This window comes from Leptonychotes weddellii, chromosome 5 (assembly GCF_054177405.1).
Source record: "Leptonychotes weddellii isolate Sample4059 chromosome 5, ASM5417740v2, whole genome shotgun sequence".
NCBI lineage: Eukaryota > Metazoa > Chordata > Mammalia > Carnivora > Phocidae > Leptonychotes > Leptonychotes weddellii.
Window position 1 is genome coordinate 93795721 of NC_138373.1, and position 64355 is coordinate 93860075.

The 64355-nt window shown below is 36.8% G+C and overlaps 1 long non-coding RNA gene across 2 annotated transcripts; it reads left to right on the forward strand.

The window, feature by feature from the left end:
* The first annotated feature begins 14556 nt into the window (after window positions 1–14556).
* Window positions 14557–44945, forward strand: LOC145721428 (uncharacterized). 2 transcript variants are annotated; one of them, XR_014145102.1, is made up of 4 exons: window positions 14557–14724; window positions 14979–15023; window positions 15299–15411; window positions 44346–44945. It is a non-coding gene; the product is annotated as an uncharacterized LOC145721428 (long non-coding RNA). The 2 variants fall into 2 exon arrangements; XR_014145103.1 differs by lacking the exon at window positions 14979–15023.
* Window positions 44946–64355: the final 19410 nt, after the last annotated feature.

The following is a 64355-nucleotide window of genomic DNA, read 5'->3' on the forward strand; positions in this document are numbered from 1 at the left end:
TTTTGAGCCAAGTTTGTTAAGAGGAGTGTTTTTTTTCCTAACTGTGCAGGACTGAACTTGATAAGCCTTTTGGGATAGTCATTCATTCTTTGTGTTTTTTTATTTTGGAGTATTATAGAACTGAATCACTGAAAGATAATTTTATTAGTTATTTTTAATTGAGAATATTTCACCATTTACTGCCCCTCCTCTTTTATTTATTCATCAATAACACCACTCTTTTTTTCATATCTCTTAACTGAATTTCATTTTTATTTTATTTTATTTTATTTATTTATTTGAGAGAGAGAACATGAGCAGGGGTTTGGGGGAGGTGGCAGAGGGAGAGGGAGAAGCAGACTCCCCATGGAGCAGAGAGCCCGACTCAGGCCTCGATCCCAGCACCCTGGGATCATGACCTGAGCTGAAGGCAGATGCTTAACCAACTGAGCCACCCAAGGGCCCTGTTAACTGAATTTCCTGCCTTCATATTCTCTCTTCTCACCATTTTCTTTTCTTCTTACTTCCACATGGATATTTTTCAAATTCTCATGGCTCTGTATACCCTGAAACCAAAAGATTAATGAAGCTCTAGATTTTTCATTCTTATTCTATTTTAGAAAACCTATAGCAAAATATGAAGTTGAAGTTAATTATAATCTATAACTATATGATAAATATTTCACCAACTTCTGCAATGAGCATGTGCTTAGATTTATCTTCCCTCAAAACAACAGCACAATAACCACATTAAAGAGGAGAATACAAAGCCTTTATATTCTAGATCTCTCGATTTTCCTTATACAGATATCCATTTGGTAGAATCAGTGCTTTTTAATTGAAAACATACAGGTTGTTTTTGTAAGATGCTTTACCTAGATCAGTATATAACTTGGCTCTCATTTCCTTGATCTGATCTAGAACAGTGATTTCACAGTAGACCACCAAGAAAGGCCCCCCAGACAAAAGGAATTGGTTACATTTGTATTTGTTTTATGACCCCAAGCTACTCTTCCAATTTTTGTAGAAGTCCAAAGGGAAATAGTAAAATAGTTATTAGGAACTATTTCTGATAGGAAAATAGTTTTTAAACTCACTTTTTAGAATCTTGAAAGCAGAGGTTTTTAGATTGAAAAAATAAAATATAGGAAACCATTTAAACTTTGTGAGTAAGAGAGTGATAAGACAAAGGCAATATTTAAAAATATGTAAAGTAAAATAACATTTTAAAAAGAATTGAGTCCAGGGTACCTGGGTGGCTCAGTCGTTAAGCGTCTGCCTTTGGCTCAGGTCATGGTCCCAGGGTCCTGGGATCGAGCCCCACATTGGGCTCTCTGCTCCGCGGGAAGCCTGCTTCTTCCTCTCCCACTCCCCCTGCTCCTGTTCCCTCTCTCACTGTCTCTCTCTCTCTGTCAAAATAAATAAATAAAATATATATATAGGGCGCCTGGGTGGCTCAGTTGGTTAAGCGACTGCCTTCGGCTCAGGTCATGATCCTGGAGTCCCGGGATCGAGTCCCGCATCGGGCTCCCTGCTCGGCAGGGAGTCTGCTTCTCCCTCTGACCCTCCTCCCTCTCATGCTCTCTGTCTCTCATTCTCTCTGTCTCAAATAAATAAAAATTAAAAAAATCTTTAAAAAAAAAAAAATATATATATATAAAAAAAAGAACTGAGTCTGGTTCAGATCTCTGAGATGAACTTGAGAGACTCAGTGGGGCACACATGTCATACTAATTTAGTTATAACATGGTAAGGGCCTAAACAACACATCTTGATAGATCATGGTGAAAATGAAGAAGTAGGACTTATAAATGAAAGACATTCTTAAGGAGAATTAACAGGATTTAGCATTATGGGATAAGAATGATAGGGGATTAAGATATTAAACTTCCTGTCATTGAAAACATTCAGGCATAGCTAAAAAACCACTTGATGATACCATCAAAAAGATGCAGGCATCAACTGGAGAGAGCACAGGGAAATATGATCTAAATGGTCTTGGAGGCTCTCTCTCTTTCTCTCTCTCTCTGACAAATAAATAAAACCTTTTTAAAAAAATTTTAAAAAGGGACTCTTGGGTGGCTCAGTCAGTTAAGGTCTGCCTTCAGCTCAGGTCATGATCCCAGGGTCTTGGGGTCAAGTCCTGCATCAGGCTCCTTGATCAGTGGGGAGCCTGCCTCTCCCTCTGCCTGCTGCTCCCCCTGCTTGTGCCCTCTCTCTCTCTCTCTGACAAATAAATGAATAAGGTGTTTAAAAAATAAAAATAAAATAAAAGGTCCTGAAGGGTCCCTCCAATCAGAAATTATGAATTTATAAAGTGGTTTTCAAAAATATCTCTAAATCCAGCAAGTGAAAGATTTTGGGTAGAATTTCTTAAGGTACTTTCATCACCTTATCTCCATTCTACCCCTTGTTTATTTGAAAAAAATTCTACCCAATCTTGAAAGTGTTCTTAGACTTTTTTTTCTTTTTTAAGATTTTATTTCTAAATAATCTCTACACCCAATGTGGGGCTCGAACTCACAATCCCGAGATCAAGAGTCACATGCTCTACCGATTGAGCCAGCCAGGTGCCCCTACACTCTTCTTTATGCCCTCACACTTAGGTTAGACCACGGCCCCTTTGATACACTCGCATTATACATAGACATTATTAAGGTTATTAATTTACTTTGAATTTATGTTTTTAAAGATGTCTTTCCCACTAGATTGTAAGCTTTTATAAAGTAGATACCGGGGCGCCTGGGTTGCTCAGTCACTTAAGCATCTGCCATCGGCTCAGGTCATGATCCCAGGGTCCTGGGATCAAGCCCTATGTCAGGCTCCCTGCTCAGCAGGGAGTCTGCTTCTCCCTCTCCCTCTGCCCCTGCCCCCAGCTCCTGTTCTCTCCCTCTCTCCTCTCTCTCCCCCTCTCTCAAATAAATAAAATCTTTTTTTAAAAAAGTAGTTACCGTATCTTATAATATTTTTGCATCTCCAAACAATGCATATCATTTGATAGTCTGATAACCAAAAATCTCTCTGCTGGCAACATTGGCCTTGAATTCCAAATAGCAATTAAGAGTTAACTGTGCTGTTTTTTTCCTGAGATACTCTATTTCTAGGCCACTAATTCAGATGGCTGTATTTTAGATTTCTTTAGGCCTTCACTTCCTCATCTCTAAATCTTGAAACTCCTAAGTAATGGTGCCAGGTCCCCTTTCCTTGCCTTTTTATACTTTCCCCCTGGCTTAAATTCAATCTAGATGGCACTTACTACTCATTCATGCAACCATTTATTCAACAACTATGTGCAAACACTATTTTAGGCATTGGAATATAGCAGAAAACAAAATAGGCAAAAACTTTTGCCCTCCTAGAGCTTACATTTTTTAGGAGAGAGAAAGATAAACAATATAAGTAAAATGTAATGCATGCTTGATGGTAATTAATGCTATAGAAAAAAAAAGGAGTATACACAATGCTTGGAAGGTAGGAATGTTTCGTATTTTAAAGAAAACAATCAGAAAAAGTCTTAGTGAATAGGCATCCCTGAGAAAGACCTGAAAGAAGTGAAGGAATGAGCCATGGGGAAACTGGAGGAAAAGCATCCCTAGCAGAGGGAAGAGCAAATGCAAAAACCTTCAGATCCAAATATGCTTGACCCTGTTTAAGGAACAACAAAGTGGGTAATATGACTGGAGCAAAATAAACCAGGAAGAAAACAGGAGAGATGATGTTAGAGAGGTCAAAGGGAGGGGTGGGTAGTACAAAGAAAAGGCCAGAAGATTATCAGATTATCATACAGGGTAGACCTTCTAAACCATAAAATTGGGGAGTGGGATATGATGCCATTGGGTCCTATTGAGCTAAGTAGTGACAGCTAACTATGTTTTAATGGGATCACTCTGACCACTGGGTTGGAAATAAACTTAGGGAAGCTAGAGATGGAATGAGAGAGATGGTTAGATGGCTATTGCCATAATCTAGGCAGGAGATGATCTGACTTGGACCAGGCTCAGCAATAAAGGTAGTGAGAAGTGGTCAAGTTATGAAAACGCACACACACACACAATTTATATCTAATTTTTTTTTATTTTGAAATAATTTTAGACTTCCAAAAAGTAGCAAAAATAGAATAAAGAGCTCCCATGTGCTCAACTCTCCTAATATAACAACCTATATAAATATACTAGAATTATCAAACCATAACATTACCATTAGTTCTCATAAAGTCGTTGTTTTGTTTCAGGGGGTCCAATCCAGGATTCACATTGCATTTAGCTGTCATGTCCTCTTAGTCTTCTTCAATCTGTGATTATATCTTTGTCTTTCAAGACCTTGACACCATTGAGGAGTACTGGCCATTTCTTTTGTAGAATGTTCCTCATTTTGGGTATGTGTGATGTTTTCTTAAGATTTGTTGGATTTTATGCATTTTTCTTTAATAATACCAAGAGAAGTAATGTTGTGGCCTTTGCAGTGCATCTTATCAAGAGTCACATGATGCCAATATGTCTTATCACCAGGTTGAATTCATCAGTTGCCCTAACAAAATATCATAGACCTGGTAGCTTAATCAGCAGACTTTATTTATTTATTTATTTATTTATTTATTTTAATGGTTCTGGAGGCTAGAAGACCCAGATCAAGATCTGGCAGGTTCAGTTTCTGGTTAGGACTCTCTGGCTCATAAACAGCTGCCTTTGTGCTGTGTAGAGAGTAAGTTCTCTGGTGTCTCTTCTTATAAGGACACTAATTCTATCAGATCAAGGCCGTATCTTAGAACTTCATTTAATCTTAATTACTTCAGTAAAGATTCTACCTCCAAATATAGTCACACTGTGGTTTAGAGTTCAAGATATGAATTTGTGGAGGACACAATTCAGTCCACAGCACCAGTGGCTGTTAACTTTGATCATGTGGTTGAGGTGGTGTCTGCTGAATTTCTTCACTGTAAAATTATTATTTTGTCTTTGTAATTAATAAACATGGGAAGTTGTGTTGACAACATGATCATCTTTTTTCTTATACTTTCATCCACTAATTTTAGCATCTGTCAATGATTCTTATCCTAGTACTAGGAAATTTGCCTAATAGTGATTTTCTATTTCCATCTTTCCTTCTGTTTTTATTAATTGGAATTCAACTAGAAGGGACAGCTGTCCTCTTTCCCCTATTTATTTATTTCTTCCATTATTTATAATAAATATCCATGGACTCATGGATTCTATGGATTATAAACCATTAGAAGAGAAAAAAGAAAAAGGAGGGAAGAAAGGCAATGCTTCTCTTTCCTCAGTATATTCTTGACAGGGCAAAAATTACTGTGTTACTAATATCTGATGTATTGTAAACCATTGAAAATTACATATTAGGAGTATTCTGTTCAAAATAAGTTGTGGGGCACCGGGGTGACTCACGTGATTAGGCGTCTCACTCTTGATTTAGGCTCAGGTCATGATCTCAGAGTCCTGAGATCCAGCCCCACGTTAGGCTCCATGCTGGGTGTGGAGCCTGCTTAAGAGTCTCTCTTCCCTTCCCTCTGCCCCTCCCCACCCCCTGGTCTCTCTCTCTCTCTAAAAAAATAAAATAAAATAGGAGCACCTGGGTGACTCAGTCATTAAGCGTCTGCCTTCAGCTCAGGTCATAATCCTAGGGTCCTGGGATCGAGTTCCGTGTGGGCCTCCCTGCTCGGTGGGAAGCCTGCTTCTCCCTCTCCTACTCCCCCTGTTTGTCCCTCTCCCACTCCCCCTGCTTGTGTTCCCTCTCTCTCTGTGTCTCTCTCTCTCTCAAATAAATAAATAAAATCTTTAAAAAAATACATAAAATAATAAGTTATGGTTTTATTTATTTTTAAGATTTTATTTATTTATTTGAGAGAGAGAGTGAGAGAGAGAGCACAAGAGGGGGGAGCGGGAGAGGGAGAAGCAGACTCCCTGCTGAGCAGGTAGCCCGATGTGGGACTCGATCCCGGGACTCCAGGATCATGACCTGAGCCGAAGGCAGTCGCTTAACCAACTGAGCCACCCAGGTGCCCATAAGTTATGGTTTTAAAAAGTTTTTAAATAATCTTTATACCCAACCTGGGGCTCAAATTCACAACTCCAAGATCAAGAGTCGTATGCTCTACTGACTCAACCAGCCAGGTGCCCCTAAAAATAAGTTATGATTTTTGAAAGAACAGAAAGCTTCAGTAAAATTTTTGAAGTGCCCACATATTTTATCACTAAATATTAAAATATAATGATATAAACTATATAAGACATACATCAAAGAAAACTATTAACTCAAACATCAAACAATTGTCAAAACAATTGTATTTTCTTCCCAAATGGTATCTCTGACTCCAGTCTGCCTTTCTTAAATTCATCCCAGCATCAGTGTCTAAGCACCAGAACACCTACCAAATTATCTACAAATTCTTTTTATATCATTAAGATTTTGGAAACATTTATCTGAATGTTTGGTTAAAAAAACTATTTAGTGAATGTATAAAATCAAAATATTAATAGTATCATGAGCTCTATACAGATGCATTTTTCTAAAAAAATACTTCCATAACTATCTGTTTTTTATTACTTTATTAACCTGAAAAGAATTCCACAGGATAGTATGGTTTCTGAGTTAAAATCAAAGAATAGTTTGATATCTGTGTTTCTAAGACACCCTATTTGCCATCTCCATACCTGAAAGTTCTGTGTCCTTTTCAGAATTTCTTTACCCTCATAACAGTTTAAACCTTCTGTACAAATTTACTTTCACCTAGATCACATTCATAATCCTAGTTTTTTATCAAATCCATGTCATTTTTTATTAAAACAAAAATTTTTAAATTCCAGCATAATCAATTGAGCATGATATCAGTTTCAGGTGTACAATATAGTGATTCAACAATTGTTTACATTACTCAGTGCTCATCATGATAAGCAAATTCTTAATCCCCATCCCCTATTTCCCTATTTCACCCATCCTCCCACCCACCACCCTTCTGGTAGCCATCAGTTTGTTCTCTATAGTTAGGAGTCTCTTTTTTGGTTTGTCTTCTTTTTTAATTTGTTCATTTGTTTTGTTTCTTAAATTCAACATATGAGTGAAATCATATAGTAAAAATTCATGTCTTCTTAACGTATTCTGTTCTTTCTTTTTTATTTGGCTGAAAATTCCAATATTCGACTGTATCCTCCAGCAAGTCATGGATCATGTATTGTGTACATTACTTTGTGCCCAATGCCTATTATGTGCAATGGCACAAAGTAGATGCTCAGTAAATATTCAATGAGCAAAAGGATCAATGAATGGTACTTTCAAATGTTAACGAACATGAACTTCAGTTAAGGAAACACTAGCTGCTCTTCATGGAACATAGCCTTATCAGTTAAGTTGCACTAGCTTTTACTGCATGTGCAGGATATGTAGATGTGCCCATGGGTTTTATTTTGATCCTGCTATGTTTAAATTTGGGAAACAACTCAGCATAACATACAAAAAAGAGTTGGAAAGTTTCACCACATCAAATACCTATCATATTCTGACCTGAGAGTTTAGATTTAGAGGCAAATGCTAAATATAAATAAAATTTTATGAGTTTATACAAAAAAGAATGCTAACATGTGAACCATATTGTGTTACTATTTTTTGTTGCTCCTTACAGCTCCCTGTACGTCTCATTAATGCATATATGATGCTTTCATTTGGCAACATCATACATCAATAATAGTATTTTCTAATTATTTTAATTTCTTAATGAATCTAAATACCAAATTAGTTTGTTTTGTGTTTACTGGTGGGTGGAATAATTTTAAAATGTAATATCTTTACGGGCTGGGGCCCCTCACCTCCCTGTGGGCCTCCATGCCTGAGGTGGAGGCAAGGCCAGGATGGCAGTACCCAGACCACGTGCATGAGGACCCTACTGTGTCACCAGAGTGCAGTATTCAGCATGAATCAGATGCTAGAGGAGATTGACACAGAGAAGGGAATCCAGTTGGTGACTTGGAATGACATGGCTGTGATGCTCCTTAATGTTCCAGCCATAATGGGCACTATGCTCTATGCCATTGCTGCTGGAAAGTGGAGCCAAGTGGCAGTTCCAAATCACTAAGGCAATCACTATGGTGATGCTGTCTACACTGGGCCAACTACTGTAGACACACTGAAATAGCACAGCTTCTACTTTCTTTTTTTTTTTTTTAAAGATTTTATTTATTTATTTGAGAGAGAGAGAATGAGAGACAGAGAGCATGAGAGGGAGGAGGGTCAGAGGGAGAAGCAGACTCCCTGCTGAGCAGGGAGCCCGATGCGGGACTCGATCCCGGGACGCCAGGATCATGACCTGAGACGAAGGCAGTCGCTTAACCAACTGAGCCACCCAGGCGCCCCAGCTTCTACTTTCTTATGGGCTAACCTCAGGGTGCTGATGATAGCAGCATCTCCAGCCTGCATGAAGTTGCTCTGAAGTGTCAAGAGGCCATTCATTCCCCCCCTTTGAAATCAACCCAGCCCTGAAGGCTGGCTGAGATAGAAAGCCATGACCAACAGGTGACCTACTGCCCTGTAAGAATGACTGTTATGGGCTGAAAGTTTATAACCTCCACCCTCCCCACCAAATTCATATGTTGAAGTCCTAGCCCCCCAGTGTGATAGCATTTAGAGATGGGGACTTTGGAAGATAATTAGGTTTAGATGATGTCATGAGGGTGGGCCCCTCATGATGGTATTAGTGTCCTTATAAGAAAAGACACCAGGGGCGCCTGGATGGCTCAGTCAGTTAAGCGTCTGACTCTTGATCTCAACTCAGGTCTTGATCTCAGGGTCATGAGTTCAAGCCCCACTCTAAGTTCCACACATGGAGCCTACTTAAAAAAAGAAAAGAAGAGAAAAGAAAGAAAAAAAAAAAAGAAAAGGACACCAGCAAGCTTGCTGTCTGTGCACAAAGAAGTCATATGAGCATACAGCAAGAAGGTAGCCAACTACAAGCCAGAAAGAGTTCTCATCAGGCACTCACTCAAATTGGCCAGCACCTTGATCTTGGACTTTGTAGCCTCTAGAACTGTGAGAAATAAACTTCTGTTGTTTAAACCTCCTAGTCCATGGTATTTTGTTATGGCAACAAAGCCAAGACAATGACTTTTAAGACCTGCTTGCCTACTTAATCACCAAATTCTCATCTCCAACTGCCTTTCAGTGGTACTGAGCTGGATGTCTACAACCCTCTTCAAGATCAGCTTCCATATATATGGTGGAAAACTAAAGCCAAGAAAGAGTTGATCAGATTATCTACCCTAATTTTTTAAAGAAGTCACTATAGAAGCAAGAGCTTAGATTTGGAGGGATGGGGAGTGAAAGGGCTCAAGCCTAGATAAATGATCAAATTCCAGCTCATTCATGTGGAGATGCCTGCCCATTTGGAGGGATGGGACGGGAACACTCCCTCTCCCCAATCACAAAAATTAATTCCTAGGGCATTAAATACCCACATATAAAAACCAAAACTGTATAAATATTGAAGAAAATGTAAAATGTATGATATGAATCGAAAACCATGAAGGAAAAGCTTAATAAACTTAAGTACATAAAATTTTAAAACTGCAACCAAAAAGACACCATGAACAAAGTTAAAAGATAAGTAACAACTAAAGAAAAATACTGCTATATGTATTACAAAGGATTAATATACAGGATGTATTATAAAACACAAATCAATATGAAAATATAAAACAGATTTTTAAAAATGAGCAAAGGGTATGAACTGATCATTCACTGAACAGATAATACAAAGAAACAAAAACAAAAAAACACAAAAAGATGCTCAACCTTACTGGTAATTAGGAAAATGCAAAATAAACAATACTAGATTTTTTGTTGAAATAAATTGAATAATAATTTCAAAAACAGTAAATCAACAGCATTTTATACCCATCAGGTTGTTAATAATAATAATGACATTCTGATAGAATCTCAAGCGCCAACAACAGTTTGGTGTTCTTATATAGGTCTTGCAATGTGCCAGGTACTCTTTTCAGTCCTTTATGTGTATTAACTCACTTAATCCTCACAATAACTGTGTGGGCAGCTGCTATATTGTCATTCACATTTTACAGTTGAACTGAGGGATAGTCTAGTGATTTATACCAAGGTCCCACAGTTAGTAACTCTCAAGTTAACACTTTTTTTAAAGGTTTTATTTATTTATTTATTTGACAGAGAGAGAGAGCACAAGCAGGGGGAGAGGGAGAAGCAGGCTCCCCCTCTGAGCAGGGAGCCCAATGTGGAGCTTGATCCCAGGACCCTGGGATCATGACCTGAGCTGAAGGCAGATACTCAACCACCTAAGCCACCCAGGCGCCCCAGCCAAGTTAACACTTTTAACAATTACATTAGACTAGCTAAAAATTGGTAGCAACCTTTCTGGATGGCAGTTTGGCTGTAATGAAAATTTTTAAATGAACACACAGACAAACAAAACTGTCGAGTCTTGGGTAATCTGGGATCTGGAATGTAAGAACACTTAGGTTGGAGTCTGAATCCACTAATTACTACTATCTAAGTATAAACAAGTCTCTTCATTTTTCTGAGTCCCAGAATTTTCATCTTTAAAATGTCTGTATAACTTTTCCTATGTAGGCGTGTTGTGCAAATTAAAAGAGATAATATATATTAAAAACACTTTGCCAACAGAAAACACTTAATATATTCTCATCATTTTACTGAATTTTTGTATTTTAAGGCAGCACTTCTTCCTGGTGCTTGAGTTTTTGCATTTACTGAATAAAAATGTTTCAGTGGAAAATTAGTATTCTTTCTGAATTTGGTGAGCCCTGCAGTTTAAAAAAAAACTGGTTTTAGAGCTAGTCATCAATATTTGTTGAGGACTAAATACAAGACTAAGGACTCACTGGAGAAAGGAACCTTAAGCTAAGAGAGAAAAAGGATTCACAGTGCTTTCCCTTCAGAGTTTACCATTTCCTTGGACTTCACAACATGCATGTAGGCAAGAATTTAAATTTATTAAGTAGTGCAGCAACATATAAAAGGGTTTACATTGAAACAGTACAAACCAAACAAAAAATTATGGTAAAGTCCTTAAAAGCATAAAGCTGATGGTGTTAGACAACACCTAATTCATAATCCCGGCTTCCTTCAGTTTTAGTAAAATAGAAATCATTCTATCTACCAGGAAGGGTTATCTTAAAGATTAATATAAGTAAAATGCTTTACACAGAGAGTGTCTGGCACAAAGTACAGAGGCATACCTTGGAGTTATTACACATTCCAGACCACTGCAATAAAGCAAATATTGCAATAGAGCAAGTGAAATGAATTTTTTTGTTTCCCGGTACTTATAAAAGTTGTGTTTACTCTATGCCGTACTTTGTTAACCGTGCAATAGCAGTATGCCTAAAAAAAATGTACATACCTTAATTTTAAAATACTTTATTGCTAAAAAATGCCAACGACCATCTCAGCTTTCATTGAGTCACACATAATCCTTTTGCTGGTGGAGTCTTGTCTCAATGTTGCTGCCACATCTGCATCAGCATTTGCTGCTTTACCTTGCATTTTTATGTTAGACATGGCTTCTTTCCTTAAGCTTCACGAATCAACCTCTGCTAGCTTCCAACTTTTCTTCTGCAGCTTTTTTTTAAGATTTTATTTCTTTATTCATTTTAGAGAGAACGAGAGACAGCAGGCGGAGGAGCAAAGGGAGAAGCAGACTATGTACTGAGCGTGGAGCCCAACATGGGGCTCAATCCCATGACCCTGAGATCATTACCTGAGCCGAAATCAAGAGTAGGTCACTTAAGCAACTGAGCCACCCAGGCACCCCTCTTCTGCAGCTTCTTAACTCTCTCAGCCTTCATAGAATTGAACAGTCAGGGTCTTGCTGTGGATTAGGCTTTGGCTGAAGGAAATGTTGTGGCTGGCTTGATCTTTTGTCCAGACCACTCAGACTTTCTCCATATCAGCAATAAGGCTGTTTCACTTCTTATCATTCTCATGTTCACTGGAGTAGCACTTTTAATTTTCTTCAAGAACTTTTCCGTTGCGTTCACAACTTGGATAACTCTTCAGCACAAGAGGCCTGGCTTTCAGCCTGTCTTGGTTTTCAACATGCCTTCTTCACTGAGCTTAATCATTTCTAGCTGTTGATTTAAAGTGAGAAATGTGGGACTCTTTCTTTCACTTGAACATGGAAAGGCCATTGTAGGATTATTAATTGTCCTAATTTCAATTGTTGTGTCTCAGGCAATATGGAACAGTCAGAACACACACATTTATTAAGTTTGCTGTCTTATATGGGTGCAGTTTTTTGGCATCCAAAAACAATTACAATCGTAACATCAGAGATCACTAAACATAGATCACCATAACAAGTGTAATAATATAAAACTTTAAAATATGGTTAGAATTACCAAAATGTGACACAGAGATATGAAGTGAGCAAATGCTGTTGGGAAAATGGCACTATTAGTCTTGGTTGATGCAGGATTGCCACAAAGCTTCAATTTGTAAAAAATCTGTGAAGCACAATAGAGCAAGTATTCCTATAAGTGATTTGAGCTATTATTTCTGGCTGCAAAGGGAAGTCAGAAATAAGAGAAGAGTGAGCACTATTCAGAAAGTCAGGTAGTGATTCAGTAAAGTGTAGTGTCAGAAAAGATTTTTTAGAAGAAATGTGTTTTAAACAGGCTTTATGAGAGAAAAAGTAGAAATGACATCTTCCAAAATACTCTCTTTTAGAATGGGAATTTCTACATACTGGAACAAATGAATCTGAGTGTGGTGATTGCACTAGCAGTCAAAATTTAAATGTGAGAATAGGACTTTTGAGGCTGAATGTATGAAAACTAAATTGTACTGCTCTAGTTTTTCATTTACATCTAAATACCAATGCAAAAGTTGTTATAAACGTTGTCACACTTTCAAAAGAGATTGGCAGGCTTTCTCTTTAAAAAAAAATCAGGTTTTGCACAGAAAAAGGCAACATTGATGCTTTCTATTATTAAATTGAAGCATTTGTATCTAAAGGTGAAGCAGTAAGCAACACCTCAAGGGCAACTTAAATTCAAAGTTGCCTTTTACTTTTTTTAATTAATTGATTTTATTTTTTGAACAGTTTTATGTTACAGAAAAATTGAGTGGAAAGTATAGAGTTCCCATATACCTCCTCCACCCTCCTCAGTTTCCCTTATTGTTAATATCTTGCATTAGTGTGGTACATTTGTTACAATCAATGAGCCAATATTGATACATTATTACTAACTAAAGTCCAGAGTTAGGGCTTACTCTTTGTATTGTACATTCTTGGTTCTGATAAATGTATAATGACATGTATCCACATGACAGTATCATTCAGAATAGTTTAACTGGCTTAAAAATCCCCCTCTTTACTTATTTATCCCTCTTTTCTTCCCCCTGACCCCTGGCAACTACTGATCTTTTAAAACTGTCTCCATAGTTTTGCCTTTTCCATAAAGTTGCTTTTATTTTTAAGATTTACTTATTTATTTGAGAAAGAGAGAGAGCATGAGCAGGAGGGGCAGAGGGAGAAGAAGAGAGAATCTCAAGCAGACTGTGTGCACTGAGTGTGGAACCTGGCACAGGGCTTAATCTCATGACTCTGAGAACACAACCTGAGCCGAAACCAAGAGTCAGAAGCTTAACCAACTGTGCCACCCAGGCACGCCCCAAAAAGTTGCCTTTTTTAAAGCAAATATTTATAAGTCACATCTTGGCTAAGAAACCTATAAAATCAGCTACAAGAAGCACTGAACTCTTGGGAAATCATTTTATAAAGAACAAAGATAGGGGCACCTGGGTGGCTCAGTTGGTTAAGCGACTGCCTTCGGCTCAGGTCATGATCCTAGAGTTCCAGAATCGAGTCCCGCATCAGTCTCCCTGCTCAGTGGAGAGTCTGGTCTCCCTCTGACCCTCCCCACCTCATGCTCTCTCTCTCAAATAAATAAATTAAATCTTAAAAAAAAAAGAACAAAGGTAGAGGTCACTTAGTATCACAAGGAGAAATAATACATGGCTGAATGAAATCATTGATGTGGAGATCATTGAATGAAATTATGTGCAGAATACAAACCAAATATTGACATCTGTGTGGCACATGTGTGAGGGAGAAGGGCTTGACAATTTTATTTTGTTACAGAAAATCTATGCCATTAATGGAGATTTTCCTTTTGTTGTAGAAAAGGACCTTCAACATCTTTATGATACAGGAGGTTTACCAGTGGAATAGAATTTTCAGTGCAGAATAGACATATTTTCTAATTTGAAATCTCAGACACACACAAGTTTTCCCATTTTCAATGCATTGGTTGACACCCTTAAATTATTTATGTAGAGTCTATTTCCCCCACTAGATTATTGCTTGTCTTTGTGGGATTTATTTATCTTTACATCTCCCAGTGTTTAACATGTAAGTAAATGGACAATCGCTATCTAGCAAATGAACTTTATAAACAAAACATATGTAAAAAAGTCTCCTTTCACTTCTCACAGTTCTCAATAAAACTGACTCATTTCTTTATAAATATTATTTTTTAATAAATGAAGTATTTTTCTTTTTCTTTTTTTTTAGATTTTTATTTATTCGTTTGAGAAAGAGAGAGAGAGAGCTGGAGGGAAAGGGAGAGAGAATCTGAAGCAGACTGTGTGCTGAGTGCAGAGCCCAACACGGGGCTCAATCTCATGACCGTAAGATCATGACCTGAGCCGAAACAAGAATCGGACACAACCGACTGAGCCACCCAGGTGCCTCCCAAAAAATCAAGTATTTTTCTAGACATTTTAAATAATAAACTTAAAAGATGCTTATGGTAAAAAAGAAAAAAATTAAACATTGTAAAATGATATAATGGAAAACAATAGCCCTTCTTTACGAACTCATTATTCCCATTTCCCAGAGATAGCCACAATTATTGTTTTGTGTTTAGCCTTTCAGAAATGTGCTATGCATATATACTCATACTACTATGTAATTTCATATATATTTTACCTTTAAAAAGGTCTTTTCCTGGTTCCTACTAAGGCCTGAAAGCTGAATATCACAGGTGAGAAATATGTGTTCAAAAGAGATGTGCTATGTAGATAATGCTTAGGTCGTTCCATAGGCATCTCCTATCTCCAGCCTATATATGAGAAGTCTAGAGAAATTGGAAAGTGAGGATTTCTTTTAAGAGCATTATTACTGTGTATACTTCTCTCTTGTAGCAAGCCAAATAAGAAATGCATCAAGAAATGTATTTATTGAGAATAGGGGTGTCTGCCAGGAGAAGGACCCACATGCAATAGTCTTTTTCCCTTTCCTCCCCACCTCCCTACCTAGATACTTACTGAGCTGCAGAAACCTGCTGAATGAGTGTTACAGGACAGGAGTAGAGCTTGGTGACAGAAATGGGAGAAGTTGACTGTTGCCCACTGAGATTGATGTATACAGAGGTAAGCATTTGATTCTTTCCTAGAAAAATCCAGTGAAGAGGATTTCTGCTTCTGGCTGTATGGTATACTAGAGGTTCATTGAACCCCCTTCTGATAAATCAAACATTCTAGATAAAAACTTACATAAAGGTAAACACCAAAGGCATGGTCCATGAAATAAATTATTGATAAGCTAGGTTGAATTAAAAATTAAAAACCTCTGCTCTGTGAAGATAATGTAAAGAAAATGAGAAAACAAGCCATAGATCAGGTGCAAACATTTGCAGAAGACACATCTGATAAAGGACTGTTATCCAAAATACACAAAGAACTCTTAAAACTCAACAATAAGAAAACAAATAACCCAATTAAAAAAATAGTCAAAGACCTTAACAGACACCTCAACAAAGAAGGTACAGTATACAGATGGCAAATAAGCATAATGAAAAGATGATCTTATGTCATATGTCATTAGGAAAACGCAAATGAAAAGAATAAGATACCACTACCCACCTATCCAAAATCCCGAACACTGACAATGCCAAATGCTGGCAAGGATGTGGAGCAACAGGAACTCTCATTCATTGCTGGTGGAAGTGCAAAATGGTACAGACACTTAGGAAGACAGTGTGGTGGTTTCTTAAATCTAAACATACTCTTACCCGTCAAGCAACTGTGCTCCTTGGTATTTACCTAAAGGAGTTGAAAACTTATGTGCACATAAAAATCTGTATACAGATGTTTATAGCAGCATTATTCATAATTGCCAAAACTTGGAAGCAACCAAGATGTCTTTAAGTGGGTGAATGGATAAACAGTGGCAAATCTAGACAATGGAATATTATTCAATGCTAAAAAGAAATGAGCTATCAAGCCATGAAAAGACATGGAGGAAACTTAAATGAATGTTACTAAGTAAAGGAAGCCAATTTGAAAAGGCTACTTAGTGTATACATACAACCACATGACCTTCTGGAAAAGGCAAAACTATGGAGATATTAAAGATTAGAGTTTCTGGGCGCCTGGGTGGCTCAGTCGCTAAGTGTCTGCCTTCAGCTCAGGTCATGATCCCAGGGTCCTGGGATCGAGCCCCGCATCCGGCTCCCTGCTCTGCAGGAAGCCTGCTTCTCCCTCTCCCACTCCCCCTGCTTGTGTTCCCTCTCTCATTGTGTCTCTCTCTGTCAAATAAATAAATAAAATCTTTAAAAAAAAAAAAAAAGATCAGAGTTTCTAGGAGTTGGGGAGAGGGAGGGATGAATAGGCAGAGTACAGAGTATTTCTAGAACAGTGAAAATACTCTATATGATAGTATAATGGTGGATACATGTAATTATAAATTTGTCCAAACTCTTAGAATGTACAACATCAAGAGGGGACCCTAATGTAAACTACAGAATATGGGTGATTATGATGTGTCATTGTAGGTTCATCAATTATAACAAATGCCTCACTCTGATGTGGGATGTTAATACTAGGGAAGGCTGTACATGTGTGAATGTAAGAGGTATATGGGAAATCTTGGTTTTGCTGTGAACCTAAAGCTGCTGTAAAAAAAAATAAAGCCTTTTCTTAAAAACAAACAAACAAAATCCGTACTTAAAATGAAAATTTAGGGGTGCCTGGGTGGCTCAGTCATTAAATGTCTGCCTTCAGCTCAAGTCCTGATCCCAGGGTCCTGGGATCAAGCCCCGCATCAGGCTCCCTGCTCGGCGGGAAGCCTGCTTCTCCCTTTCCTACTCTCCCTGCTGTGTTCCCTCTCTCGCTGTCTCTGTCTGTCAAATAAATAAAATGTTCAAAAAAAAAATAAAATGAAAAAATTAGGGCAACCTTCTCGGGTCCCCTCCCTCTTCAGGAGCTTTGTACTATCACTTTGCTATCACTCAATAAACTTTGCTTTGTTGACCACCAAAAAAATAATAATAAAATAAAATGAAAATGAAAAAATTAAATGCATTGTTGAACTTAGGCTAGAAACAACAAAGTTTGAACCTATGGGCATAAAAGAGAACTGGAGGTGGCCTTTGTCCTAAGACTAATCTGTGTATTAGTGTGGGGAGACCTGGGTTTTTGTAACCCATCTATACCAGGAACAAGAGGCAAAATCTGGGGTCTGAGAAATATCAGATAGGAGAAACCTCTGCCTAAAAGTAAGATCTGGAAAGAGTGATACCCTTAGTGTGTAAACTAGGAAAAACTACACCAGACAATGTGAGATTGTGACTATATGTGCATGTTTTGTCTTTGGATCTGGATAGAAGGGAAAAAATATATATCTCACCTCAGATTTCCTAAGCATAAGCTTGAGCTCCACATATATGGCCCATAATACTCCAAGCCAACAATTTCAAGAGAATCAGATATGCAATGATTGCAGTTACAGAATTATCAGAAACAGAGTCCAAAATAACTATGTTTGATATACTTCAAGAACTAATAAACCGAAATAAAAATAAGAGAAGGGAAAAACTATTGAAACTGGCTAATGAAATTTGAAAGGGAACAACACAGAAACTCTAGAATATATTTATAATTAAAATTTAAAACTCAGGGGATAGATCAAATAGTAAGTTATACCTAGCTGAAGAAAGAAGGATAGACCTGCAAAATAGATCTAAAAGAATAACACAAATGTAGCACAGGGAAACAAAGAATGAAATATAGTTAAAGAGATCTTAAGAGATACGAAGGATAGAGTGAAAAAGCCTTGTATATGTTCCATTCTAAGACCCAGAATGATTAGAGAGAATGAGGAAATTATGGATTGATTTCTTTTTTAAAAAAAGATTTTATTTATTCATTTGAGACAGAGAGAGAGAGAGCATGAGCAGAGGGGGAGAGGCAGAAGGAGAGGGAGAAGCAGACTCTCTGCTGAGACAGGAGCCCCAATGTGGGGCCCGACATGGGGCCCAATCCAGGACCCAGAGATCATGACCTGAGCCCAAGGCAGATGCTTAACCATCTGAGCCACCCAGGTGCCCCTGGATTGATTTTTATTTATGTTACTTATGATCTTTTGGCTTCCTGAATCTGGAAGTGTATGACTTTCAAGAATTCATGAAAATTTTCAGCCATTATCTTGACTCTGTTGGTAGTAAATTTTTTCAGTTTTTGTTTGAAATGTCTTTTTTCTTTTTTCTTCATTTAAAAGATGTTTCACTGAGATATAGAATTTTAATTTGCTAGTTATTTCCTCTCATCATTTTGAAGATGTCATTCCAATATCCTTTGGTTTTGGGACAGCAGTCAATCTAATGGTCATTCTTTGTAGGTTTGCTGGATTTTCTTTCCTCTACTTTTGATATCATCTGTTGTCTTTGGTATTCTATAGAAACTCAGTAAATAAACTTGAGAGAGGAAAATGATCCCAGAAATGTCTGAGATACAGGAGGAATGGTGAGTAAAGAAAAAAAGTAAACATAATTAAAGCTAAAAAAACCAAACAAAATGTTCAATTATTGCCATTTCAAGAAACCAAGAGAGAATTAAATTATTATACCACACATTTAAATTATGATGCAATTAAGTGAAAATAATAGCAAAATTATAATTTAAATAATCCCAAACTTTTAGAAATTAAAAAATTTTTTTCCAATGGAAATTTGGAAATATTATCATTAAAAGAGAAGAATAATATAAAAACTTCTTATAAGAAAATTAGAAAATTAGGGGCACCTGGGTGGCTCAGTCGTTGGGCGTCTGCCTTCAGCTCGGGTCATGATCCCAGGGTCCTGAGATCGAGCCCCACATCGGGCTCCCTGCTCGGTGGGAGGCCTGCTTCTCCCTCTCCCATTCCCCCTGCTTGTACTCCCTCTCTCGCTGCCTCTCTCTCTGTCAAATAAATAAATAAAGTCTTTAAAAAAAAAAGAAAATTAATTTTTCAAAAGCATTTAATAAACATTTCTAATTTAACAAATTAGAAAAAGAATGACATAATAAACTCAAGGTAAAAGGAAGAATATAATAAAGAGCAAAGAAATGAAAATAGAAAACAAAATAGACAGTGTCAACAAAGACAAAATTGGAATTTTTTTTTTTAAGATTTTATTTTTAAGTATCTCTACACCCAACGTGGGGCTCAAAATCACAACCCCAAGATCAAGAGTCACATGCCCCACCGGCTGAGCCATCTGGGTGCAAAATTGGAATGATTAATACAACTGTAAACTCTAATCAAAAAGATAAAGGGCCAAACAACAAAAAATAAATAAAAGGCATCCAAATTGGCAAAGTAAAACTTTCACTATTTGCAGATGACATGATATTATATATAGAAAACCTGTAAGACTCCACCAAAAAACTGCTAGAACTGATAAATGAATTCAGTTTGATTGCAGGGTGCAAAATCAACATACAGAAATCTGTTGCATTTATATACACCAATAATGAAGCAGCAGAAAGAGAAATTAAGAAAACAATCCCATTTACAATTGCACCAAAAACCATAAGATACCTAGGAATAAACCTAACTGAAGAGGTAAAAGACTTGTACTCTGAAAACTATAAAAGTGATGAAAGAAATTGAAGATGACACAAAGAAATGCAAAGACATTCCTTGCTCATAGATTAGAAGTACAAATATTGTTAAAATGTTTATACTACCCAAAGCAATCTACACATTTAATTCAATCCCTATCAAAATACCAACAGCATTTTTCACAGAACTAGAACAAACATTTCTAAACTTTGTTTTGAATTACAAAAGACCCCAAATAGCCAAAGCAATCTTAAAGAAAAGAAAAGCTGGTGGCATCATAATTCTGGACTTCAAGTTATATTACAAAGCTGTAATAATCAAAATAGTATGGTACTTCCACAAAAATGGACACATAGATCAACAGAACAGAATGGAGAGCCCAGGAATAAACCCATGATTATATGGTCAATAAGTCTTTGACAAAGCAATAAAACATATCCAATGGAAAAAGGACAGTCTCCTTAACAAGTGGTGTTGGGAAAACTGGGAAAACTACATGCAAAAAGAATGAAACTGGACCACTTTCTTATACCATACACAAACATAAATTCAAAATGGATTAAAGACCTAAATGTGAGACCTGAAACCATAAAAAACTTAGAACAGAACATAAGCAGTAAACCCTTTGACATCAGCCATAGCAACTTTTTTTCTAGATATGTCTCCTGAGGCAAGGGAAACAAAAGCAAAAATAAACTATTGGGACTATATCAGAATAAAAAGCTTCTTCACAGCAAAGGAAACAATCTATGAAACTAAAAGGCAACAAAACTAAATCAACAGAACTACAGAATGGGAGAAAATATCTGCAAATTAGATATCCAATAAAGGGTTAGTATCCAAAATATATAAAGAACTTATACAACTCAACACCCAAAAAACAAATACGCAAATTAAAAACGGCAGAAGAGATGAACAGACGTTTCTCCAAAGAAGACATACAGATGCCCAAGAGGCACATGAAAAGATGTGCATCATCCCTTACCATCAGGGAAATGGAAATCAAAACCCCCAGATTTCATCTCATACCTGTCAGAATGACTAAAATCAACAACACAAGAAACAGCAAGTGTTGGCAAGGATGTGGAGAAAAAGGAAACTCTTGCACTGTTGGTGGGAATGCAAACTGGTACAGCCTCTGTGGAAAACAATATGGAAGTTCCTCAAAAAGTTAAAAATATAACTACCCTGTGATCCAGCAATTGCACTACTGGGTATTTACCCAAAGAATACAAAAACACTAATTCAAAGAGATTCATGCACCCCTATGTTTATAGCAGCATTATTTACAATATCCAAGATATGGAAGCAGCCAAGTGTCCATCTATTGATGAATGGATAAAGAGGTGGTATATATATACAATGGAATATTATTCAGCCATAAAAAATGAAATCTTGCCGTTTCCAATAAAATGGATGGAACTGGAGAGTATAATGCTAAGTGAAATAGTCAGAGGAAGACAAATACTGTATGATTTCATTCATATGTGGAATTTAAGAAACAAAACAAGCAAAGGGGGGAAAAAGAGAGAGAGACAAACCAAAAAAAAGACACTTAACTATAGAGAACAAACATGGTTATCAAAGGAGAGGTTGGTGGGGCAATGGCTTAAACAGGTGATAGGATTAAGGACGGCACCTGTGATAAGCACTGGGTGTTATATGGAATCGTTGACTCACTATTTTGTACACCAGAAATGAATATAACACTGTATGTTAACTAACAGGAATAAAAATAAAAAGTTAAAAAAGTGATAAAGGGCACAACTTAAAAGTATTAGGAATGAAGGGGCATTTGGGTGGCTCAGTCAGTTAAGTGTCTGCCTTCAGCTCAGCTCATGATCTCAGGGTCCTTGGATCAAGGTGCGAGTTGGGCTCCCTGCTCAGCAGGGATTCTGTTTCTCCCTCTCCCTCTGCCCCTCCCCACCATTCATGCTCTCTCTAGCTCTCTTTCTCTCTCTCTCAAATAAATAAAATCTTTAAAAAAATATTAAGAACGAATAAATGAACAAAATAAAACATGTAGCAGGTATTTTAAAACTTTCTTAACAACCTTATGGCAAAGAGTGTTGAAATACGTACAAAATAGACAAATCTCTAGAAAAATATAATTACCAATCTAAAATAGAAATCTGTATAGTTATATGGCAAAAAAACAGAACATGTATGATCATGTAGCAATAAAAGAAATTCAATCACTAGATCAAAAAAGTCTCATAAAGAAAACTCTAGATCCATATAGTTTTTTGTCTTTTGTTTTTTGTGTTTTTTAAGATTTTATTTATTTATTTGACAGAGAGAGAGACAGCAAGAGCAGGAACACAAGCAGGGGGAGTGGGAGAGGGAGAAGCAGGCTTCCCGCCGAGCAGGGAGCCCGATGTGGGACTCGATCCCAGGACCCTGGGATCATGACCTGAGCCGAAGGCAGACGCTTAATGACTGAGCCACCCAGGCACCCTAGACCCATATAGTTTTATGTGTCCTACCAAACATTCAAGGAAATTTTGATCATTTTTTTTCAGGAAGTATAAAAAAGGGAACATTCTCCAACTTCTTTAATGAAAATGGTATGAACTTAATACCAAATTCAGAGAAGAACGCAAAAAAAAAAAAAAAAAAGGAAATTATAGCCTGTATCTCCCTCCTAATTAACGAATCAATCTTAAATGAGATATTAGCAAATTTAGCCTACAAGGCATTATTAAGGTTGATATATCAAGTCAAAGTTTATTTTATTATAAGAATAGAAAGTTCATTTAATATTAGAATATCTAATTATCTGTATTAAAATTTTAATATAGAAAAACTTACTCTTATCACAATAGATTTAAAAAAGGATTGTATAGCATTTAACAATCATTTTTGATAAAAGCTATTAGTAAACTAGGAATAGAAAGGAACTTCCATAATTTTGTAAAAGATATCTACACATGTCTACAAAAACACACAAAATACAACAAGTATCCTACTTAATGGTGATAGATCAGGATGTCCATTACTGGCTCCTCTTTTCAGCATGGTCCTGGAGGTCCTAGTCACTACAATCTGGCCAGAAAAATAAATAAAATGTAATCAGGATTGGAAAGAAAGAAATAAAACTATTATCATTTGCAACTGATCATCACTACTGAAAACAAAATAATCTATATACAAAATTGTTATTATCAATAAGGTTGCTAGCTAGAAATCATTATTAAAAAGTCAATTGCAAGGGCGCCTGGGTGTCAGTTGTTAAGCATCTGCCTTTGGCTTGGGTCATGATACCAGGGTCCTGGGATAGAGCCCCACATTGGGCTCCCTGCTTATCAGAGAGCCTGCTTCTCCCTCTCCCACTCCCCCTGCTTGTGTTCCCTCTCTTGCTGTGTCTCTCTCTGTTAAATAAATAAAATCTTTAAAAAAAAAAAGTCAATTGCATCTCTGTGTACTGGCAACAAACAGATAAAACTTTTTGTTGAGGAGAAAGAATGATCAAAGAAAGACCTACAATTTGTAGACATTTAATCTGTGACAAAGATGGCAATGGAGATGAGTGGGAAAGGAGGAATTTTCCATAAAAGGCACTAGAAAAAATGAATAAGAAAAAATGTGAACGTGTACCCTTACCTCACATCAAACGAAAAATAATAGAAATAAATCCAGGTGTGTTGTATTAAAGACCTAAATATAAAAGGCAAAATTATAGACATTTTATAAGATAATACAGAAGATGGTATCCATGATCTCAGATAGGGAAGAATTTCTTAAACAAGATTCAAAAAAGCACCAATTGGGGGCACCAGGGGGGCTCAGTTGTTTAAGCGGCTGCCTTTGGCTCAGGTCATGATCCCAGCATCCTGGGATTGAGTTCTGCATGGGGCTCCTTGCTCAGCGGGGAGCCTGATTCTCCCTCTCCCTCGGCCTGCCTATCTGCCTGCTTGTGATTTCTCTCTCTGTGTGTGTCAAATAAATAAATAAATCTTTTTTAAAAAGGCACTAACTGTAAAGGAAAAGATTGAGAAATTTGGTTACATTGAAACTAAGAACTTCTCTATCAAAACACACCATTAGTGAATCTACAATTATCTCAGAATGTCAAAAATTTTGCTGAGTTAAAAAAAACACATTATAATCAGAGAGGGAGACAAATCCTAAGAGACTTAACTCTAGGAAACAAACTGAGGGTTGCTGCGGGGGGGAGGTGGATGGGGGGATGGGGTAACTGGGTGATAGGCATTAAGGAGGGCACTTGATGTAATGAGCACTGGGTGTTATATACAACTGATGAATCACTGAGCTCTACCTCTGAAACTAAGAATACAGTATATGTTAATTAAGTGAATTTAAATTAAATAAAATAAAAACACATTATCAAGAGTAAAGATGAGCAAAAACCTATGGAAATTTATCTGCTTACATAAAACTGACAATGGGTTAGTATGCAGAATACATAAGGTATTCCTACAATTTACTTAGAAAAAGCCAGAAAATGATAAATTTAAAAAGTGATCAAAGGATTTGAGTAAGTCTTAAATAGCCTCAATCTGGAAACATCTCAAATATCAATGGCAGGTAGAATAGATAAATAAATTATGGTACAGTAGAATGTTATAGGGAAATTAACAAATGAACCACAACATTGGTATAATTCATAAAAGTTAAAAAAAGATGTTAAGTAAAACATCACAGAAGTCATAGAAGAATACATACATAAACATTTTTAAACAAACAGTTAGGGTCAGACCAAGTATTTTACAATTACTCATTTACTTAATCCTCTAAACAATTCAGTGATGCAACTGCTATTATTACCTTCAGTTTACAGATGCAGAAACTGATGTATAGAAAGGTTAAGTCACTGCCCAAGATCACATCAATGGGGAGGGACCTGATTTAAAACCAGACAATCTGTCTCCAGGGTCTGGAATATAACTCCATTCATATAAAGTTCAAAAGCAGGCACAGCTAAGCAACATTATTATTTAGTAATATGTGTGTATTTGGCAATATATGTGGCAAAAACTATTAATAAATGTAAAACAAAACAAAATAGTACAAAATTCACAATTACCTATTGTAGGGAAGGGAAGGGAATGCAACCTTAGAGGGAAACAGAAGGATTCAAAGAAATTGGCAATGCTCTCTTTCTTAAGAGAGCATCTGGGAGGTGTGTATATAGATGTTAATTTTATTGTTGATGTTGTTATTCTCTGGTGTACATATCCATAACATGCAGCCTTTCTTGGTATGCTATATTCCTGAATTAAAAAAAAAAAAAATGTTAAAAGAGAGAGGCTAGCCTCTGAACCCTGAACAGAGCAAGAGTCCCTGCAGTGGAAGAGAAACCTGTACTCGAGAAGGTTTCTGTGATCTACATCTGTGCCAGAGAAGGTAGTTGGGCTGAATCCTCTTGAAAGGATCCTACCCCTACAGACACTCAGGGTAAGGGTATGTGGGTAAGATCTGAGAAGCCAGGGCCCACCTGAGAGAGCATAGTGTAAGGGAGGGCTCTGTCTGGGGATTAGGGATGGAGAGAGGTGTCCAGAGAGCTCACAAGAGCAGCCCAAGAGAGAAGAGCCAGCATCTAAATAACTGCACCAGAAAGCAGACATGAGAGGTAGTAGAAGGAGAAAGGATAAAAGGGTAGAAGAACAAGTTAGAAGAGTGAAGGGAGAGCAGACGAGCTTTGAACTGGATAAAATTAAATTCTCGATATTAGACTAGACTGGAGTCTCTGTTACCTATAAATGAGGCTTTTTGTTAATTTATGAAAGTGACAGGGAAAAGTTAAGGGGATCTGCCTGAGATACTGTCCAAAAAGGAAGATTTTGCAGAGCTTGTTTGAAGCCCAGTGGGGAGAACCAGTAAAGATGTTTCCCACTTGCACTTTACCAAGTTCAATAAACTAATTCAGATTATATAGGGACACTTTAAGACATGGGCTTAAATTGTGCAGGTCCACTTATATGCAGATTTTTTCCGATAAATACAGTAGCATACTGTAAATGTATTTTTTATTTCCTATTATTCTTGTAATAACATTTTCTTTTCTCTAGCTTACTTTATTGTAAGAATACAGTATATAATACATATAACATACAAAATATGTGTTAATCAAATATTTATGTAATCAGTATGGCTTCTAGTCAACAGTAGGCCTATTAGTAGTTAAGTTTAGGGGGAGTCAAAAGTTATACACAGATTTTTGACTGTATCGGGGATCAGTGCCCCTAACCCTGGCATTGTTCAAGGGTCAACTGTATACAAATGTCTATTCCTTTACCTTTTAAAAATAACTTTATTGAGATATGATTCAAATATTTTAATGTTCAGCCTTTCCAGGTACAATTCAGTGGCTTTTAGTGTATTCACAAGGTTGTAAAGTCAGCATCACTAATTTCAGAACATTTCATCACCCCAAAAGGATACCCTATACATATTATCAGTTATTCCCCATTTCCTGCTGCCCCTGGCAATCACTAAACTATTTTCTGTGTCTATGAATTTGTCTGTTCTTGTCATTTCATATAAGTGGGGTCATGCAACCTATGGCCACTTGTATCTGGCTCATTTTACTTAGCATGATGTTTTTAAATTTCATCCTTGATGTAGCATGTACATTATGTTCCATCTTTCTATAGCTATGTAGTATTCCATTGCATGGCTATATCCTATTTTGTTTTTCTCTTCCTCCATTGATAAACATTTCAGTTTCTACTTTTTCCTGCATTATGAATAATGCTGCTATGAACATTCACGTACAAGGTTTTGGGTGAACATCTGCTTTCAATTCTTTTGAGTAAATACATAAGAGTGGAATTGCTGGAGCGTATGGTAAACTCTAACATTTTTTTAAAGGTTTTTTTTTTTTAAAGATTTTATTTATTTATTTGACAGAGAGAGAGAGACACAGCGAGAGAGGGAACACAAGCAGGGGGAGCAGGAGAGGGAGAAGCAGGCTTCCCGCGGAGCAGAGAGCCCGATGCGGGGCTCGATCCCAGGACCCTGGGATCATGACCTGAGCTGAAAGCAGACGCCTAACGACTGAGCCACCCAGGCACCCCTAAAGGTTATTTTTTTTTTAATTTTATTTATTCATTCATGAGAGTCAGAGAGAGACAGAGAAAGACAAAGAGGCAGAGGCAAAGGGATCCCAGGACTCTGGGATCATGATCTGAGCTGAAGGCAGATGCTTAACCAACTGAGCCACCCAGGTACCCCTCTGTTTAATATTTTGAGGAAAAACTGTTTTCCAAGTACTACATGATTTTACAACCTAGTCAGCAGTGTATGAGGGTTCCAATTCTCCACATCCTCACTAACACTTGTACGCCTTTTATTTTAACCATTCTAAAGGGGGTACAAAGGAATCTCATCATGATTTTGATTTGCATTTCCCTAAAGACTAATGATGCTGAACATTGTTTTATGTACTTATTAACCATTAACTAATAACCATATCTTCTTTGGCGAAATGTCTATTTAGATCCTTTGCCCATTTTTAATTGGGTTATTTGTCTTTTTATTGTTGAATTGGAAAAGTTCTTTATATATTCTAGATACAAGTGCCTTGTGCTATATATGATTTGCACATATTTTCTCCCATTCCACGGGTTTTTTACTTTCTTTATGATGTCCTTTGAAATACAAATTTTCTTAATTTTGAGGAAATTCTATCACTCATTTTTTTCTTTTGTTGCTTGTGCTTTTGTCTATATCTATTTTTATACACAAAGGTAATCGTATTATACCCATGATTCCTCAACTTGCTTTTTCTTATTTATAGTTCTTGGGTATCTTTCCACATTTCTCTCTCTCTCTCTTCTTCTGTCTCTCTCTATCTCACACACACATAAAACACACACATCTATCTATCTATACTATATATTATTTTATAACAGCATAGTATCTTATTTTATGTAGGTAAATAAGAAGTTCTCCATGGATGGACATTTAGGTTTTTACAGCTTTTTGCTCTTATAGCCAAGCAAATATTCTGAGACTATATCCTCATATACATGTGTTAGTATACCCACATTGTATATTTCTAATTGTGAGAGTGTTGGGTTAAAGAGTACTTCTACTGGAAACTTTGAGAGATACTACCAAATTATCTTCAATGATGTTATATGTTTTTTATATATATTACCCTCTAATAGTGTTTGAGAATGTCTTGCATACACAGTGTATAACCAAAATTTTTAGCTTTACCCATCTGATAAGTAAAAAATGGTATTTTGTTTTGCCTTTCTTTTGTTTGAGGTTGACCATGTTTTATATGGTTATTAGACATTAGTATTTCCTCTTGTATAAACTATTCCTTTATAACCTTTGCCCATTTTTCTAGTGGATTGTCTTTTTATTGAATTTTCAGAACACTTTGTATTTTAAAAAATTTTGTGTTTTCTCAGTTATATATGTTGTAATATTTTTCTTATTTTGTTATTTTCTTTTGAATTTCCTTATGGACTTTTTGTTGTAAAGAGGTCTAAGATGCCTTTTTAATTAAATTTCCTACTCTTTTTCTTATGAACTTTTTCCTCTTTTTTCTTAATTTTCTCTAAGGACTTTTTCCTATTCAAATTTTGAAGAATCTGACATCATTGGCTCTTCTTTTTCTTGACTTAATTATAAAAACCACTGCACACAATTCTTTGAAAGCTTAATTATTGCCTAGAATAGTGTCATGTACATAAGCCCAGTGAATAAATATTATTGAATAATGCTTTCAAATTCATATTCAAATTTTATACTTTTCAAGACTGTCCAAATCATTTTTTTAATTCAAAGCTTGAAATCAAAATTGTTTGGCACATCCCCTTACCAAATAAAACCAGTACAAAATAAGGGGTTTTTTTGTTTATTTTATTTTATTTTATTTTAAAGATTTTATTTATTTATTTGACAGAGAGAGACACAGCAAGAGAGGGAACACAAGCAGGGGGAGTGGGAGAGGGAGAAGCAGGCTTCCCACTGAGCAGGGAGCCCGATGTGGGGCTTGATCCCGGGACCCTGAGATCATGACCTGAGCCGAAGGCAGACGCTTAACGGCTGAGCCACCCAGGCGCCCCCAAAATAAGGTTTTAAGCATAACAAATTCTATATAACACTTGCCATTTTACCAACAAAGTTCAATGGTTTGTTCATGTTGTTCATGTTGCTGTTGCTGTTTTAATTATTGGTAGAATAACAGTTGCTTCCTGAGGGGCTGAGAAGTAACAACAGACATTTGAGCCTTTATATTTGGAGAGAGCCCTTTTGTTCAGTCCAGAAGCCCTAAAGGTTCCCAGGCACCAGTCAAAAGGGGTGTTTCCCAACCCTGAGTGACACCTGAATACATGTCATCCATAACAAAAGGAGGGTTTCAATGTGTTCAGGCAGGAGATTAAACAGAGAGTCTTTTCAGAAATGAACAGAAGTGCCTAAAAGTTGGAGTTCAATTCATTTAACCTGTTACCAGAAGTCTGCTAACTTTCTTTCTTATTCTCTGTTCCAAGCCATATCTGCAACCGTTGTGACAAGAATAAAGTAAGCCATTGTCGGCATTCTCGATCACATATCCAAACTCCTGTAATTATCCTTACAAAAATGCATAGTTTGAATTTTGTTAAAAATGACAGTTTGAGTTGCATAGGATGTTAGTGGTATTATTTTTCAGAGTTTTGCTTTTAAAATTAAATAAATATACTAAAGGCATATAGTTATAAAAATATTCATGGCAAAAAGACTTACAAAAGGAACTATAAGGAAACTATGCATAAAAAATATACAACTAAGAACTAAATAGTGAAAAACATTTTCAAAATTTTTACAGGAAATCTGTCTAGAATAGAGCAAGGAAGCTGAACTGGATCACTTCTGAGCTGATGTCTTTTTTTTCAGTTCAAGAGGACTTCATAGAAAGAATAGGAATAGCCTATGTAAAGGGATAGTTGAGAGTTACACACATAAAAAGTTAAAAGGGAAACTTCAGCCCAGAAACTAACCAAAAAGTACAAAGTGTGTTTCTCTGTATGTGTTTGGAAGAGGAGAAGGGTTGACTGGAGATAATAAAAAGATGTTGGTAGGTCTTGGCTGCATGTCAGACAGAGCTGTAGAGGCCGGTAGGAAACTTGTTACACAAAGCCTTGAGGTTGGAACCAAGATCAGAATCTGATCTGTCTGACCCAAGCTGGATGATATCTGGGAACACAAATCTTATTATTTCACACCCAAGTTTAAATTTCCTTTATAATTCTTCACTGTCTAAAAAGAAAGTCCAAACCCCATAACAAAGTCCTATGAGGCCCTTCATGCTATGAACATGTTGCCTTACTATATTTGTCTCCCAACCCTAAGAAAATCTGCACTTCAGTCATTCTAAATTTGCCCCATGCTCTGTCCATGTATTTTCTTTTATTCCTCCATATCTTTCCTGTGTGGTTTGTATGTGTGTTTTCTTCATCTCAGTTAACCATTTTGCAAACTTCTATTCATCAAATTCAACCTTAATAGCTTCTCTTGGAAGGTTTTGCTGTTCTCTTAGAGATAGCATTCCCTCTTCCATTATTTTGTGACATTGTTCATTCTAGTAGTAGTTATTTATGGATGTTCCTGCCCTGATACTTGGAGCTACTCAAACTGAGAGACCACTTCATATTTATGTCTGTATTTGAATTGGTTTAGAATCTAAGTCATATGATAGAAAGAGCTATGTAGTAATATTCATAACACTTCATCTTAAAAAAATAAATACCTGAGAAATTGGATTAATCCATGAGAAGCTGTATTTATAATTTGGATACTCTAGCAGTAAGCCTCAAACTCAGGACCTGCTATCTCCTGCCAGTCTAATGGCACAATCCTGCTCATTATAAAAATCTAATTTGAAGTGATGTTATAGGCAAAATTACATAATGGAGTTGTAATTTATAATGTATTCCTTTTTTTGAAATGTAACTGACATATAACATTGTGTAGTTTTAAGGTTTACAATGTGATAATTTGATACATATGTATATTTCAAAATGTTTACCACAATAAGATTAGTTAACACATCCTTTACCTCGCATAATTACCATTTTATCGTTGTTGTTATGATAAGAACACTAGAGCTCTAGTCTCATAGCAACTTTTTAAAAAGATCTCTATTATTAAGATTATTGATTTGGAGGTTTATAAAATTTGTGATTATTTCTTCCAATATTGTAATGTGCAAATTATTTGAGAATATGCAATTATGGTAAAAAGGCAAGTAAACAAATGGTATGAGTAAATAAAACACATAAAAAATATAAAGCATAGATAGTAAGTAAGCTATTGATTTGTGATATATAGTTTAAGTACATAGGATATAAGTATGCTTAATAAGTAAAAAGTAGCATGTAAGATATAGGCAAACTTACAATATATATGAAATATCAAGAATAAATTACTAATCTTTAACATACACCAAAGATAGATAAAATTAATAGAAACTGTGATGGAGAAAAAGTGTTACTTAAGACAGAAAGAAGCATAAAGACCAATTCATGATCATGATGACCCCTGGATAATAATAACACAATTATGATCCCATTCTGGTCTCAAGTGTTCTCTTCTCAACCCAAGAAACACAAATAAAAACCACAGTGGCTCAACAGGTTAGTTTTTTGATAGACAAATGTGTTTCATTGCCCATCTGTGGGCATCTTGTTCAAATCTCAACTATGGCTCTCATAATCACATTGTAAGCCAGGAGACCTAATACAGCAGAGAGAGACACAGGACATTTGAGCTTTGAATAAGGGATTCAGATAGTATGGTATTTTCTCTCTCAATCTAAGTGTGTTAACCTAATCGATCTCTTTTTTATGAGTTTGTACTGATATCTTCAAATGATTTAATAAACTATGATTTGAACATATTAATTTTGTCAATAAGCCTTCTGTTCCATGGCCCCTGGAATAGCTTGCCTGGTACTATACATGGAGACTATCATCACATCAAGGTAATTCTCCATGTGACAAGTAAAACTGTAGATTCTCCTGGATTTTTTGGAATCACATAGCTCAAGTGAAATTACTAAATAAAAGAATAAGTGACACAGGCAAGAAAATGATCTTTTCAATCAAGAACAAAACATTTATGCTAGCTAAATAATCATGAAACATTAAAAAAAAGTCATTGTGATTGAGGAAATAATTTCCCTGTTAAATATTAAGAGCTATGAGCCCTGTTGAAAACATTCAAAAGAGAAGTGATAGACTGGAATTGGTGAAACTCTAACCTGGGGGGCAAAATATGAACTCTAATCTGGCTTCTGTCAATTCTTAGATGGGCGACTTACTTGGATTGCTTAACTTTACTGAGTTGTGGTTTCCTCACATGACAAATGAGAAAAGAAAAGAAAAGAAAAAAAAAAAAACCCAAGAAGGCATTTTGTAGATATGATTAACATTTATAATCAGTTGACTTTACATAAGGAAGATTACAATTGATGGCACAAAAATAGACACATACATCAATGGAATAGGATAGACAGCCCAGACCAAATCCACAATTATATGGTCAATTAACTTCATCAAAAGAGGTAAGAATATGTAATAGGAAAAAGACAAACTCTTCCACAAATGGTGTTGGGAAAAATGGACAGCTACATGCAAAAGAATAAAACTGGACCACTTTCTTACACCATACACAAAAATTAAATTCAAAATGGCTAAAGACCTAAATGTGAGACCTGAAACCATAAAAATCCTAGAGGAGAGCACAGGCAGTAATTTCTCTGAAATCGGCTATAGCAACATTTTTCTACATCTGTCTCCTAAGGCAAGGGAAATAAAAGCAAAAATAAACTATTGGGACTATATCAAAATAAAAAAGCTTTTGCACAATGAAGGAAACAATCAACAAAAAAAAAGACAACCTACTGAATAGGAGAAGATATTTTCAAATGATATCCAATAAAGAGTATCCAAAATATATAAAGAATTTATACAACTCAACACCCAAAAAACAAATACTCCAATTAAAAAATGGACAGAAGACACATGAACAGACATTTCTCCAAAGATGACATACAGATGGCCAACAGACATAATGCTCAATATCACTCATCATCATGGAAATGCAAATCAAAACTACAATGAGGTATCACAATGAGATATCAGAATGGCTAAAATCAACAAACAAGGAATAGCAAGTTTGGTGAGGATGCGGAGAAAAAGGAACCCTCTTGCACTGTTGGTGGGAATGCAAACTGGTGCAGCCACTCTGGAAAACAGTATGGATGTTCCTCAAAAAATTAAATATAGAACTACCTGGGATCCAGTAATTACACTACTGGATATTTATCCAAAGAATATAAAAATACTAATTTGCAAGAATATTTGCACCCCTATGTTTATAGCAGCATTATTTACAATAACCAAGATATGGAAGCAACCCAAGTGTCCATTAAGAGACGAATGGATAAAGAAGAGATGGTATATTTATATATATGCAATGGAAAATTATTCAGTCATACAAAAGAATGAAATCCTGCCATTTGCAGCTAAATGGATGGAGCTAGAGAGTATAATGCTAAGCAGAGTAGGCCAGTCAGAGAAAGACAAATACCATGTGATTTCACTCATTTGTGGAATTTAAGAAACAAAACAAAGGGGGGAAAAAAGAGAGAAAGAGAGAAACCAAGAAATAGACTCTTAACTATAGAAAAAAAATTGATGGTTACCAGAGAGGAGGTGGGTGGGGAATGGGTGAAATAAGTGAAGAGGATTAAGAGTAAACTTACCATGAACACCAAGTAATGTATAGAATTGTTGAATCATTCACTATATTGTACCCTGAGACTAATATGACACTGTATGTTAACTACACTGGAATTAAAATGAAAAAATTCTACAAAAAAAAAAAAGAAGAAGATTACACTCGATGATGTGGGTGGGCTTCATCCAATAAGTTGAAGGCCATGAAAGTAAAAACCAAGATTTCTCTGAAAAGAAAGAATTCTACCTCAAGACATAAAAATCCTGCCTGAGTTTCCAGCCTGCTAGCTTGCCCTACAGATTTTAAGCTTGTCATCCCCCATAATTGTGTATGCCAATTTTTTAACATAAATCTACCTACATCTATCTGTCTATTTATCTATCTATTATCTATCTATCTATCTATCTATCTATCTATCTATCTATCTATCTATCTATCTATCCAATCTATCCCCTACTGTTTTTCTGGAGAACCCTAAGTAATACATCTTTCCTGCTTCTATGCCAGAGAAATAGGAAAGTAGTTTGAAAACTTCAAAATGCTATGCCAATTTAAGATATTATAATCCCAACAGTATTTCAAATATGTATTTTAAATTAATGACTGCAAATGTATCTATTATATGTTTCTGAAAAATTCTTCTTGTAAAAGGATACTAGAAATGATAGTTTGAACAGAAATGCTAGTTTTCAAAAGGGAAGATAGTGGGGAGTATTTGAATGATGCTTGTGAACAATTGTTTTATTTTTATTTTTTTAACATTTTATTTATTTATTTGAGAGAGAACAGAGCGAGAGAGAGAGAAAGAGAGAGAGCACAAGCAGGGGAAGGGGCAGAGAGAGAAGCAGGCTCTCCACTGAGCAGGGAGCCTGATGCGGGGCTCCATCCCAGGACACTGAGATCATGACCTGAGCCGAAGGCAGGCGCTTAACCAACTGAGCCACCCAGGCACCTCTGAACAACTGTTTTAATTATTTATTTTGTGAATCTTAATTTAATAAAGGTGAAAAGGGAGAACAGTGTCAAGTTCTATTTCTCCTCATCATTGAATATAATTGAGTAAATTATCTACTTTGATTTGAACAGAAAGCTTTTGTTCTCAAACCTTTCAGTAAAAATGAAATTTTACATTATTCATTTCATCTAAAAATACACAGAACCTTTCCCTTCACCACCATAATCCCCCATTCTTCTCTTTGCCCCACTATAAAACTTACCATTTTGGTTAGTCCAGCTCAGACAAGCAGTGATTGCTCTACCTAGGTGAGTATATCCTCAAATAAAAGCTCAACTATGGATTCTACTATTTGTTCTGCTGAGTTCACCATGACCAAGTTACTCAAATCTCTTCCACCGTCAGTCGGTAATTTAGCTGATCATCCACTTAGCATTAACCAAGCAAATCATTGTGCAACATGCCTTTCCCATCATCACTCCTCCACTTTCCATAAGTCTCACATCAGAATTAGTCTTCCTACTTTAGAGACATAGTTCATTTTGGATTACAAGCAATCCTTCTTGTTTAATAAGACTTGGCCCAATGATTTTAGCTTTACTCCAAAAATTAAACCACCTTCAAAGGGTAAAGTTTCACAAATAGTAAATTTTTAAAAATGCAATTCAGAATTGGATGACTATTCCCAAATGAGCATTTCTAAAATTATTTGTAGTAGTAGCCTCAATAGATCAAGTAATTGAGCTTGATGCTATACAGAGATCATGTGAAAGAAAATAACGTATATTGGAATGTTTATGTTCTGATAGGGTCTTTTAAGAAAATGCAGCGTCTTGGGCGCCTGGGTGGCTCAGTTGGTTAAGCGACTGCCTTCGGCTCAGGTCATGATCCTGGAGTCCCGGGATCGAGTCCCGCATCGGGCTTCCTGCTCGGCAGGGAGTCTGCTTCTCCCTCTGCCCCTCCCCCCCTCTCATGTGCTCTCTCTCATTCTCTCTCTCAAATAAATAAATAAAATCTTTAAAAAAGAAAGAAAAGAAAAGAAAATGCAGCGTCTTAACCATACCTATCATTCATTGATTTTAAAAGAATATATATTCTTTTTGTACATCCCAGAGTCTATTGGCAGTAAGAACAGTTCATCTGTTAGACTTGTTTATAGATGTAATAAAAAAAAAAAGCAGGGGCACCTGGGTGGCTCTGTCGGTTAAACATTAGATTTCAGCTCAGGTCATGATCTCAGTGTCCTGGGATCAAGTCCCACGTGGAGCCCCATGTTGGGCTCCCTGCTCAGCAGGAAGTCTGGTTCTCCCTCTCCCTTTGCCCTTCCCTCCACCCACTCATGTGCTCTCTCTCTCTCTCAAATAAATAAATTTAAAAAAACCTTTAAAAAAGAAAGCAAATTGTGTTCAGACTAAATATTAAATACTACACGAGTGAACCTGCACAGAGTTAAAATTCAATTTTCTTCTCTAGTCATTATAAAACATTGATTAACTTGGAATTATGATAAAAAGGAAATGTGTATTTACTCTGTTGGGAACAATTATAAAAGACTTTTCCACAAATCTTTTTTTCTATCTTTGTTTTTGGTCCTTAGTTCTCAATATCCTTCCTTGAATTATCAAGCCTATTAGTGTCTCATCTCAAAAAATATCATTTTTCACTGTCAAACTTTTCCCGTAAAGTACATTCTTCTGAGTAAAGTTTTGATATGCCTTGAAAATCTTGCAGCAGACAGGAATTTTTTAAAAATTTTAATCTCTAGGAATTTTTTAAAGATTTTCTTTATTTATGAATGAGGTTCTAGAGTTGACAGACCAAAGTTTCAACACAGCTTTGTCATTAATTGCAAGTGTGACTGTGGACAAGTTACTAAACTTCCCTCAATGTTCAATTTACTCATCTGTAAAATAATAATCCCTATTCCAGAGGTGATTAAATGAGATAATTTATCTAAAACATTTAGTCCTGCTTGGCACCATAGGAATCATTCAATAAATGTTAGGCATTATCATTATTATTACTACTATAATTATATTTCTATTTAACTATAAGCTCCATGAGAGCAATAATCATTCTTTTTTAAGCTTTGTGCTTCCAGTACCTAGCATAGTATTTGATACATGTTTGTTGAACTGAACCATGTTTATGATCTACAGAGAGAAATGTAAAAAACAAATACTCTTCATTTTTCCCAGTTAGGGGTGGCATATGTAAGAAGCAATATACAGTACTCTCAGCCTATGAATCATAAACAGTGATTGCCTGATCTTTTTTTTAAGATTTTTATTTATTTACTTGTCAGAGAGAGAGAGAGAGCAAGCACAAGCAAGGGGAACGGCAGGCAGAGGGAGAAGCAGGCTTCCCGCTGAGCAGGGAGCCCGATGTGGGACTCAATCCCAGGACTCTGGGATCATGACCTGAGCTGAAGGCAGATGCTTAACCAACTGAGCCACCCAGGAGACCTTCTTTAAAAAAAAAAAAAAAAAAAGATTTATTTATTTGAGAGAGAGAGCAGGGTGGGGAGAGGGAAAGAGAGAATCTTAAGCAGACTCCCTGCTGAGTGCAGAGCCCCACCTGGGGCTCTGTCTCAGGACCCTGAGATGATGACCCAAGCTGAAACCAGAGTCTGACCTTAACCAACTGAGTCACCCAGGCGCCCCAGCCTTATCTATAGTTCTCAACTAAAAATCAAATGCTCAAATTTTAAAGGAGGAGGAGGGTTGGCTTATAACTTTAAAGTGAGAAAAGTGAAATTTCAGTAAAAGCTAATAAGGATAATTGAATGTTTGTAGTCCGATTTTCCTTGTATATACTTCTTGGTTTTAGAAACAACACAGGTGGGGCCCCTGGCTGGCTCAGTTTGTAAAGCATGCAACTCTTAATCTGGGGTTGTGAGTTCAAGCCCCACATTGGACATAGAGCTTACTTAAAAAAATAAAAAATAAAAAAAATAAAAACAACATGGGTAAAGAAAGAGATGACCAAAAAGAGAGGAGAGACTACCAGGGAAACATGAAGTTTATTTACTTTATTTCACCCTATTATTAGATTGAGGGAATATTCCAGTTGTCTGTTTAGCAAAGCAATTTCCCCCACCTACATAGAAAACTTTGGTGATTCTTCAACCATGGCTAAATGCCAACCTTTCCATATTACTTGGAAGAAGTTTCAAGAAGCCTTCCTTAAAGGAACTCACTGTATAAATGCACGATGATAATAAGAATTTTAAGATCATTAGGGTTTCATCCTCACTGAGAATTTCTTGTTAAGTAAACCTTTATCTGTGTGACTACATGTTTTATACAGGACACATCTTGCCATAGTAAGCACCAGAAGTGGGGACAGATAGTGATATTTTTCATTTGGAATACATTGGAATGTTGGTTTTTCTAAATTCCTCTTGCAGCATAATAAAAGGATTTTAAATCTCATATACAGGCCATTTTGAGTACTTCTCTCAGTGCTGTCAGCCCAGAAATGAACTGATAAAGTGACTCCACCAGACAAGGTGAGGCCTATTAAAACATTACATCATGCTGTATATACCAAGCCAAGGAAGGATCATCTCATAGGGCACCTCCATGGGGAGCTTGTCCAGTGAACATTTCAGTGACTCAAGTGGTTATGATTCTATCCTTGCTTGAGAAAATATTTTGTAAGTTACTCATCTAGCTCTTAGGAAATTTAGACATATAGAGCAAGCTGCATAAAACACTTGAGATCACCAAATCCAACCCCCTTGTTTTTGAAACTTACCCAAGATAGAGTTGGTAGAATTAAAGCTAAAACCCAGGTCTCCTTTTCACTATCTGACACTGATTCCTAGTTATTATTATTATTATTTTTTAAAGATGTATTTATTTGAAAGACAGCGTGTGTGCCCGAGTCGGGGGAGGAGCTGAGGGAGAGGGAGAGAGAGAATCTCAAGCAGACTTCCCACTGAGCGTGGAGCCTGACGTGGGGCTTGATCTCACAAACCTGAGATCATGCATGCCCTGAGCCAAAATCAAGAGTCAGACGCTTAACCAACTGAGCCACACAGGCACCCCTGATTCCTAGCTATTTAATGTAAAAATAAGTAATTTTATTTTATGAGCAGTCTTCTTTCTGTAGTATAATTAAGGAAGTATTTGCCAAGCAGTTGTTCTCATACCAGAAAGTTATTCAATTTCATATTTATGTTCTTGATGTTATAGTATCTATTTAGTTTTATAAAATATATTAACAAAGTATTTAGAATTTCTCTCATCCAGAGAAATTGTCACTTGGTAAATATCTATTACATTTAAGTTTTTCAAAATAGTAAAACTAAGTGAAGTTAGTGCTACACAGTGAAATGTCAGTTACTCATATTGGGAATATAGCTTAAGACCCAGATCTTACTTTTTCTTAAGATTTTTTAAATTTTACTTTTAAGTAATCTCTACACACAACCTAAGGCTCGAAATCACAACCCCCGAGATCAAGAGTCACATGCTCTACCGACTGAGTCAGTCAGGCTCCCTAAGACCCATATTTTATTTTATTTTATTTTAAAGACTTTATTTATTTGAGAGAGACAGAATGTGGGGGCAGAGGGAGAGGGAGAAGCTGACTCCCCGTGGAGCAAGGAGCCCAGTGCGGGGCTCGATCCCAGGATCTTGAGATCATGACCTGAGCCAAAGGCAGATGCTTAACCGACTGAGCCACCCAGGCGCCCCTCCCCAAGACCCATAGTTTAGAATTTTTTTTTTAAGATTTTATTTATTTATCTGACAGAGAGAGCGAGACAGTGAGAGAGGGAACACAAGCAGGGGGAGCGGCAGAGGGAGAAGCAGGCTCCCCGCCAAGCAGGGAGCCCGATGTGGGGCTTGATCCCAGGACCCTGGAATCGTGACCTGAGCCAAAGGCAGACAATTAACGACTGAGCCACCCAGGCGCCCCTCCAAGACCCATATTTTAAAGTAAAATTTAAATGTAAAACATATGGACACTAATAAATACCTACACATTTTTAAAACATCACAAGTAACTGTTTCATTGTGCGGTAAACTAACAACCACATCCTTTTCCAGTGCAAATACAATTTCATTCCTCTTAACAGTTTGTGCAGCATTAGCCATTAACTGTGTTACTGTTATTTCTCAAGATTGTTCATATAAAGTCCAATATTTTTCATGTGACTGTCATGACATGGAATTTGTGAGGGTCATGTGTCTTTCTCTGCTTGGGGGAAGCTGGACCCTGAAGTTACTCTCTTTCTTTTGAAATTCTCTAGGACTCTTCACTTAGGAACAAAATCAGCTACTCAACCTAAGAGACAAAAATCTCACTGAATAAAACTTCCACGGAATTAATTGTCTTCTTTGGGCATAGCCATCATCAAACAAGTTTTTCTCTTAGAATAATATCAAGACCCAGACTAGCTGAGACTCCTATAACCTAGAGACAACTACAGGGTTTTTATTTTTTTTAAGATTTTTTATTTAACAGAGAGAGACACAGTGAGAGAGGGAACACAAGCAGAGGGAGTGGGAGAGGGAGAAGCAGGCTTCCCGTAGAGCAGGGAGCCCGATGTGGGGCTCGATCCCAGGACCCTGAGATCATGACCTGAGCCGAAGGCAGACGCTTAATGACTGAGCCACCCAGGCGCCCCTGACTACAGGGTTTTTAAATCTGGGTTTAAAAACCTGACTCTGCCACTTAATAGCTCTATCATCTTGGGCAAATCAAGGAATCTTGTAGTGCCACAGTCTGCTTATATATTAAGACAGTAATTCCTACCTTTCAGTGGTGTGATGATTGGATAAAGTAATATATATATAAACTGCCTCCAGAGAATGCCTAAAACATAATAGGATCTGAATAAATTGTACTACTTACATTATTACCCTTCAAAAAACAAGTCACTCCTGCCTTCTAATTCTTCAGATACTTCCAGATTCTCGTATTTCAAATGACCAAAACTAGTGGTGATCACTAGGTGGTCACATTTTCTCAGTATAACTTCCTAGACTAATTTATCTTCCTTTTCAATTTTTGTATGTAACCCTTAGTTATCACATTTCTGGCATGTGCTCATTATGGTAAGACTTTCCAGCTTAGTGCTTTCCCTCTCTAGAAGACCAGAACCCTTAATTATGTACTTTTCCCCTAGCCACATAGCCAGGGATTTAGAGCTCCTTAAGAAGATTAATTAAACCTGCTGCCATTCCTTCAGCAAAGCTTCCTTTATTTTAGACTGCTGAACTGAGGGTTAAATGTTTTATCACAGAGCAAATCAATGGCAAATCTGGATGTGGAAGCCAACAAGCTAGATTACCAGCTCTTTGTGACACTGAAAGAACATTTCCATTGACTGATTTTCTCCTCTGTGGGGTTTCAACAATACCTTAGTGAGAATCTGCCTAGAGACAAGAGCACCTTCCTGTACAGTGATATGATGCATCCGCACACTCACAGACAATTCCCCATTGATCTTAACTGTAGAAAGGGGAAGCCTGGCACACTACTTAAGAAGGGCAAGTCAACCTAATTCACTTACTCCCAGCTTTTTTACAGCAATGGTGCTTTGTCTATATTGCTCAACCATTGAATATTTATGGTGTGGGTTTCTTGCTTACAAATAACTTGGGGCACCTGGGTGGCTCAATCACTTAGGCAACTGCCTTCAGCTCAGGTCATGATCCCAGGCTCCTGGGATCAAGTCCCGCATGGGGCTCCCTGCTCAGTGGAGAGTCTGCTTCTCCTTCTCCCTCTGCTGCTCCCCCTGCTTTTGCTCTCTTTCACTCTAATAAATAAATAAAATCTTTAAAACAAAACAAATAACTAGCCAATATTTATCCAATTTAGCTTTATTAGATAATTTAATTTTATCTATTTTTCCAGATCATTTGTGTAATAAGTAATCTGGCTCAAATGTCAATATATTGCTCCTTGGCACATAAATGAAAATACTACCATATTCTTTAGTACAGTGTTTTCCTCATGAAGGCTGAAAGCAAGAGAAAATATACCTTTTATTAAAAAATGCTTTTGTGTTTTGCTTTAAAAATCAGTTTTGTGACAAAGCCCAAATGAAGTTACCTTATAAATCAATCTCTGAAATTATGAATATAATGTTTTAAAAGTTGAATGTTATTAATCAGAGTGATAGAGAAGAGATTTGAATAAAGAAAAATTTCTCAAAATTATCAAGTATAATATATATAACATACAACATATATATAACTATTACTTGGAATGTGTGTGTGGTGTGTGTGTGTATAAAAGACACTGCTGAGGTAAATTCTGAACTATAGCAAAATTTTTTTTTTTTAAAGATTTTATTTATTTATTTGAGAGAGAGAATGAAAGAGAGCATGAGAGGGAGGAGGGTCAGAGGGAGAAGCAGACTCCCCGCTGAGCAGGGAGCCCGACGCGGGACTCAATCCCGGGACTCCAGGATCATGACCTGAACCGAAGGCAGTCGCTTAACCAATTGAGCCACCCAGGCACCCCGCAAAATTTAATCCTAATATATAGAGTGCTTATAAAGAGGGCTTACATACCATTTTTATGGCATTTGGAATTTGGGCTCTTCAATAATTAAAAATATGTTCCCTCTATGTATGAGCTCAGTTATTAAGTATGTCATTTTATTTATTTTTTTATATAGATTTTTTTAAAGATTTTTATTTATTTATTTGAGAGAGACAGCGAGAGAGGGAACATAAGCAGGGGGAGTGGGAGAGGGAGAAGCAGGCTTCCCGCAGAGCAGGGAGCCCGATGCAGGGCTCGATTCCAGGACCCTGGGATCATGACCTGAGCCTAAGGCAGACGCTTAACGACTGAGCCACCCAGGTGCCCCAAGTTCGTCATTTTAAAAACGGAAGACATAAATAGAAAAGTAAACCACAGGTTGTACTGCTGAACTATCATTATTTACTACCTCAGATCTTCAGCTTGATGAGCACCTTTGCTTTACAAAATCTTTCAAACCCTCTAATGTGTGTATCTTCAATTTTGGAATAAAAAGAGAAATGTAACTGAAAAATAACAGAGTTTATGCTTAGCAATTTGGAGGTTTTGAATTCCCCATTCTGATATATCGATTTCAGTTCATACTATTAGTTCATATTTAATAACAAACCTGCAGAATTCCTGTGGTGGTTTATTCTTTGTGATGAAATTCAAGAGAGATTGTACCATAAACAGTTTTCTTGATTATTCATAAATACTGAGGGTGAGAAAAAAACATTAAGTTGAAACAGAGTTCTCATCTATGCTGGCAAACTATGAAAACATTACCCAAGAGCATGGTTTTCTAGCTAGTAAACCACATTCAGAAATGTTTCCCAGTTCAATACAACTACATGCATTCAGAAAAGGAAATTGCTTTGTTGATATGTCCCAGGCAGATTATTTCCTGTTTGGGAAATCACTGTGCTCAGTTAATCAGAACTGAGATGTTTCTATTTATTCTCTACAAGGGGAATTGGCCAGCTCAGTGAGAATGACTTCCAAATATTTCAGTAGAATTGAAGCTCAGATTGTAAGACTCACTACATATCTAAATATAAAACATTTGGGGTTTTTTCCTACAAATTAAAAATGCTTATTTTTATATGCTGTGATTTTTTACTTGTTTCATACTTTGTATCTTCATGCCAGAAGAACTTGAAGTTTGAGTTTAAATTTCCATTTATGCTATCAACCTCATGAAATCCCTTCTGGTAAGATGAGACATAATTTTATAGTTATAGGAAATATTTTAGCTACTCACATTAGTAGAGGCACAAAGTTTTGGCAATCACATATTAGCCAGTAACTCCATTTTTCCCAATCACATTTTCTATGTAACCTGCTACTTGTAAGTAAAGTAATTGATCTAAATGTTACTGTATTAATCACTTTGTACATCCAACACTCTAAATTCCTTTCCTTTGGTATGTGTACCATACTTTTTTTTTTTTTTTTTTTTTGGTACGACTTTTCTCCTGGCCACCTGTTTCAAGTAGGAGCCTGTGAAGGTACTATCCAATCACCTCTAGTTCCAGTGATTGGACCAAGCCAGGCTGATAGAAGACATTCCTCAAGATTTTTCTTAAGTAGAGAAGGGACCCTATGAAAAGAGATATTTATTTACTAGATATATTAACAAATTTGGCATTCGTTGGTGATCATTTATTATTTAAGGTTTTTATAAACTAATTTAAAAATTCCTCCTTACATAACAAAAATAGAGTAACCTATTGTTATATTTGCATCTTATATTAATATGGGATTTAACATTTTTAGGTAGCCAAACATGTTTCATTCTATTGCTGCTTTTTAAAAATTATTGAAGTATAGTTGACATACAATGTTATATTAGTTTCAGGTGATAACATAGTGATTCAACAATTCTATATATTACTTAATGCTCACCATGTTAAGTGTAGTTACCCATACAATGTTATAATATTACAATATTTTTTTGCTGCAGAAAGCTTTGTTGTTTCCATTTGGTCCACGGCTTGGGAGAGGACTCTAGAATGGTTAAAAAGCTGCCTAGTGGCTGCAGAGAGAGACTTAGGCACAAGCCCTGGCACCAGGAGGATGCCTGGCCCCCTCAAAGGCTGCTGGGCTTCAGAGCCTCCTAGCGGTGCTTGAGGGTTAGCCTTGGGAAGAGATGCTCACCCACCCCAACTTGGGGGCCAGCCAGCCTGCGGAAATTAGTTAGGTGATAACCCATTTTCTTGATGAGTTTCACCTCCTCATCTGGGAAGTGGTTTTCCAGGAAATCACAGAGATGGAGGTCGGTGGGGCAGAACCCAGACCATTCATATCCAAAAGGGCCTGATTCACGTTCTTCTCCAGGAGCTTGGCGGCTTCCATGGTGTCCAGGGTTTTACCCCACTTATCTTGGGACGGCTTCTGCACATCCTGGAGGAGGGCGCCACTGCAGCGCTGGTTTTACATCTTTAAGGGACATTCAGCTTCCTTGCTCTTCTTCCCTCCAGAGCCGCATAGTCCGGTGGAAATAGAAGCCCAAAGAAAGGTAAGTGTAGGAGGTCAGCAGATGCATGTTGATCAGGCAGTCGATATCGTCCTCCACCTCGGTGGAATAATTCTGAAGAATCTGGGAGCTCATGGGGGATCAGTAAGAAGGAGCTACCCTCAAAATAGGGTGTTGGCTGGCCCCAGAGGCAGAGTGGCCAACAACATGGCTCTGAATGTTGCAACTGGAAAAAAAGGTTGGAAAAAAGGTTGGAGGGTAATTGGGGGCTGGTAAAAGGGGCGTCCCTGGGTCTGTTTTGTCCTAACACTGTTGAAGCAAGAGACAAATCCATGGGACCTTGGACACACTGCCTAATTTTACAGTATTATTGACTATATTCCCTATGTTGTACTTCTCATTTTCGTGACTTTATTGTATAACTGAAAGCTGATACCTCCTAATCCCCTTCACCTATTCTGCCCATCCCCCCACCCACCTCTTCTCTGTCTGTCATCAGTTTGTTCTCTGTATTTAAGAGTCTGTTTGTTTTTTGTTTGTTTGTTTTGTTTTTCAGATTCCACATAAAAGTGAAATCATATGGCATTTGTCTTTCTCTGTCTGATTTATTTTACTTAGCATAATACACTCTAGGTCCATCCATGTTGCTGCAAATAGCAAGATCTCGTTTTTTTAGTAATATTCCATTATATATATGTGTGTATATATATATATATACATATATATATATACACACACACACACACACACACAACTTCTTTATCCATTCATTTATCGGTGGACACTTGGGTTGGGTATCTTTTTGAATTGGTGTTTTCATTTTCTTTGGGTAAATACCCAGTGGTGGAATTACTGGACCGTATGGCATTTCTGTTTTAAATATTTTGAGGAATCATACTGTTTTCCACAGTGGCTACACCAATTTACATTCCTACTAACAATGCACCAGGTTCCTTTTTCTCCACATTCTTGCCAATATTTGTTATTTCTTGTCTTTTTGATAATAGCCATTCTGACAGTGTAAGGTGGTATCTCATTGTGGTTTTGATTTGTATTTCCCTGATGATTAGTGATGCTAAGCATGTTTTCACGTGTTCATTAGCCATCTGTATGTCTTCTTCAGAAAAAAATGTCTATTCAGATCCTCTGCCCATTTTTGAATCAGATTGTTTGGTTTTTTGGTGTTGACTTGTAGAAGTTTTTTATGTATTTTGGAGTTAACATCTATCAGATATATCACTGGCAAATATCTTCTCCTATTTGGTTGGTTGCCTTTTTGTTTTGTGGATAGTTTTTCCTTTGCTTTGCAAAAGCTTTTTATTTTGGTGTAGCCCCAATAGTTTATTTTTGCTTTTGTTTTCCTTGCCTGAGGAAACATATCCATAAATATGTTGCTAAGCTATTGCTGCTAAGTTTGCTCAAGTGTTTGATTAATGCTCTTGATAGAACATCACACAATTACTTTCCAAGTTTTGAACATTTGTTCATGTACTTTTGCCAAGTAGCAGATCATGTGCTTCAACTCTGCAATGATAGAAAATGGCAATTGTTTTTGCTGCATTAATTCTGGAATGTGACCATTCCTAATGGGCAGAATTCAATGACAAGGAGATCATTTCCTTGCTGCTTTGTTTGGTTTAAGGCTCAGGACCACCTACCAAGTGGATGGGGGTGGGAAGGCTATTTGCAATTATTTTTAAAAAGGAAGAAAGTCTGTACACCTGTTGCACAGTTGTAATGACAGCCAAACAGGGACAAAGCATGCAGGGAGGGTGCTCAGCAATTATTTCTCTCACATGAGGTGTAAATTCTTGGCTGTTTCAGGAATTCCTATGAAAAACATCAGGCCTAACAGTATTTGCAATGAATTGTTTTGTAAGAGATTCTTCCTGCCTTTCATTTTAATTTGTGGAAAGTGATAAAGAGGAGCATATTTCCAAAGGCAGCAAAACTTTATAAAAGATCTCATAGAATGAAAATTTTTAAAAGGGAAAACTAAGAGAAAAAGATAGTTATTTTTGAGCCATTTCCATTATCCAGAAAGCTCCATTGAGCAATGTTGCTCTAGAGATCCCTATTTTATAAAAATACAGTTTCAAATAAAATTTTAGATACAATTATTAGGGTCACACCAAATTATATTTACCTTAGGTCTTAAAGAGGCTTTATACTTTTTTGTCTATCAAAAATAGAATAACAATAACAAAAAAGTGTTATGTTCTTATACTGGAATATTACTCAGTAATTAAAATGAACAAATTATAGGGACACCTGAGTGGCTCAGTCGGTTAAGGGTCTGCCTTCGGCTCAGGTCATGATCCCAGTGTCCTGGGATCAAGTCCCAGGTCGGGCTCCTTGCTCAGCAGAGAGCTTGCTTCTCCCTCTGCCTGCTACTTCCCCTGCTTGTGCTCTCTCTCTCTCTGACAAATAAATAAAATAAAATCTTTTTAAAAAATAAACAAATTACAGGCTTATACAAGCTTGGATAAACCTTATAATCACAATGAGATACAGAAGAAAACTATTAGTATACATCCATTTATATAAAGTTCAGAAAAAGGAATGCATACACAGTTGGCAAAAAAAAAAAAAAACTATAACAAAAATAAAAGGAAGTTATTACCATAAAATCATAATAATGGTTATGTCTAAGGGAAAGGTAGGAGGATATGCTCTTTTGAAAGCACACATGGGCAACATGGGCAGGCTTCTAGGTTGCCAGCAGTTTCTATTTCCTAACTTGTGCATTGGAACATTTGCATTTTCCTATAAATTCTTCTCAACGTGTTATATTTTGCAATAAAAATAGGCTAAAAATCACTGTCACAGTTCATTGAATGTGCCTACATCTTTGAAAATATCAAATCCTCTTTAAACTGATAAAACTGAGTGACTATTCATAACTGCATGGAATCTAGTTGTGAGTGTACAGATTTTTTAGTGTATAAGCTAGAGTGTTACCTTTTAGTGATGAGGGGAAACGGTTAATTGAAAAATGTTGGCAGTAGGTTATGGCAAACATACTTAAACAAAAATAACATCACTTTTTTATTCCCTGGGGGTGTGTATAAACCAGATGGCATATTTTTATTCTTTAAGTGGCCAGATATTTTAAATATCTTTGCTGCATTTGCTGTCATTTTCTTCTAGATGTCACGTCAAATAAAAGATTAATGGAGGTGTTTGTAGATTTAGAAGTTGATACTGATAGTGAAGTATTTATTAAGGACAAGTTAGAACAAACATTTTCCTACTACTACTAAATCCAGACTCGGTTCAAAAATTTCAGTTGAAAATGCTTCAAATATTCAAGACAATCTCTTGTGCTATTATAAATTGGAAGGGTTCAGAGGCTTTATCTTCAGATTCTTGTACAGCAAAAAGGATGGCTCATACTCAATTATTACTAGAACCTGAGGTTTTTATTTATAAGGTAGTGAACCTGGATATATATATATATATCTATCAGATCTGCCATGATCTGGATCCTGACTACCCTTCCTAATTTATATCCTTTCTAATTTTTAATGTCTTTCCAATTTAATGCCCTGCTCCTCTCCAAATCTCACTATAGACTTGATGACTATTAAGCTTCTTGAGGTTTTTTATTTCCATGGCTTCAGTTGTTGTTTGAAGACTCTTTTGGTGATGAGTTAGAAAATTCAACTCAAGCTAGGTTAACAAAAAAGGAAAAATTAAAACTTAAAAAGAATACAAAGCTATTAAATATTTCCTGTACAATTCCAAGTCCAAAAGAAGTAGTTACTATTAAAATTTGGCTGTGGTTCAGATTTCAGATTTTATGCATACCTGCACAGATAGTTTTTTCTTCACATGGAATGATACCATCTGTGTTGCTCTTCCAGTGTTTTTTTCATTTAATGAATAATCTTACAAGACAGTATTAAAGAGTAAGTCAGAGGGCTTCCCAATTTTGTAATGGCTGCATTATGTTCATTGACATTTAGAATATTTCCAATTTATTTACAAGAATTTATGGATATTATACTGGGACTATCAGTAAAATCTGTTTTACAGGATCCAAGGTAAAGTCAAACAACCATCAGCAGGAATCCTTTGACTTTCCTTCCAGAGCTTTGAGATTAATATGTCTCTCAGTTTACATTCTCCAGAGAGTATCAGATTGGTCCAGCTGGAGTCAGGTGACACGTTTGGTCCAATCAGGTTTGACCAAAGGGCCAGGGTCAGGTAGGAAAAAACATGGCTGCCAAGAACCAACAGCTGCGGTGGGATGCAGAGCCCACGTCCTGTTTGATTTTGTCTTTCTGGTGCTAACACGGTGTCTTACCGTCTCCACTGGAAGAGTTGTGACAAAGTACCTCTCTGTGAAAAGTCCTGCTCTCACTTCCCCCGTTTACTTTGGTGTTTTACTGACATTACATGCCAAGTTAAAAGATGATTTATGTGACAGGCTCCGAAGTTCAGGTCTAGTGGGGCCAGACCCATGGAGCTGCAATGAAGGGAAGGAAAGGAAGTCTGTGTGAGACCTGAGTACCAGATCCTTGCTTCCAGTACCCAATACACTTGCCCCCACCCTTGCTTTCTCTAGCTCCAGAACTATATGTCCCAACTGCTTACCGACACCTGCATCTAGACATCCATTGGACACGTCAAATCAGCATTTCCAACACTCAACTTACCTTCTTCATACAGACTTCTATTTGTTCTGGCTTACCTTAGTTAAAAGCTCACCCTAGGGCGCCTGGGTGGCTCAGTTGCTAATCGTCTGCTTTTGGCTCAGGTCATGATCCCGGGGTCCTGAGATTGAGCCCCGAATCGGGCTCCCTGCTCCAGGGGAAGCCTGCTTCTCCCTCTCCCACTCCCCGCACTCGTGTTCCCTCTCTTGCTGTGTCTCTCTTTGTCAAATAAATAAATAAAATTAAAAAAAAAAAAAGAAAATCTCACCCTTCTTTCCAGTCAGTCACCAACTTCTGTCAGCACTTCCTTTAAGGCCTCTCAAATCACTCCATTTTCCTCCAATCCATCGCCACTGCTCTGGTTTAGGCTAGCATCTTCTCTAGCCTGCACAACTGCTAACTCTAACTTATCAAACTTCTCTCCTGCCTCTAGTCTTACTTTCTACAGTCAGTTCTTGACCCTGCAGCCAGTGAGGGCAAAACCTTTCCTTGCAGCTCTTCTCTCTTCAGAATAAAGCCAGAAGTTCTTAGCAGAGTTCAGCATAGGATAGCCTTGTGCAGTGGATGAGGCATTTTATGAATTGTCCACTTCTTCCATCTTAGCCTCTCTATCCTCCTTACTCATTACCCTTTCTATTTTCTTTCAGCTCCCTGATTTCTTGCCTCCAGAGCAATGGTTCTGAACCTTGACTGCACATTAGAATCACTTGGAGAACTTTAAAAACATCCTACTAGCCTGGTCGCCCCAGACCAGTGAAATCAGAACTCCTGGGGGTGGGGACCCCGGGCTAGGATTTATGTTTTTAAAGTTCCCCAGATGATTCCAACATGCAGCCAAGTTTGGGAGCCTCTGAAAATATTTGCATATGTTCATTTCCTCTCCCTGACCCAATCCCCACCCCCCTTATTTATTCTTTTTTATTTTTTTAAGATTTTATTTATTTATTTGACAGAGAAAGAGAGAGAGAGAGCAGCAGCAGAGGAAGAGTGAGAAGCAAACTCCCTGCTAAGCAGGGAGCCCGATGTGGGACTCGATTCCAGGACCCTGGGATCATGACCTGAGCGAAAGGCAGACGCTTAACCGAGCCATCCAGCAACCCTCCTTCCCCCCACCCCTGTCCCCTCGTTATTTGTTCTTGATCCCTCCTCCAAGCTGCCTAGCTCATACTCATCCTACTTATCTGACAACCCACACATACAGGGAAGCCTTTCTTGACCACAGGAATAAGTTATGTGAATAGATGCAGAGTTTTGAATAATGAGACTCTCAAGATCTCTTAATTCGTATCTATAAATTATCCTTTGGACAATTTGATATCTACATAATAAACATCTTGAAGATGTAACTGTGTTTATCAGGTTAATAATATACATTCATTCATTAACTACTACTGTCAGAGTTTGTGTTAGTTGTTTGTCTAATTATCTTGTTTCATCCTTTCAGTAATCTTTAGGAAGTATTCAAATCTCATTTTACTGCTGGGAAAACTGAAGCTTTGAAAGTTTAACAAATATAGCCCAAATATATAATATATTTAGTATATATTATTTAGTATTATTTTTATATATAGTTATATAATAGATTATATGTTTTAAATATAATTATTTTATATATTATAATAATATTCTATTTTAATTATAATTATATATTATTTAGTATATAGTATATATATTAATATATACACTAAATATGTAATATATACTAAAGCTGAAGGACGGATAACAGTATGAATCAAAAAAAATCATGAAATATCCTCAAGGTTCTTTTTTTTTTTAATCAGAATACTATAAATGAAAAGTTTTGAAATCCTTGAACAAGAAACTGTTTGGAAATGTATGTTTTAAATTTTTCAGATGCTTATGGAAAGAACTACTCAGCAGCACAGCAGAAGAATAATAAATAAAAATTTTGGAAATATCAACTAATGGTTTTGTGCAAACAACAGTGCTTCTGATAAGCACATGAAGACTCAGATAAGAGAAATGGCAAATTAGTTTATTTTTTTTTAAATTGGAAAATAGTTCTTTTACAAATCTCGTGTATATTTAAGAGGATATATTTCAAAAGCAACAGTTAGGAACAAAAGCTTAAATGGGATTTTTAATAGTTTTAATGCTACAGAGATCTTCATATCTACTGCATGGTTGACAGATACTAAGGCTTCAGAACCAGAACATAACATCACACCCTTTTTATTCACTATTCCTTCCTCTCTAATGTCTCTCCTCCCCTCCCCTCAAATCACAATCTCTATTTTTACAGCTTGCACGGTGTGTTCATTCACCTCCCGTGTGATTACCATAAATAATCAGCAAGATAGAACCTGTGTGGTACAAATGCCACACCTTGGTTGTGTTGTGAGCAACCACTCTGAGTGGTGGCAACCTAAACATTTTCACACTTTTTAAAGCCACAAAGTCCTGGAGTTAAGTATTTCACAAATAAGTCTTTTAAAACCCAATAGGCAAAATATCTGAATGCCTTTCCATGTTAATACCTGACCCAAAAGTCACCTTTTGACTGGCCAAAACACTTGACTCTACATGCCTGGGATGGGTGTTGACTGCAGCTCAGAATGATCCCTTCAAATTAAAAACAAAACACAAAAAAACAATTGTTCTGCCCTATTAAGAACTGAGCAAGGGAAAACAAAAGGCTTTGTTCAGCTGTAAATCATGTAAAAGCTGGGGTATGTTACCTGCTTCTGCCAAGACTAAAGTAAAGCAATCAGCAAGATGACTTCAGGGACTGCAAAATCCCAGAAAAGGAATATTTATGGAATTTTCTTCAGCCAGATATTAGTGTGAAAGGAAAAATAAAATAATCAAATTAAGTAATAAAATTAAATTAAAAATCAGAGATTCTCAATAAATAATAAGATAGGCAGGAAATGCTCCCATTATGGGTTTCTTTGGCTTATCCCTTGTCTTCACTACCAGACTCAAGCCTCCAGTAAATATTAATTTTCCCTTTGCATGTGCTTAGTTGTGAGCTCTGTGGGTCCTCCTAGCTGCAAGACAAATTTCTGTCCCATTCTTCCCAAAGAAAGTGTGAGGTTCTTTAGCATGTAATAATGAGCCACCAGTTTTGGAGAGTTACAAAACTCTGATTTCTAAATCACTAATACCACTTCCCACCCAGCCCCATACATATATGGGGCCCAAGGTGTGCAAAAACACAATTAGATGGTACTGTATAAACCAGTCAGATTCCATAACTTAAAAGTGAAGAAATTGAGAGTCAGAAAGAGAATTCTTTTTCTTAAATTCACACTAGTTATTGGCAAACTAAAATGGAATTTAGATCTCATGAGTTCTAGTCAAGCATATTTTCCTATACCTAATTTTTATCTTCATAAGTTTATTTTGCTTACAAAATTTCACAACATATGTTGAGATAGCTGGAGATACCTGGATTATCATAAAACTAAGTGTGGGATCATCACCAAAGAGAAGCATAGAACTTATTTGAAATTCCTGAAAATTCATTTTGTTTTTGTACTTAATCACAAACATCACAGATGCCAGGTTTGTTTGGTTGTTTTTTTTCAGTATCTAGGTTTTGATAGCACCATTTCCCCTGGGTAATCTATTTCTTATCATAATTTTGCAATGTAATTTTAACTGTTGCATTTTCCTTTCATTTCTCATTGTCATCCTTTCCAATACTGACTAACCATTGCACACTGTATGGTACAACTTCTCTGGAGGAAGTACGAAGAAACTTGAGATAGATTAGCTTCTTACCTAAGATAGTTACCTCTTAACTCTCTGCTTTTTATGCAGCTTTCCTTCTTGGCCTTGGTAAGTGCCCTCTGGAATAAACTCAACTGAGCCAAATCCATTCTGATGACTTGTCTTACAAGATCTTGTACCAGATTTACTTCACTCATTAGCTAAACATTAAATAAATCTCCTTTTCTCCTCTTCTTTGGGTGCTCCAGTGACCAATGGATTTAGATGTAAACTTCATGAAGTCAAGACGTAATTATTTTTACTTAGCAGCTCTTAGTTCAGTGACCTGTCCGTGATATGCCATTAAGTGTTAACTCTCTAAGCACATGTGATGAGCATTACCCAAATGCAATTCCAGGATACAATCCTAGGTTCTCCAGGGTCCAGGGCACCCAACAGGCATTACAGCATGTTACTTAGCTGCAGCCTGTGCTTTGGCCAATTATGCTACTTCTTCAATCCCAACTTGAGCTTTACATTGGAAACTATATTTACCATTTCTCCCCACTTCTAAGTTCAGATATAACTAAAAATATTACATGCACATCTTTCAGACTGTGAGCTCCTTACGGGCAATGACTATGAAGTATTTAACCTTGACTTCCCAGTGGCTAATTGCCTATTTCTTGTGGGTATTTAACAAATGTTGAATCAATAAATTAATGAATAAATAAGAAATGAATGAATTTGTTCCAAATCTATCCCATACAAAGATAATGCTGTTAATACTATACACTAAGGCCAGTTTCTCTTTTGTGATCTATGTTTCCTTGCCCTTTCCCTAACTGCAGTTCCCTTTCTTCATCTCTGCCTCAAAAGAAAGTATCTCTTTTCTGTTATGGCCCAAGATTATAGGGAACTACAAAGCTTACAGAAGATGCTGATCTCATATATGAAAGTAATGAGATACTTATTGGCATGCCCCAATACATTATTGGATATTTACTGGAGACAAGATCAGATTCCAGTTTACAAGCAAAACACCATTCATTAAGAAATTATCTGGGGCCTGAAGGTTGAAAGAGAACACACAACTTCAAAGTCAGGAGGCTAGACTGGAACTCAGCACGGAAAGGAATTAGAAGGGTAGGAAGGAGATGTAAGACAAGTTGGTGCTAAAATAGACATGAGCTTTTTTTTTTTTTAAGATTTTATTTGTTTATTTGACAGAGAGCACGCGCAATCGGGCAGGTTGGCGGGGGAGCAGCAGAGGCAGAGGGAGAAACAGACTCCCCACTGAGCAGGGAACTAGATGCAGGGCTTGATCCCAGGACCCTGAGATCATGACCTGAGCTGAAGGCAGATGCTTAACCAACTGAACCACCCAGGCACCCCAACATGGGCTTCTAAATGCAACCACAGAGGCAGCTCATGGCTTCACCCCAGCCCCTGCAATGAGCTCTGGATTGTTGACAGTTGCTCAGCTACCATACTCCTTTCCACACAACTATCTCAGTTGCTCATAAAGGATTTGTGACTTTTCTTTTTTTTTTCCTTCCTTTTACCTTGTAGGACTCCTTTGATAGTCAGTTATTAATTACATTTCTAATGTCAGCAAATGTACTACTTGTTCTGAAATCTGAACCCTACTCAAGACCATTTGCTATGGCAAGTTCTGTGTCTCTGACCCCACAGACTAAGTATAATAGCTAAGGCAGAGTATTTTAAATGTACAAATCCTTCACCACTGACTCCACTTCTAGGAATTTAACCTAAGGAAATAATCATAAACATGCTCACATTGATCTTTCATTTATAATGTCAAAAAATTGGAAACAACTTTAAAGTTATACACGAGAGATTGGTTAAGTAAATGATGATACATTCATACAATGGATACCGTCAGTTAAAAATAAAGTTGTAATGGGATATTAGCATTATTACTATTACCATGAAAACATGTTTATCATATATTTTTTAAAATATATGTTATTTAGCTATTTTTTATGCACGTCATTATGCACATAAGAAAAGTAAAATATTAACCGTGGTTATTTTGGGTAGTAAGATTATGGTGAACTTTGTTTTATTTATGTGTGTTTTTGTTTACTTTTAAATTTTTACATCCCCAGAACTTATTTATTTTATAACTGGAAGTTTGTACCTTTTGACTACTCTACCCATTTCACTCATGTCCCACTTCCCAACACTGGCAACCACCAATTGGTTTACCATATCTATGAGTCTGTTTTGGGTTTTCGTTGTGTGTTTTTGCTTTATCACATTGAGGTAAGTCCCTTGTATAACCACTTTGTTGAGAGTTTTTGTGATGATAGGATGTTGAATTTTGTCAATTGCTATTTCTGCAACTATTGAGATGATCATAGGATTTTTCTTTTGTTAATGTGGTATATCATGTTGATTAATTTGTGAATGTTGAACCACCCTTGCATCCCTGGAATAAATCCCACTTGATTGTGGTGTATGATCCTTTTAATGTATTGTCGAATTTGGTTTGTTAATATTTGTTGAGGATTTTTGCATCTATGTTCATCAGGGATATTGGCCTATAATTTTCTCTTTCTGGGGAGGTCTTTGGTTTCACTGGCCTTGTTTTATTTATTTGTTTGTTTGTTTTAGAGAGAGAGTGAATGTGAGCAGAGGAGGGGCAGAGGTAGAGGGAGATCGAGAATCTCAAGCAGACTCTGCGCTGAGTGCAGAGCCTGATGCAGGGTGCAATCTCACAACCCAGAGATCATGACCTGAGCTGAAATCAAGAGTCAGCCACTAACAGACTGAGCTACCCAGGTGCTCTGGAAATTCTGGCCTTGTAAAATGAGTCAGAAGCACTTTTTCCTCTTCCATTTTTTGGAATAATTTGAGAAGGAAAGGTACTAATTCTTCTTAAGTGTTTAGTAGAATTCACCTGTGAAACTGTCTGGTTTTGGGTTTTTGGTTTTCAGGAATTTTAAAATTATTAATTCAATTTTATTACTTATAATTGGTCTATTCAGATTTTCTATCTTTGTGATTCAGTCTTGGAAGTTTGTGTATTTCTAGGAATTTTTCCATTTCTTCTAGGTTTTCTAGTTTGTTGGTGTATAATTGTAGTAGTCTTATAGTTCTGTGTATTTCTATGGTGTCAGTTGTAACTTCTCTTTCATTTCTGATTTTATTTATTTTGGCCTTCTTTCTTTTTTTCTTGATAAGTCTGGCTAGAGGTTTATTGATTTTGTTTATCTTTTTAAGGAACAACTTTCAGTTTCATTGATCTTTTTTGTCTCTATTTCATTTATTTCTGCTTTGATCTTTATTACTTCCTTCTAATAACTTTGCAGTATGTTTGTTCTTTTTTAAATTTCTTTAGATATAAAGTTAGATTGTGTATTTGGGATTTTTCTTGTTTCTTTTTTTTTTTTTAAAGATTTTATTTATTTATTTGTCAGAGAGAGAGAGAGAGCGCACAAACAGGGGAAGGGGCAGGCAGAGCAGGCAGAGGGAGATGCAGCCTCTCCGCTGAGCAGGGAGCTCGATGCGGGATTCGATCTCAGGACCCTGGGATCATGACCTGAGCCGAAGGCAGACTGAGCCACCCAGGCATCCCGGGATTTTTCTTGTTTCTTGAGATAGGCCTGTATCACTATGAAATTCCCTCTTAAAACCGCTTTTGCTGCCTCTCATAGTCTTAGAAAGTTGTCGTTCCATTTTCATTTGTTTCAAAGTATTTTTTTTTTTAGATTTTATTCATTTATTTTGACAGAGAGAGAGACAGCAAAAGAGGATACACAATCAGGGGTGAGTGGGAGAGGGAGAAGCAGGCTTCCCACTGAGCAGAGAGCCCGACGTAAGGCTCAGTCCCAGGACCCTGGGATCATGACCTGAGCCAAAGGCAGATGCTTAACAACTGATCCACCCACGTGCCCCGTTTCAAAGTTTTTTTTTTTAAGATTTTATTTATTTATTTGACAGAGAGAGAGACAGTGAGAGCAGGAGCACAAGCAGGGGGAGTGGGAGAGGGAGAAGCAGACTTCCCGTGGAGCAGGGACCCCGATGTGGGACTCGATCCCAGAACCCTGGGATCATGACCTGAGCCAAAGGCAGACGCTTAATGACTGAGCCACCCAAGGTGCCCCATTTCAAAGTAATTTTTTATTTCCTCTTTGATTTTTCATTGACCCACTGGTGGTTTAGTAACATTTTTAGGCTCCATGTGTTTGTGTTTTTCTCAGTTTTCTTCTCGTACTTGATTTCTAGTTTTGTGGCCTAACATGTGATCTATCCTGAAGAATGTTCTATGTGTACTTGAAAAGAATGTGTATTCTGCAGTTTGGGGGTGAAATGTTCTGTATGTATCTATTAAGTCCATCTGGTCTAATGTGTCATTTTTTTAAGTGTGTATTACTTTTCATTTTTTGAGGAACCTCCATATTGGATTCCATATGCTGCCCCCATTTACAACAAATAGTGCACAAGGATTTCCTTTTCTCCATACCCTCACCAATGCTTGTTATGTCTTGTCTTTTAAAAAAAAATTTGTTTTATTAAGGTATAATTTTCATATAACATTATATTGCTTTCAAGTATACAACATAATGATTTTATTTTCATATACATTGTGAAACAGTAACTGTAATAAATCTAGTTAACATCTGCTACCATACATAGTTAGAAATTTCTTTTCTTATGATGAAAACTTTTAACATCTACTCTCTTAACAACTTTCAAATATGCAATGCAATATTATTAACTATAGTCACCATGCTGTATTTCTTGTCTTTTTGCTAATAGCCAATCGAGTATGTGTGAAGTGATCTCATTGTAGTTCTGATTTGCATTTCCCTCATAATAAGTGATGTTTAGTACCATTTTGTGTACCTGTTGGCCATGGTATGTCTTCTTTGGAAAAATGTCTATTCAGATCCTCTGCCCATTTTAAAAATCAGATTGTTTGTTTCTAATTGTATGATTTCTTTATATATTTTGGATATTAATTCCTTACCAGATATACAGTTTGCAAATATTTTCTCCCATTTGGTAGGTTGCCTTTCATTTTGTTGATTACTTCCATTGCTATGCAGAAGATTTTCAGTTTGATATAGTCCCACTTGTCTATTTTTGCTTTTGTTGCCCTTTTTTTTTTGGTGTCAAATCCAAAAACATCATTGCCGAAACCCATATCAAGGAGCTTATCCCCTATGTTTTCTTCTAGTAATCTTGCTAAGCATTTGTACCATAGGAAGCCAATGCTTTTAAAGCTATGTCTGTGAAATCAATATACTGGATCTTGGCTTGAATAAAAAATAAATGAAATGGAAAAGAATAGAAAATATCTGAGTAAATTCCTCCTAGTAAGGAAAGGTGTTGTTTCATGGTACTTTAATTTCAGTCATGTATGTATTTATTTGGACATGAGGTAAATATTCTTTATGTAAGGATATCCATGTATCAAATTACTTTGATAGTGTGAGCACACAGACTAGATCTTCTCCTAAAATGTGTGTTCTTCTTAAAGATTGTATTTACTTATTTGACACAGAGAGAGACACAGAGAGAGAGCACACAAGTGGAGACGGGGGAGAGGAGCAGAGAGAAAGCAGTCTCCCTGCTGAGCAGGGAGCCCAATGCAGGCTCAATCCCAGGACCCTGAGATCATGACATGAGCTGAAGGCAGCCACTTAACAAACTGAGCCACCCAGGCACCCCTAAAATGTGTTTTTTAATTGTGGTGGAGATATCTTTGAATCGGTACTGGGTGCTTCAGGTGGATAAAAGGGAATTCCCTGGGATTTAAGGATGCAGAAAGAGATGAGAGCATCAAACAATCCAATTTCTTTTGTGGCTTTCTCAGCAACCCTGGGCTCCCCTGGGGAAACTTAACTGTGAGCCCCATTCAGCAGTTTCCTGGAAAAATGGAGATTCTGCTTCCATAATTGTAGTGAATAGAATTTTTGTAGTTGCTAAAGTTTAGGACAACAGGATAGTGTAATTTATGGAGCTCCTCAAGATCTTACTGTCTTTACCTAAACCAGAAACCAATTACTTGCTCTTTGGTGTAAAGTGGTATTAATCTGTACAAGCCACTAGAAGAGCATTTTATAACAACTAAATACTCACATATACTGATATATTTCCAAATAATATGGTGAAGAGATTGTAGTGCCTTCTTTGACCTTCTAGAATCCAAGATTCTAAACAATTTGGGAAGTCAAAATTTATCCTGCTTATTGATTCTATACCAGTTCTTGAGTCTGCATCTTTTCTTAGATGTTCTCTGCTCCAATATAGTCCAGAACTTATTTTTTTTTTTTTAAGATTTTATTTATTTATTTGAGAGAGAGAGAATGAGAGAGAGAGAACACATGAGAGGGGATAGGGTCAGAGGACGAAGCAGACTCCCCGCCGAGCAGGGAGCCCGATGCGGGACTCGATCCCGGGACTCCAGGATCATGACCTGAGCCGAAGGCAGTCGCTTAACCAACTGAGCCACCCAGGCGCCCCCTTTTTTTTTTTTTCAGAACTTATTTTTTTTAATTGTAAACATTTTTTTTACTTTTTGTATTGACATATCACCAACACACAATGTTACATTAGTTTCAGGTGTATAGCATAGTGATTTGACAAGTGCATATGTTTTGCTGTGCTTATCACAATGTAGCTACCATCTGTCACCATACAATGCTATTAAAATACCATTGACTATATTCCTTATGCTGTGCCTTTTATCCCCATGACTTTCTCATTCCATAACTGGAAGCCTATATCTCCACTCTCCACCTGTTTTGCCCATCCCCTCACCCCCCCTCCAACAACCATCAGCTTGTTCTCTGTATTTATGGGTCTGTTTCTGTTTTTTATTTATTTTGTTTTTTAGATTCCACATATAAAGGAAATCATATGGCATTTATCTTTCTCTATCTATTTCACATAGCATAATACCCTCTAGATTAGTCCAGAACTTCTTATCTGAGCAAAGGAATCTCGAAAAAAATATGCTATGTCTTACATGACTTTAACTGTTGCCTATTCAATGAGTTGCATTTGAAAGAGGACCTAGTACTGTCCAGAAGAATCTTTTTTTTTTTTTAAGATTTTATTTATTTATTTGACAGAGAGATTGCAAGAGAGGGAACACAAACAGGGGAGTAGGAGAGGGAGAAGCAGCCTTCCTGCTGAGCAGGGAGCCTGACGTGGGGCTCGATCCCAGGATTCTGGGATCATGATGGAGCCGAAGGCTGACGCTCAACAACTGAGCCACCCAGGCACCCCTGTCCAGAAGAATCTTTAACACAAAAGAATGAGTAGATCTATGACAGGCCACAAAGAGATCCATAACACGTATTTCTCATACTTGGATCTTCATCATCCTTTGACATCCTCCCCCAGTGTAAACCTCTAAGCTATAGTCAGGTAACCTCAGCTCTACTATTCACATGCACCCAGGTGAGACTTTCAGTTGGAAGAGAGCAATGTGAGGACGCAGACACCACATCATATACATTTTCTGGTGAAGATGGTTGCAGAGATATATGGTTTTCAAAGGAGGAGTGGTAGAGTCTTTGATGTCTAGTGTCCAAGGTCAGTGATGTAGGCTGGGAGGTCTGTGCCCAGAAGGAGAGCAATGAGATCTTTGCTGGAGTGGTTCTGCAATGTGATTTGGGCTTTCTTTCTGGCTGCTTTGGTTACAAACCTGACTATCATAGAAATTCTGTGATCTTTCTAGTATCTATTAATCTGTTTCTTGCTCTTTAAATTAGTTAGAATGAGTTCTGTTGTTTGTGACTAAGAACCCCAATTGATACAGGTTCCTTCTTTCCTTCATATTATACTATATAAAAAACGATGGGAAAACCATGACACAATCATCTGGTGAGGTCAGAGAATTTTTCACATGTGTTATCTAATACCCACCTATATATTCTTTCTTTTTAGGAAAGCTAGAAAACAACTGATGGAAAGCTATTTAATTTTTACTTAAAAGTGATATTTGGCGGGCGCCTGGGTGGCTCAGTGGGTTAAGCATCTGCCTTCAGCTCAGGTCATGATCCCAGGGTCCTGGGATGGAGCCCCATGTCGGGCTCCCTGCTCAGTGGGGAGTATGCTTCTCCCTCTCCCACTCCCCCACTTGTGTTTTTTTTCTCTCTCTCTCTCAAATAAATAAATAAAATCTTTTTTTAAAAAAAGTGATATTTGGTTTGGGGTCTTAAAGATGAAATACTGAAAACCAGAATGGAGGCCTTGACATTTAAAGCAGCTCTTCCTTTGCCATTTGTTCAAATGGCTACTTTTTTTCATCTTTTGTTCTACTGGGATGAGATAGTATTATTGGATTTACATTAATTAATGGATTCCATTCCTGTGTGCAAGGAGGGACAGTCTAGAGTTATAAAGTAAATAAGTAGATGGAAAAAATAAAAATATGGCATTCCTTTATCTGTTCATTATAGTCCTTAACATTAAAAGCAAAATAAAAATTGCAAAGTTGTGTTCTCTTTTTATTGACCTAATTTATTTGACAGATATTACAAAAATAGAACTTAATGTAATGCTTGACACACTGATATCAATAAATACTTTTTAATGAAAAGAGTAAATATTTAGTAAGCTCCTGAGCTCTCAGGATCATGAAAGCCAGAATCAAAAGGATGTCTTCCCATCTAAAAGACGTTTTCATTGATTCAGTGGGCCTTTCTATCACAGTAGCCAAACTTACTGTGCCATTTCCTTAAGAATTCTGTTGAACTCACATATTGGAAGGACCACAATAAGAAACAAACATTCTAGTCATTAAAATGTTATAAAAAAAGAAAAATTTAAAATTCGTATTCTCTATGTATTTGTATGTGTGTGTGTTTCCTTTTTTAAAACCCTAGAACTAGCATTTTGAGTTCTACTTCTGAAAGATGAAGCAAAAAGTTTAAGAATTGTCATATTATCTTTTGCTTATAATATAATTTATTAAGTGAGAAAGTTTTTTGAGACCAGGCTTAGGCCTCCCAAGGCCCAGTAGAGCAGATTAGTAAATATCAGTGACTAACATTTGAACTTTAACCATGGTCATGGCAGTTTAAGGTAACCTTTATTAATCATTTCTATTATAATCTCAACAGCAAAGAATCTGAGTTTTGGTGCCACTGAGGAACAAAAATATTTATTTTAGCGTCAGTGTTGACACACAGAGAATGAAAGCATTATGTGTGTCATGAGAAGTTTTAGATACATGTCAAATTAGTGTATGAATCAGTTACACTTGGAAAACTGGGCAGGGGAGGGTGTTACATGGAAAACTCTAACCTGGAGTAGGCTGACAGTGAAAATAATGAAATAAAGTAAAATATACCTTGTAAACTCAAAAAATTATCTATTTCCAAGTTTTGTGACCAGTTTTCTGAGGTAGAGAGCATTAAAAAAATTTTTTTTAATTTATTTATTTTAGAGAGAGAGAGCAAGAGCATGGGGGGTGGCGAGAGGGGGAAGGGCAAATAGAGAATCTCAAACAGACTCCATGCTGAGCATGGAGCCAAATGTGGGGCTCAATCCCAGGACCCTGAGAACATGACCTGAGCTGAAATCAAGAGTTGGACGCTCAAAAACCTGAGCCACCCAGGCACCCTGAGGACATTTTAAAAATTGCTTTCAACAAATATCTTTGAAATATTTGCAAAACGTCTTGGAAAATCTAAGCTTGTGTTTGGTAAGCAAGGAGCAGGGAGGAAAAGAAGGGAGGTAGAAAGACTGCTGAAATAAAAACTTCTGAATAGAGTCAAATATGAGGTGGTATCAAAAGGAAAGAGCTCGGGTTTGAATCCTAGCTCCATTTGGCATCTGTGTAATTAAATCTCTCTATTCTTCAGTTTACATATTGCTAAATGGTTAAAATACTTACTCTCTGTTAAAATACTTACTCTCCAGGATTTTAAGTATTAAATGAAAAGTACTTGGCATAGCACATGGCGTTTAATAAACTGCCAGTAAATGGTGATGATGGCATTGACAATGAAGATAATGATGATACTGTTTTGAGGAAAGTAGGCAAGAGTAGAGCCATGTTTTCTATAACTGGTTCATCAATGCTCAGGCTGCACACTAGACCTACTCAAGCAGAACTTCAGGGGTTGGGATCCAGAAATACATATTTTTAGAAATCCCTGGTGACTGTATTAATAAACTGATTTTAAGGACTACTGAAATTCAGTAAAATTTGCTGGCATCTTACTAACTTTTGTGGTGTGAAGGAAACCACAATCTCATGATGTCTACAAGTAACCAAGAAAAGAACTGTGAGTGAATTATTGTCAGCTCACATCCTTCTTTACACTTGTATGGGTCTCTAGACCTCATGTGAGACTACCCTCTGTCTACCTGTAATGCTAGGATGCTAATTTAAATAATCTCTTCAATTAAAAAAATAAGTAAATAAACAGATGTTGATATTCTCTGTAAGACTGATAAACATTGAAAAAGCAAATAACTATACTTATGTTGATCCATAAATAATATCTCTAACCTCTGAAGGTATCAGCTGTGGGTTGTTTGGGACTCAAGTGAGGCAGAATTTCCAAACCCCATTTGCCTTTATGTTCCCATTAGTGATTTTCTAATTCTATTCCAGAAAGTGAAATGCACTATGGGGTACAACCCTAATTCTAACTCCACAGTTTTCCACTCTGGTAGGTAAGTTTGACCCATGGACATTTCTCTGTATCCTTAAGTGGGTAAGACTAACCTCTGGAGATAAGTGGTGACAAGGGTGTGGAGAAAAGAGTACCCTTGTGCACTATTGGTAGGAATGCAAACTGGTGCAGCCACTGTGGGAAACAGTATGGAGGTTCCTCAAAAAATTAAAAATAAAACTGCCATATGTATGATTCAGCAATCCCACTTGGGGGATACATTCACTTTGGGGAATATATCCAAAGAATATAAAAACAGGATTCAAAGAGATATCTGCGCTCAGTGTTCATTGCAGCATTGTTCACAATAGCTAACATGTGGAAATCACCTAAGTGTCCATAATGAATGAATAAATGAAGAAGATGTGATATATATATATGTAATGAAATATTACCCAGCCATGAATATTATTCAGCCATGGAGGAAATCCTCTCAGGTGCAACAATTTGGATGAAACTTGAGGGCATTATGTTAAGTGAAAAACTCAGGCAGAGAACGACAAATACTGTATGATATCACTTATATGTGGAATCTAAAAAAAGTCAAACTCAGAGAAACAGTAAAGTGGTGGTCACCAGGAGTTGGGTGTGAGGGGAATGGGAGATATTAGTCAAAAGGTACAAACTTCCAGTTATAAGATTATAAGTTCTGAGATCTAATGTACAGCATAGTGATTATAGCCAATAATGCTATAATATATACTTAAAAGTCTCTAGGAGAGTAAATCTTAAATGTTCTCACCACAAAATGAAATGATGTTTATGTGACAGGACAGTTATGTTAGCTAATGATATGGCAGTGATCATTTTGCAATATATAAATGTATCAAATCAACAGGTTGTACACATTAAACTACACAATGTTATA